The sequence below is a fragment of the Morus notabilis genome, unplaced genomic scaffold (assembly GCF_000414095.1).
Source record: "Morus notabilis unplaced genomic scaffold, ASM41409v2 Scaffold48, whole genome shotgun sequence".
In the NCBI taxonomy this organism is placed as follows: Eukaryota; Viridiplantae; Streptophyta; class Magnoliopsida; order Rosales; family Moraceae; genus Morus; species Morus notabilis.
This window is the reverse complement of record NW_010367947.1, coordinates 34,770-106,858: the sequence shown is the minus strand read 5'-3', so window position 1 is coordinate 106,858 and position 72,089 is coordinate 34,770. Positions and strand designations below refer to the sequence as shown.

The 72,089-nt window shown below is 32.9% G+C and overlaps 5 protein-coding genes across 9 annotated transcripts; 2 read left to right on the top strand and 3 right to left on the bottom strand.

Moving 5' to 3' along the window:
* Positions 1-27,246: 27,246 nt before the first annotated feature.
* Positions 27,247-30,360, top strand: LOC21396216 (ras-related protein RABF1). The gene is made up of 8 exons (XM_024175940.1): positions 27,247-27,404; positions 27,628-27,710; positions 27,957-28,040; positions 28,541-28,635; positions 28,842-28,947; positions 29,290-29,379; positions 29,488-29,574; positions 30,212-30,360. Exons 1-8 carry the CDS (start codon positions 27,380-27,382, stop codon positions 30,248-30,250), a joined length of 609 nt encoding a protein of 202 aa, XP_024031708.1. The 5' UTR covers positions 27,247-27,379; the 3' UTR covers positions 30,251-30,360.
* A 1,712-nt stretch (positions 30,361-32,072) lies between these two features.
* On the bottom strand, positions 32,073-33,214 carry LOC112094597. Its single transcript, XM_024175947.1, has 2 exons — positions 32,980-33,214; positions 32,073-32,864 (listed from the first exon to the last, which is right to left on the bottom strand). Exons 1-2 carry the CDS (start codon positions 33,086-33,088, stop codon positions 32,356-32,358), a joined length of 618 nt encoding a protein of 205 aa, XP_024031715.1. The 5' UTR covers positions 33,089-33,214; the 3' UTR covers positions 32,073-32,355.
* A 400-nt stretch (positions 33,215-33,614) lies between these two features.
* LOC112094596 lies at positions 33,615-38,859 on the bottom strand. Of its 2 annotated transcripts, XM_024175942.1 has the most exons (4): positions 38,802-38,835; positions 38,146-38,699; positions 34,744-35,064; positions 33,615-34,642 (listed from the first exon to the last, which is right to left on the bottom strand). In XM_024175942.1, the coding sequence occupies exons 3-4, from the start codon at positions 35,062-35,064 to the stop codon at positions 33,722-33,724; spliced, it is 1,242 nt and encodes a 413-aa protein (XP_024031710.1). In that variant the 5' UTR covers positions 38,146-38,699; positions 38,802-38,835; the 3' UTR covers positions 33,615-33,721. The 2 variants fall into 2 exon arrangements, with proteins under 2 accessions (XP_024031710.1, XP_024031709.1); XM_024175941.1 differs by having other exon boundaries at positions 38,146-38,859.
* An 8,565-nt stretch (positions 38,860-47,424) lies between these two features.
* Positions 47,425-51,054, top strand: LOC21396215 (U-box domain-containing protein 14). The gene is made up of 5 exons (XM_010113901.2): positions 47,425-47,439; positions 47,599-48,036; positions 48,778-48,894; positions 49,028-49,441; positions 49,526-51,054. Exons 2-5 carry the CDS (start codon positions 47,764-47,766, stop codon positions 50,591-50,593), a joined length of 1,872 nt encoding a protein of 623 aa, XP_010112203.1. The 5' UTR covers positions 47,425-47,439; positions 47,599-47,763; the 3' UTR covers positions 50,594-51,054.
* Positions 51,055-51,534: 480 nt separating this feature from the next.
* Positions 51,535-54,022, bottom strand: LOC112094595. Of its 4 annotated transcripts, none has more exons than XM_024175935.1 (4): positions 53,927-54,022; positions 53,264-53,515; positions 52,724-52,777; positions 51,535-51,758 (listed from the first exon to the last, which is right to left on the bottom strand). In XM_024175935.1, exons 1-4 carry the CDS (start codon positions 54,000-54,002, stop codon positions 51,739-51,741), a joined length of 402 nt encoding a protein of 133 aa, XP_024031703.1. In that variant the 5' UTR covers positions 54,003-54,022; the 3' UTR covers positions 51,535-51,738. The 4 variants fall into 4 exon arrangements, 3 of the variants coding, with proteins under 3 accessions (XP_024031703.1, XP_024031702.1, XP_024031704.1); XM_024175934.1 differs by having other exon boundaries at positions 51,535-51,709; XM_024175936.1 differs by having other exon boundaries at positions 51,535-51,709; positions 53,264-53,507; positions 53,927-53,994.
* Between the last annotated feature and the right edge of the window lie 18,067 nt (positions 54,023-72,089).

The window sequence follows — 72,089 nt, the reverse complement described above, 5'->3', positions numbered from 1 at the left end:
GTTTATTGTTTCAGTACTAAAAGTAAAATCATTTTGAATACGTTATCAAACTGGCCTAAAACTTTCAACAACAACAAAAAAGAAAAAAAAAACAACTAATCCAAGATGCGGGAAAAGGAGGCCACTTGTCACATACTCACAGGTTTGCGTGGGGTTTGTTGAGATCTTGTGCGTTGGATTAGGATTATTAGGTGTTAGATCGATTGCTTAAATTTACTACTTAACACGTGGTACAAGGTCAAGGCAGCTATGTGAATGCGATATCAAACGGTACCCCTAATACAGCTGGTTACAACAGGTAAGCTAGAGCCCCACGTGGCCCAATAAAATTGCTCCATGTGTTAGTTTGAAGGTGATAAGGTTGACTTACTTTCTTGGCTCAGGTGATTCTCTTTTTTGTGTCTTTCTTTATTGTCCTTTTTGTCTTTTGACTCCTTGATTGAATGTCCTAAGTAGTCAAAAGTTTTTCGTAACAAATAAAAAAAGAAAAAAACTATATATTTTTTAATATTTTTTATTCAAAATAAAATACAATTGTAACAAGTTGTAATAGACACTTGCGTCCTAGATGAATAGAAGCACCTAGGGCCTAGTGCATTATAACTGAAATAACAATATCGTAAACAAGTGTCAAAATTAACACCAAGAAATAAAACCTATTTAAACTAATGTCAACTTCATTAGTTTTTTTTTTCTTTTTACCTTTATGCAAATAAGTATTTCTCAACTGGAGCATTTTCAATACATGAAGACTTTGACCACGTCCAAAAACTAAATAGTTACCCAGTAGTGGACACACTATAACCGCTCCTACTGATTCAAGGTGTCGCTTTTAATTTTACCCCAATTAAATTATTATTTTATATTTTTTCCTATATGTTACCCCATGAATTTTATGTTTATGACATTTATATGAAATATTTAAAAATAGTTCATACCTCAAAGTAAAAAGTTTACTTCTCGTTCATTTCACCGATTTGAGTTTTCAGTTCTAAGTTTTTACAGTAAAAAACTCTGAGAAATTATCACATCTAACTTTTACTGCTATAGTGAAAAGCTCTAAAAAAATGTCACATCTCAGTTCGAATTGAAAACTCAAATCCGCGAAGTGAACGAGGCCTTAAACATCTTATATTTCAAACTTAAATTACTAAATAGATCAATAATCAATTCATAAGTTTACAATTTGTGAATTGTACACCTTAAAAAATAAAAGTGAACTTAATGAGAAGATTGACTTATTTGGATAAAAAAATATAAAAATATAAAAATAAATAATAATTATACTATTATTTTAATTTAAAACTTTTGATTTCACCCCGCTCCCATTGAAAAAAGTTCCTCGCCATTGAAGGCTGAACATTATTTTCTCATATTATGTATTTTTAAGGAAAAACAATGGTACTTCAAAAATTGGTGCACCCCTTCCAAGAAAAAAAAATGGTTCCTAATTAGTTTGTGATTAACTGGTACATTATGGCCCCGTTCATTTCACTGATTCGAGTTTAGAATTTGAATTTGATTACAGTAAAAAGTTCTCATAAATAATTACATCTAATTTTTTTACTACAGTAAAATATTTTTACATAAAATCACATATTAACTTAAATTAAAACTTTAAATCAGCGAATTAAACAGGTGTATACAAATTTATAACCTTAATTTGGTGACGTAAACGTGAGGAAGAAAGAAGATAGAAGGAGAATTTGACTTTTGAGAAAAACTTGGGAAAGTAGTAATGAGATGCACGAGCATCTTGTCAAAAAAAGCGAAAACTACTCTCTCTCACTACCAGTAGCTAGCTAGCTAGCAAAATAAACGCATTATTGCTTTTGTAGTAATTAATTGGCTAGCTATGACCAAGTTGACATTAATTTCTTACAATATTATCCCTCTACGTTCTTCATGACCCTATTTAAACCTCTTCTCTTAGACACTTAAAAACACGCACAAAACACAAACTTCTAAACATTTAAAAAAAAATCAGAGTTGACATTGATTTTGAAAAATGTCCAAAACCAGTTTGAGTGATTACATGATCTTTCTCAAGGCTTTGTTGTACTTATTCCTTCTCATTAATTCTCCTAGTCCTGTCATTGGCATAAGGCCAATAGAAATGGAGTTGATCGCTTCACCGGCACCGGCACCGTCGCCGGATTACGTGTCGTTTAAGCCGACGGAAGGCATTGCCGGCCAACACGGGCTCGGAAGCCGGCCGGCGGTGGAGAATTGCTTGCCGAAGGGGCTCCCGCGGACTTCAGCTCCGAGCCGATACATCAACTCTCAAACTCTTGGTTCTACCTTGTGTTCTACTTCTTCCGCTTCAAGCAAGGGCAATATGAAGAAGCTTCCGTGAAAGGGATATAATTGTATAATTAATTACCTAATTGATCATACTTAATATTAGATATGTGCCGCCGCCGCCGCCGCCCCCCCGTTAGATATGTGCCCCCCCCCACCCCTCCCTTCTTTTTTTTTTTTCCTAATTACATATACTTTTCAAGAGATGAATTCTCATATGTATGAAAGAGTGAAGATGTAAATCTTCCTTTAGTTATGTAGACAATGGTCAACTATATAGAATCATGAAATACTTGAAATACAAGCTCTCTTCAGTTTCTTTATCGTTATATATTTATTTATATTGAAGTTTTATATATTCTCTAGATTTTCTCTTTTATATTTTATTTTTTTAAAGAAATGCATATGTATATATATATATGTACATATTATTGGCGTTGTTTGTGGAGAAATTATGTGTTATATTATAGCCGCGGCATGTTATACTAATCGAATCACGTAAATGAGATCACTCGCAATCTCAAAATAAGTAATTATCAAAGAAGTTCTCCACAGCAAATACAAAGTATGTAACTATGTATCATGAAATTCTGATGTGAAAACGGGTAAGACTGTGAATTACATAGATGTAAAATAATATTGAGCACAAAGAATGAATAATGCACAAAAAAAAAAAAAAAAAAAAATCCCAGCTATTAATACTTTTGTTAATCGAACATACGTATGTGGATTTTCATGTTGCTGAAATTAAGCATATATAATTTTATCAGCAAACAAATCTAAAAATGCTATTCATTATTCAACACGTCCAGTAACATAACAGAATAATCTCCCTACACAGTAGGTTACAACCAGTAATATGGTAGGCTACCAGCAGTACATAGTGCGCTACTATTGCCGGCAACCTGGCATGATGCCGTTGGTTGCAACCTCTGTTATTGCATAGAGGTGTATATATTGGTCTAGCAATTGTTCTGTTCTGGCACTAGCAAAAAGCAAAAAAAAAAAAAAAAAGGAATGAAATATAGCAAAAATCCAATCTACTAGCTAGCCCAGAAATGTGGCAAAAGTGAAATATTCTCTAACTTATGGGAAAAAGAAAGATAGGGCAACGAATATTTTTGCTTGTTACAGTGCTTTTATCACAAAAATTTCAAAATTTCGTTCAAACTTTCAGTTCTTACTTACGAAACGGACCCTTAATATCATCCTCTTAGTTCGTGGAGAGACTTGCGGCATCATAGTGGGCCTGCCCTGCTGCTTTTTATTGGTCAACCTATGATAAAGTTAAGTTCATCTTGCCATAAATGCAAACGATTACCTAGTGACCTATGTATATAAATCGTGTATTTCTTTTATAAATATGTATATTTTTTTCTTAAAATATATATATTTTTTCTTAAAATATGTATATAGGTATTTTGATAAATTATATGTGTCTCTTCACATTATACATGTTTTAAAAAAAAAATATACATATTTTAAGAGAAAATATACATGTACAACTCTAATTTGATATCAGATTGGAGACAATTCCAATGCGTTAATATTAACTTTTAACTTTTTTTTTTTGTTTTAGTAGAACTTTTAACCTTATTAATAAGTAATGCCTTTAGTATTCGTGCAAGTAGAAGCACAATATTACAACTAAAAACGTGTTAATAGAAGCACGACGCAACGTGGAAGAAAATCGTAGCACGATCATGAAGAGAAATGTGCAATGCTAGATAGACAATTTAAATTTTTGTACCAAGCCTTTTAGTCCCTTATATTTTATATTTTATACGAAAGACAAATATATGTTATTCGTTTGATGGATAAAATTTAGGCAATATTGAGTATTTCCAAATAATTTAGATTTTTAATATCTCTACAGATCATGAAATTGTTTAGTTTAATAGTATTACAAACACCAAATTTCATCTACAAATTTTGCTTTTATACATAGAAGGAAACAGTAAAATAAACAAACAAATAAATGAGCTAGATTAGCTTAATTCTCATAGCACTTCTCAAAACAAACACTTCATATATATATATATATATATATATATATATATAATTGAATTCTTATCACGTTAAGTCATTAAATTTATATATTTAAAAGTGACTATCGATATAAATGTAACCATTGAAAACTTGCATATATATAGTTTTATTAGAAAAGTAGGATTGATGTCCTCACACATCACTAGCCATTACTTTTACCCACCCATAAGTTAGTATTGCCATTTTTAAGACTGGAATTCTTTTGTGAGGACGTGGGAATTCAAACTCTAAATTGTGAATAAGGAAAGCTTAAAACAGAAATACATGACACTACGTTGCCGCCGCCACCAATGATACCATATATTTGTGAACTGAAAATAATGTTAAGAACACCAATTTAAATTTTAACTCTTTGTATTAATTTATGTAGCATGTGAGTTGTATTTTTATATTAGTGGGTGTTTAAAATATTATCACGTTAATAGATTATAAGAAATTATATCTATTAACAAAAAAATGATAATTCACGTTTCACATTAGTTGATATATAAGAGTTGAGATTTGAGTTCGAGTCTTTAAAATTACTACTGAGGGCTTAAATCGTATCCGCGGCCAAGATCGATGTCGACCAAAATGTGAAAATGTAGGCAGCTGTATAAGAGTATTTGCATCGTCGACTGAATATTCTAATGAATTCGTGTGTTGGAAATCAGCATCACATGCATTTAATTTTGTACTTCTACTATATATTTTGATTTGTTCGAAAACCAGGCAGAAATAATAATTAATCTGATATCCTTGACAATATACTTTACAAATATAGATTAGAATTATGTGTAATGCATATTTTGGGCTTTGAGTTTTCCAACTCCAAAAAAAACATTCAATCTCCACCAAGTCAAAAATTCAATCTGTAGTAATTTACACAATTATCAATATATATTCTCCTGTTCCCCAAGTAAATTCGATCCAAAATCGCATTTTTTGGTAGCATGACCAAATATATAGTTTCCAATTGCACGTCTTATCCCTTGGAAAATATATATTAATCCATCAATCAATATCATTGTTACTCGTCTATATATATATATATATATATATAGATATATATACTTAATGTAAAGGAAATAAAGCTTCAGTTGGGAGTGCTTATAGATGTTAATGGGCTTATAAATTCGTGTGCTTTAAATTCAAGTCAAAAGCGATCATCCCGACTAAGTGTGTTTATGGTTTTTCTGTGTTGTTTTTTTCTATTGATTTCTCAACATTAATTGATCGAATCATTTTGTTATACCATAATTTTTTACAAGTCTAACGTGACATTTCACATAGACTAATTCAAAACTCTAAGTTTAAAATTGAGCTTGGTATCTTAAACTGGATAAGATAAACTTAGTATGTTGAGCTAGATAAGTTAAGCCTAGTATGTTAAGTGAGGTAAGTGAGAACAAGTATGATGTAGTGGAAGCATAATTGAAGAAAAAAAGTAATAATAAAATAAAAGAATAAATCAGTTAACCTATTAATTCACACAGAATGTCACGAAAACTGCTTCAAAATTCGTTGATTCACAAAAAATACCAAAAATTGGCATCAAGATTCGTTCTAAGAAGTTTTCCTAAGTCTAAAATAACATCTCACGAAGTCCTCCTAAAACTCAAAGTTCGGATTTGAGCTCAATACCTTGGGCTCATTGCCTTAAGCTCGAAGGGAAGTACCTTGAGCTCAATGTCTTAAGCTAAATACTTTGAACTCGATATTTTGAGCTCAATACCTCAAGCTCAGTACCTTAAGCTCGTTGCCTCAAGCTCAAAGCTTAGACATAATGCCTCAAGCCCGATACCCTGAGACGATTGCCTTGGGGTAGGGCGAGTTAAAACAAGCCTAAACTCTTACCTTATTTTCCCACATGAAAAATAAGGAAAACCTCCTCATCAACCACCCTACATCGTTTAGGTTATCAGGATATGCTCGAGTAACTGTCATGTCACACATAGATAAGAAATAGAGAATTCACATTTTCAGGGGTGCCCAACCTCTCACCCAACTCTTTCACATTGGGAATAAGGAAGTCATCACGTCAGCGATCTTATGAGGTACGGATTGCAAACGAAGGAGGCAAGAGGTCACGTCTAAAAAGAAGTGAGAACAAAAATGAAAAACGTGAGTTGGACAGTTACGCCTATGGGAGACGGTTACTCAAGGGAAAAAGCCTATAAATACGAGAAGGAGAAGACGAATGAGGGGTTCAGACTCTCACTCTCAGAGTAGACTTTACTTTCTTTTCCTTACTTACCTTGAATGTAAAGAGAGCGTGTAAAAGAGAGTTCATGTATGTAATCTCAAAAATTCAATGGAAAAAACCGAGCAATCATAGTAGATGTAGGCCATAATGGGTCGAATCACTCTAAAATCTTGTATTTTTTCTTTATTTTTACTTTATTTAATTCGTTGATGGTATTTTGATCTTTTAAAATCGGATCTCAATCTAAAGATTTAATTCCTCCGAAGTTAGTCATTTTTTGTCGTCAACACTTTTCATCAATTATAGTTAGCCATATTTGTAATCAATCTCTTGTGTACCGTTTTAGATTTTTTTGTTCGTAAAATCCCATACACATCATTTTTTATTGAATTTCATTCAAATTTACTAATCGTATTAGTTGTCCAATCGTATTAGTTGTCCATTCGTATTGTGTTTCAAGTCGTAAGAAACTATGTATATGGGTTGGTCTTTATATTGTCTTTCTGTGCTTTGAAATATATTTTCTTAAAAAATTATTTTTTCCTCTCTTTAAAGGAAATTTTGCTAACATTTAGGAAAAAAAAAATCTCAAAAACAACATCAGCATTAAACACTAAAAAAAAATATAGATCTCAGGATATGTTATTATAAGACCTATCTTTTATCTTTTATTAGTGTGTGATGGTTCAAAACTCTGCCTAACATTTTTAAACTTAAAGAGTTACCCAATGTAATTTTTCATGAAACTATTAGTAATTATTAGGGAAGGTACAATAGAATATTTTTTATTATTTTTCTTTATTTTTAGGGAAATTTTCTGATAGATGTATCAATAGACTAAATTTTTTAATTATTAAATCTATGTACTTTTTTATTTTTATATAATATTATGTAAATTTGAGGAATAAAAAATCTGCATTATCGATGTATTGACTTATCAGATAATTTTTCTTATTTTTATATAGATAAAACTGTTTTGGTAGTATACACTTGCTTTGGTTCTTTTCCTAGGTTTATTTCCCATAAAAGTATAGGCTGGTCAAAGTCAAACAGACTTGAAATAGGCGACTCTTTTTCTTCCTTTTCGTTTCTAACACGAATTATTTAAATTTATTTCGTGTGGGAAAATTATTACTTTAATTCAAAATGCCAAAAAGTACTACATGTCACCGACTTTATAAACCAATCTACTTTGGACAGGGCACATAAATCGTGATCGAAAACTTAAAAATAGATCTGAACAACCGTCCCAGTCACCAGTCAACGCTCGTACACTTAGAAAGATATATAACTATTTAGTTCGGAAATCCTAATGAAATCTTGTATGTTAGCACTTTATCTGATAAAGTATTAAATTATATGAGAGAAAAAACACCACGGCAGAGAAGTTAAATTTTTGTGAGAAAAATTATAGCAGTAAAAATTTAAGTTGTAATTTAAATTAGTGAAACGAAAAGACTTAATTTTTTAAAAATAACATCCAACCATTTAAAATATTATTAGTTTTAGTATTTGTGACGCATATATTGAGTTATAATCAAAATTTTTATAATTTAGAATACAAGCAATGGTATCAGATAGATTATAATAGAAAAAAGATTATATTTAGAGATTAAAAAAGAGTATCCATTCAATGGTATCAGGCTTATCTTAACGAAAATTAAATTCTTAACTCTACTACAAGATATAGAATTTGAATCCCCACACGTATTTTTATTTTTTTAAAAGAGCAGACATTATTAGTAATTTAAGTAAAAAGGTTTCATTTTATCATAAAAATTAATACATGAAATATTCTAAATTATAAGACAGCAAATAAAAAAAAGAGTTTGAAACTTAAATAAATAAATAAAAAGAAAAAAGTGAAGCACATAAAATTCACTAAGATAACAATAACATCATATCCACTCACTTATATATTTAAGATTTACAATTAGGATTTAAGATTTAACATGCATGAAGAGAGAATAAATATAAGAGTTAAAAGAAAAGAAAGAAGGAAGAAAGCAAGAGAGGCATCAAAATATTGTGTAAAACATTACTAAAAGAAACAATGTAGTTCTTATCTACTCATATATTTAACATTTAGAATTTAGATAAGAGAATTTATAATTAAGATTTAAGATTAGAATTACAATAAAATACCAGAAAATATAGCATATGATAGTTCATAATCTACTTTATTCATAACACATCATTTCTTTACTTTAAATGTTTGGACAGAAAAGAAAAATGGAAGAAAAATGAAGAAAAATGGAAGAAAAAGGAAAAAACAACAAAGAATAAAAAAAAAGAACCAAACAACTAAAAAAAAAAAAAACTAATCAAAACGAATCGTTTTGGATGACTACAAAATGAATAGTGAGCTAAGGATATGATCTTTTTGTTGGGAATGATGTCCTAGAAGCATGAAATGTAATAAAATATTAATTATTTATTTAATAAAAGAGTTTACTCATTATTTTATGTGCATATATTGATGAATATTTTATGAATATCAGTGAAAATTTCATGATTTTTTATGTGACCTTAAATATTGTATATAAGTGTTATATGTGAGAATATAATATTTAAGGAAAATAATCAAAATGGTGTGCGTAATAAATTTAATTAAAGTTTTAAATCTTTAATTAAAACATTACTAATACATGTCATTCCCATTTAGAATGGAACATTGTTATCCGCATTATTAATATAATGAGATATTGAATGAGTATATTACGCATAACGAGATTATGTGAAACAAGGACCCATATACAATATGAATTTATGATAATTTCCGTTAAATATAGAAATTCTAATTGAGTCTACCGATTGTCATATATAGAATGATCATAATTCTGAGTTATTAGCAGACTCTTATTTATGGATTTGTGTCTTTTGATTTACTCGGTACGAATTCTGAGATCCTGAATCATATTCTTTGTATTTTAGAGACATGATGAAGTGAGTAGCTAAGAATGTTATTATACGAGATGAAATCCATTCCTTCTTGAGAAAGAAGTAGATAAATAATTTCCTTGATGGTTTTTTCGGTACTTGGATTAGTAGGAGCGCTCTGATTTATGAATTTGTTTTATGAATCACTGTCCATTAGAGAATCAATGGTACTCAAGGATAAATATGTAATTAGAGAAGTTAACGGATTTCACCTAGCTCTAAGTATGAATTATTTATGGAGGATTGATTTATATGTAATAAATATTAAATGGACACTTCACAGTTTAGAAGTAATTTATGTTTATAATTATGAGAGTGCAATTTCAAGTTTATAGTGGGGTAACTTTTAGAATTAATAGAATTAATTAGGTAATTAAAGAGTTTAATTAATTATTAATTTTGTTGGAGCTCGAAATTATAGGTCCATGAGTCCCCGTGTCGTCCTTGTAATTCTACAAGACACTAAGGACAAAATGAGAATTTTAAAATTATAGAATTCTAAAAATAACGCTCAAGGATAATTAATTGATAATTGATTATGAATTAAATAATGTGATTATTTAAGTTTAAGTTTAAATTTGAATTTTAAAACACACATGTGAAAGTGTTCACATAGTGTGAACGCACACTATAGTGTGAATCCCTATGGGATTTAGTTATTTTCTCTCCAAGTTATCCATTTGAATTATTTGATAAGTTGTTCAATTGAAATTCAAATTAATTTAAGTTTGATTTAAATATGAATTTGAATTTGAGTCAAGATTGGACTATCGGATAAATGCGGAAATTTACCCTGCCCTTTTCATACTGTATGCGCCTACCACAGGGAGGAATCTCTTTATAGTGGTTGGCCATATAGCATAAGGGGAAGAGTGGATTTTGTTTCAAAAATCAAATTAGAAGTGAGAGATGATTATCAAGTTTTATCTTAAAGATAAAGATTAGACTCTATCTGGGAGTCTAGCTGCTACTCTATAAATAGAAAATTGTAAAAAATTGGATAAAAAAGTTTTTTTGCTCTCTCCTAGCTATAGTGGCCGAATTTTATAGTGCGGAAAGGAAAAATTTTCTCCTAAATTCAATGTTGTGCATGTGTTGGTGTTCGTAGAAAACTTGAGTGTTTATTTACTAATCTCATTTTGTTTTAGGTGTGCTCACACACATTTCTTCATAGATTTTAAGAATTTACGAGAAAGATTCAGGTGTTCTAAACTAGCTTGGAGAGAGGAACGTTCGAGGTCAAAAACTCAAGTTGTCGACCTAATCATTCGCTAGGTAAATAAATTAATTTGATTAATTTATTCGTGTATAAATTAATGTAATCTATATAATATCTCAAAATTTTATAAAAAGTTTTATTATACACGATCTGCTAATTACACGCTTCCGCATTTAAAATTGTTTTGAAAACCAAAACTTTTATATATATAGGATACAGCCTCCTTATTCCATAATTTTCTTGTTAAAGTAGAGAAAGAAAAAAAAGTAGCATTTTTGTAGTATGGTGTAAGAAAATATCCTCCTAATATGATACAGTTTAAAAGTACAAAAATTTAATAAATGCATTACATTAGAAATTTCGGAATCAGATTTATATAAAAGATTATATTTATCTTTTAAAATTTATATAAAATTATTAGGAATCAAATTACGTTAGGATTTTGAATTAGAATTGCTTTACGATTTGCTTATCTATATATGAGCATCTCTATATTCACTGTTTCAAAGACAAAATCCGTATCACAATATTGAGTAGTCCCACTGCTCTCTTTTCTTATTTGTCCTCCAAAATTCATAAATTTCTCAGCATAAGATACACCAGGGAGAAACTCGTCTTTTCACAAGTGGTGTACGGAACAAGGAAAAATCTCCCTTAACCATAGCCAAAATCAAACTTATATATAAAGGGGCCTAAAACTAAACCAAATCCCATATCTCCAAATTCACAAACTAATCAGTCACCATTCAAAAACAACAAAAGCTTTCTCTCAATTTCTCAGGACACTCTCTCCAGTACTAGCAAGAATACACTCCCACGGAGGTACACAATTAATCATCGGCGGAAATCAAATGAATTTTGATCAAAAGAGATCGTCATCATCAGTGATGAAACAAACGGTGGATAATCATCATCAGGATCGGAAGTTTCGGAAGAAGAAGATAAAGAAGGAGGAGGAGAATCAGAAGAACATGAACTTCTGCGAGAAGCACGTGCGGGACCCATGCAGGTCGTTCGGAAGGAGATGTAGCCTGCTGGTGAAGGAGCAGAGGGCGAGGTTTTATATCCTGCGACGCTGCATCACCATGCTCCTCTGCTGGCGCGACTGCGGTGACCCTTGATCGGTTTTGTAGTTTTTTTTCCCCCCTATTTTTTGGGTGGTTAAATGATGAGTGTAAATTTTATTTTATTTTTTCTTCTTCTGATCACATATATATGGGTTTTAGAATACAGAGTACGAGAGGAAGGTTTTTGGAAGGGAAAAGGGAATGATATTTTTGATAGAATGTAGCTCTTGTTAAATAGAAAAATTAATATGTGTTATATAGCTCATATTAATTTTGTTTCTTTTAAAGATAATAATTTTCTTTGATTTTATTTTGTGTGATAGCACATAGTGTTAATTTATCTTTCTCTAGTCATATTATTTTTGTTTCTTTTAAAGATAATAATTTTCTTTCTCTATTTTCTTTGATTTTATTTTTGTGTGATCGCACTCGCACATAGTGTTAATTTCTCTTTCTCTAGTATTTTTGTGTTATTATCGATTTTAATGGTCTTGGATTCGCCTGCTAGGTCGTATTGACATTTAAGCAGATTTGGATTTTTTTTTTCTTTTTGATATATATATATATATATATGAGGGATTTTTTATATAAAACAAAATAATTGCATTGATAGTTTCCTTTAATTGTTTTGAATTAATTGTGTTAACACCATAATCTTTATTCAATAGAAAAAAAAAAAAGAAACTAAAAATCTTCGATCTGTTATATATGGTGGTTCTATTCATCCTTCATTAGTTTGCTGTATAATATATATTGTGGTTGCAATTGCTTGATGTTCTGGTTAGTGATAAAGAATATTTTTTCTTTTATGTTATAGGAAAATTTATATATCTGGGATTTTTTTTTTTGTGAGGCCTTTTACTGATACGATCCATCTAATACCAAAGAGAACATCATAAGTAACTAGGTTTTGTTAATCAATATTTTGTATATATTATTTGTCTAAAAGGTTTAAAATTTTCGAGGATCTGGTTTGTTTTGGGGCTTTTTGTACGGTTGCCTCTTGAACTTTACATGATTGACAATTCAATCTCTAAATTAAAATTTGTAACAATCGGGCTCTCTAAATTTTAAAATTTATTTTTTAACTTGTCCAATTGATGACACCATCAAAAACTTTAACAGAAATTTCATGTGCACACCCCCGCGTGCACATAATCAGATTTCAAACTGAAGTTTATTAAAAACATTTGTTTTTTTTTTTTGAAATATTAGAAGAGGTAATCAATTAACAACAATTTTGAAGAGCGTATACATATCCATTTCAAACAGAACAATCGTCGATATACAGAATTTAAATACAACTGAAGAGACAGACACACGTTGAAGAGTGCAATCATTCATCAACGTACGACTTGTTCTTTTAGAGTAAAACTTAAAAAAAATTTAAACTCAAGTTACAATTTTATTTAAGTTCGTATTCTGTTATAAATTTTGAGTTTGAACTTGAGTTTTAAATCGAGTTTTAACTTGAGTTTGAGACTAAAATCTGAGTTTAAGTTTCCCCTTCAACTCAAGTTCTTAAACTCAAACTCAAGTTAATAAACAATATTTTTTTTCTATTCTTAAAAACATCATAACTTTTTCGTTTTAAGTCTGATTGAGTTGATTTTTTTTCTATGCGTTCACAACAAAAAGACGAATAAAACTCCACCCATATACCCTATTAAAATTTTTCATCACCATTGAGTTTTTATTAAAATAATATATAAATTTAAATTTAAATTTTGACCCACCCAAACACAAACTCAAATAGATTCTCAATTCAAATAATAACTCAAATGTGCACATCCAAACACAAACTTAAGTTACAACTTCAACTCAAATTATAACTCAAATTTAACTCAAGATCTACACTCAAGTCACCATAACTTAAAAATGCAACTGAATAAGCCCTTAAATATTCACCAAAAGGCAACAGCTCTTGAATAAGAAATAAAAAATATTAAAGAAAAAACCAAATTTCAACAACTTTGAAATTCAATGCTTAAACTACAGAATTTGTCACACCAAAAACAAAAAGGAATGTAGCATCAAGACTTTAGACATCTGGACTATTAAAACATCAAAATCTTAAATTAAGATGTTTTTGAATATGAACCTGTAAAATCAAAAGGACTACACATGTAAATAGAACTGTGATGGTTCAGGAAGTTTTTTTTATGGTATTTTAAAGTTATAGTACATGGAAGTGATTGTTTGTTTGCTCTCTTTCTCTCTCTCTCTCTCTCTAACATTAGGGAAAAAATCTTCATTCTTTTAATTCTTATTGTTCTTTTCAGTACAATAGATGAATATATATATATATATATATCTTAAAAGAGTGAAATTCAAAGTAAACAAAGTAAAGTAGCTACCAAAAACATTTTGTTTACGTTGTCTATAATAGCGTTATAGATTGGAGCAAAAAATAGATAGCATGCTAATTATGTTATTTTCACTTTTTTTAATGTTAAATATGACATTGACATTTATATTGGAAATGGTCAACATTATATTAGATGTCAAATTATAGCACATGTCAAACTTGGCCATTTTCCCTTAATGAGTAAACATTTTTTTTACTCCTTTTCCATAAAAAAAAAAAAAAAACATGGTTGTTGTTTATTTAAGAAATTAAAATTTTCTTTTTGCAAGTTTTAAAACAAAATTATAATAAAAAATAAATATAACATTTGAAATATTATTATATATTAAGGAGTATTGGAGTACAATATATATTATTTTTATTAAATAATATGTATTTATTTTGAATATGGTTTAATGAATCAAATCATATTGAATCTGATCCCAAATCTCGTAATGGAGCCCTAATACTAATTAACAGAAGAAGAATAATTAGGAGGGGCAAAACAAATCTAAAATAAAAAAGAAGAGTAGTCAAGATAACGTGAAATTAGTAGGAATATCTTCGATAGAAATTGACATTTTTTTATATTGATAATAACTGTTTTTTTTTATCGTTTATTTGGTGTTATAACAGTATAATCTATTATTTAAATTAGTTTTGTGTTCACTTACTATAAATTCTTAACATTGACAAGACACTTACCAATCAAATCGTTGTAAAATTAATCAAACAATAAAAATAACAGTTTCCATCAATAGATAAAAAAAACAATTTTTACTGTAGAATTCTTACATTATTATATATACATGCAATTTTACTTCACTTGTAAAAATTGTTGTTTTTAACTGTTAAATTATTTTTTAATAATTAAATTTATATATATTCACATTAAAAATTTATAACGACACAAGACCGCTCATATTTCAAACTAAATCTAAAAATTAAAATACGTATCCTACCGAGAGAAAAAAAAAAAAAAAAAATCCATCTCCACGAGAAAGAGCCTCGTGAAATGAAAAAAGAATCCGAAAGGCAACCGACAGCAAGAATCCTTTAAACAGCGGGACATCGTACAGCTTCACAGACCATATTTCACTTGCCACCCTCCCTTTGTTTCTTTTTTTTTTTTTTTCCTCATTGATTGCCCACTCGTGCGCTCCTTTCTCTCTTTTCTTTTTTCTTCCCCCATCGCACCTGGCCTGGCCCCACTTCCCCTTTTGTTTTACAAGTTCAGCCCACTTTTCCAACGCTTTCTAAATAAATTGAGAGGACTTACAAGCACTCATGCAGTAGTTGATTTTGATACGATTCATATGGAGCTTTCTGTGAGTTATTTAACTAAGGACGTATGTTTTTAATGTCAATTTTTTTTAAAAAAAAAAAGATATATCAAAATAAAAAATATAAAAACTATATAAATATGACGATTTAAAATGGTAGGATTTATATATATGTATATATCTTGAGATAATATTGTAAAGAAAAAAATGGATATTGATACTTTACAGATATTGTTTGAAAAGTATAGTAATTTCACGAATACTGAGAGAACAAAATACTTGTGCTAATTGTATTCGAATTGAATGTCCCGACTTAGGGATATTATGATCGGAAAATATCCACAATTCACATATTCTAATACGACTCTCACGTGTCAGTTAAAACCGTGTGCTATATCCATAATATAGTTTTCTATATTTCTCAAGAGAAAAAGTAATGTTCTCTTCCCTTTTGTTTGTTGAATAAGTGCAATATTCAATTCAGTACATGTATCTTGGAACATTGTTTTGGACATTTTGAATTTCAAATATTCTTCTTGAATGATTGACTATGGAAGAGGAGGCTGACAAGGCTGCTCATAAATCTTAATTATTTGAAATTGCTTTGCAAAACAAAATGCACTTATGTAATGCTGCAATTAACATCTCAATTAAAGAAGAGGAAGAAGAATGCGAAATCCATCCAACACGAGGAAATTTTTATGATGGAGCATGTTATTTTACTCTATGAGTAGGAATTATTGTGTTTAATTGTTAGATTAATCTTTTAACAATCAAATTTATATATGTCCGCATTAAAAATTTATAGCGTGCGATTTAAAATTGCTTTATTACAGATTAGACCGTTGAAAAATTAATTCAATAATTAAAATATGCAGTAAATTAAACTTCTCCACTATTATTGCATTGAAGATTCGTTGAATAATTAGATGTAATCCCTTCTGTATTAAATAATGCATTCATGGTCAAAGAGCTATCAGATCATTAATACCAAAAAAAAAAAAAAAAAAAAAGACTGGAAATATATTAAAAAAATAAAAAAAAAAAAAAAAAAAAAAAAAAAAAAAAAAAAAAAACAATGCAATCAAAAATTATGGCTTATTTGGTATGAATGTCCCGACCAAACGAGGATGGATACTTGATTAGTCTAATCCAAATAAATAGAGAAGTTAGTGCGGAATTCAGCGTGGATTATGGCCACGTGGGACCATCTTCAATGGGTGACACGTGGGAAAGGGCCTGACTTGCATGGTGTCAAATCAATGATAGCCCCATTATCTGAAAATCATCATCATCATGATCATATTTTTCTTCTTCCCCCGGGGGGCAATAGTTTGAATCTTTGGACAGAAAATCTGCCTTGCATTATCTGTCTCATGACACTCCCGTTGAAATTTTATGCAACATAATTCCTTACAACCACAAATCTAATTTCTAATTCTAAAAATGTGTATAATTACTTTTTTTTTTCTTCTAAATGAATAGTTGTGTCGTCTTCAACTTTTCTTTATTATCTATAATAGAAACCTAACTCAATTATACTCATCAAAGAATGAGTTTAGATCTTAGAATCTTTCTCTTTAATAAGATTTATTCTTTTCTTTTTCATCTATTTTTCTGTTTAATTTAATACTCTATCGTGGGGTGATGAGTTAATTTTTGCATCTCAAGATGTATTCTATTTGTGGTTTTTATTTCATCATCTTTGTGTGTTTTAATATAGCTTTTTGTTAGATGTCTATATCTTTAAAAAGCAAGAGTAAGAAGCTTTTAAGTGGACAAAGATCGATAGCTATAATAGATTCATTAATGAAAAATCATAAGAACTTTTTACGAAGTAAGGGCTTTTTTTAAAGAGACAAAGATTTATTTCTTGTGGAGCTTGGTTTTAACTCCGCTGAGGAGTAATGTATATATGTACACACCAATCTGCAAAAGAATACAAAAAAATAAAAAAATAATTCTCCTTGCTTCTGACACTTAATTAGTTGTTTTATTTCTCGTATTGAATCCTTTGTTATGTCCATATTTGTATTTCTACTAGATCGATAGTTCTAGTTGTTGAATAAAGATATATCGCCTCTACAAAATAAAAATGAGTCATGTCTATATGAATTAATACCATTTTATAATTTGTGGTATCATAATCAATGATAATGATAAACAAAATTACTTTATAACAAATTTAAGTAATTTGTCATTTTCTGAGATTCGAAAATGGTGTTCGCAAATTTTTTTTTTTTTTTGGTTCAAATTCACAGAGCGAATTAGAGAAATTTCAAAGATTTTTTTTCGTTTTCCTATCACTACTATTATGATCGTTACAATTTAAATTTGAATTTAAAAACTAAATATAAAAGCAGTAAAACGTATTGTTTAGTTGATCCTTAGTAGTATATTCATATCGTAAAAACACAGCACTTGTTCATAATTATAAAGGTCGTGTCAAAAAATGGCAACTGATGATTACTTTCTTAGAAATTAAGGAACTATACGTTCTATTTTTTTTTAAAATAAAAAAAAATTAATTGGCTTTCCATCACCAATTGATGGTCTATTTTAGTAGAGATTTCAGAAACTAGTTTTCGGTTTCTAGATCGCAGAAGAAGCTTTCAAAGATCTTTTAAACGAAACCAAAAACTTAGGTTAAAATATTGAAAGTTATTTTTGAAATACCAGAAGAGTTTTAGTTCTTGAAAGTTATTTTAGAAGAAACCAAAAAACCTAGGTTAAAATACGGAAAATTATTTTTGAATTGTATATATCTATTATATATATATATATATATATATATTTGTCATTTATTAAGGAATGATTTAATTAGAGCTCTTATTTTCTTTTGTTGGAATAAATAGAGATATAAGCTATATTCAATATAAAATAATATGAAATATAATTCAATGGTTACTATTTCTAATAAGGTCATATTTGAATAATAATTGATAATGTAATGTGATAAAAATCTAATCTCATTAATTGTCATATGTTTTTTTCTAATTCACTAACCAGTTTAATATAACCGTCTAATCTTTATCACGCGACTAAAATAAGGATACTCATCGATAGATAAATAAATACTAGAGTAACGACATTATAACCACACCCTATATATAATATAAACAATGTAATATTTAGCTAACAAACCCTAGCTATTATATCACACAAAAGTCGGATCAGATTCAACGATTTAGTTTGGGTTCCAACATAGTTTGATAACGACATTGCTTAATGACTTTTAAGAAGTGCGTTTGAAAAAGCTTGAGAAAGGTAAACAAAAGAGTCTTTAGTGGAAGAATATGAACTATTTGGTTTGCAGAAACGTTGTTATCAATATCTTGTTCAAATAGCGCAGCGATCAAAAGAAGAAGAAAAAAAAAAAAAAAAAAAAAAAAAAAAAAAAAAAAAAAAAAAAAAAAAAAAAAAAAAAAAAAAAAAAAAACTATTTTCATGAGATGAATTTTCATAATTAATTGGCCAAAGTTGGACATAAGTTTGGGTGATACTTAGCTCGGAGTTGCTTGATAAGACTAACCAACTTCTAAGGGGACAATCCCACCTGAAGTTTAGGAAAATAAATGAGGCTTTCTATTAATTTCCTCGGAAAACAGTTATTTTTGCTTTTACGCAAAATAATAAAGACATTTTTCTTTCACTATCTTTCTATACCATATCTTAGCTTAGTAACACATATATTATCCACCAGTCTTGTCAAACCCAATCTTTACACTGTATTTGGTGGAACCAACATACTTTAGATAAAATCATATGTTATATCACTTGAAAGCATTGAATTCATGTGTATATCAATCTTTTTAAAAATCAATCCCAATTTTTATTTTGATATCTATTATCAGTGGCTCACATGTTTTGATTGGTGTACGTATTATCCTTTGCATTTATTACAAATTTTGATATACATGCTCTCTATCTCAACAGTAAAAATAAAAATAATTCTTTGGACTTACTGGTTTGATCCTACATTGCTAATGACGATTTATACGTGCTCAAGAGTCTAGTTTCTATATTTTGAGATGCGCTAAAAGTTCTACTTACAATATGGGTTTAATAATATATTCTCATATTTTATGTAAGTGTAATATATGCGTGTTTTTTACATAAATTTGTGTTTGGAGTAAGGATTCGTGCCATGGTCTGTGGCTCGTTACAGTATTTTCTCTCACAAAAAATACACGTAAATCGAAAATAATTCTAAATTATGATTTTAAATCTATGAACCAAATGTCCTATGATACTATATGACATGTTAATCATGTTTTCGAAAAGTTTTTTTAAATTCTCATTCTCACTTTTTATTACTATAGTTTCTCTAACAGAAATTTAAATTTCAGTTCAATTTTTTTACTCAAACTTATAAAAGGAACGCCCTCTTAAGCTTTTGACATCACTCAACCACTAATAATTACCCATTAATTAAAGCTTATAAGACCTATTTGTAACCGACTCTAAGACATTTCCTACCATAAAAAGAAGAGGCAAACCAATATATTTTTTTTTTTCAAATCCCACTTCACCTAACTGATCAATTGGTTGTGTTGATATATATATATATATATATATATATATATATTCTAGGGGACATTCCATACAGCTATTACACATTAAAGACCCATATATAAGGGTAGGATATGCCTTTCTTGTCGCAAATGTGACAAACACCCATCGTGTCCCAAGTATATGCATATCCCATTAACTTATGTGTAATGTATTTTTGACCAAGTTATTCTTCTCATCTTTGGTGGGACGGAAAATTTTGGAAATGTAGGACCCTTTTTGAAAATTATTTGGTAGAAGGATAACGTTTTCACGTTTTCAGATTAATTGGACATAGACACACAATGAATTGATCGTGCATGGTCTCCATCAATTATTTTGATTAATACTCAAAAAGATGTAAAAGTTTGCACGCTAAAAAACATGATAATTAATATAACTAGTAAAATTCTAATAGTGACAGATGTCGTCAATCTTAAATCCAGCCACATTTTGCTTGTATCTTTTGAAAAGAATAAAGTACTCTCGTAGTACTAATTTATTGATTATTACTCTAAATGCATGATATAAAGATTATAGGATAAATATTATACAATATATATTGTACCAATTAACTAAGCGACAATTAACATATGAAGCGATATATAAGCACACATTTTGGCTGGATATAGATTTCAGATATTCTTGATTGTTATCGTTAATTATATTAGTCAAATGAACGGCCCTTAAAAGGTTTTGTACATTATGTATATACATATATATATATATATCTATATATCCGCTTCCAAATGCAAATATATGTTTTCACATGAGCACCAAATGCATATATTTAGTTATTCTTAAAGGAAAAGGCTTTCATTTTGTTTTCTTTTGTGGTTAAAAAAAACTGTAGAAATTCCCAAGCTTAAAAAAAAGAAATTTTGTTTGTCTTAACAATTTTCAGGCTAATATTTGGAGCAAAAATCTACTTATCAACAAATAATATTATATAGGAACACCAACTCTTGCATAAAATTTGACAACTAGAAGCAATATTTTCTTTAACCGCGCATAAAATAACGAGTGATTAATCCTAAAGGTTAAAGTATTAATCTAGACGGTCCTAATCATTTAGAAACGTTTGGTTCATGGATTAGAACCATGTGATTAGAACTATTTTTGATTTACGTGTATTTTTTATGAGAGAAAATACTGTAGCGAACCACGAATCATGATTCGAATCAGAGAACAAATCCCCCAACCAAACAACACCTAATATATACATTTAGTCTAAAAAAACTAATATCATGAGCCAAAATATATTGCAAGCCCTTTCAATTGTCCATTAAGAATGCATGCCCAAATAAAAATCACAGAAATAAATAAGGGCACGGTCCTTTCAAAAAAAAAAAAAAAAACTAAACTAAATAATATGAAAAAAAAAAAACAAAAACAACAAAAACAAAAACAAAAAAAGATTAGATGATGAAGCTCTAAGGCAGGATATTTTTGGCGGTGCAAAATAGTGTCTTATTGGGAATCGAGGTAGCTAGCTAGCTAGCTAGCTTGGTTTTGTTTTTAGACCAACTCACCAACCCCACTTTCTAAAGCACTTCCTTAACGAAGACAGGAAGCAAATGGGTCCCCTCATGATCTGTTCTGGTAATATTATTATAAACTACTTGAATGATTGTTTCATATAAAACACTATTTATTTATTTATTTATTTATTTTATATGGCCAATCTCCAAATTCCATGCCTTTGTTTCAAACCTAGGTTTTGGCTTTTGTCTTTTTTTTTTTTTCAAAAAAATAAAAAAATAAATCTATCCATGTATATTTGTTTTTTGCTTCTCAATTTCTCTACCCTTTTTTTTTCCTCATAAAAATAAGAAACCATAACACTAGTAGTTCATGTATATATGAATGATCATGAACGGAGTAAACAAGCAGTTCCCCCCAACGGCAGTAAGAAAACCATTCCAGTAGTGATTGTCCCAATGATATGATCAAGACTTGAAATTAGACTACCATTGACCTATAAGATTCTCCCTCTTAAGGCACCAAGGCATACACTTTTACGTATATATAACCAAATATCTGCTTGTTTACTAATTTTAGCATCAAAATATATAATATAATCGGTCCGTGCTTACCAAAAAAGATAGAAACCCTAATGGCCCGAGTTTATTAGCAAGTGTTTTATTACCAGATGAGAGACTCTTAAATTTGAGTCTTGTAAGAAGCGGTTGAGACAGACTTAGAGTCCGTTTAGTTCGTTGATTTGAGTTTTTTAATTTGAATTTAGATGTAACTTTATGTGAGAGCTTTTTACTGTAACAAAAAAGTTAGATGTGATTATTTTTAAAAATTTTTTACTATAATAAAACTCGAATTATAAACTCGAATCGGTAAAATGAATGGGGTTCTAAAAAAAAAAAGCCATGTCATTATTTAACTTTAGGCCTCGTTCGTTTTGCAGATTTAAGTTTTCAATTCGAGTTGAGATGTGACATTTTGAGTTTTTATAACTGTAGTAGAAAAAGTTAGATGTGATATTTTCTGAGAGATTTTAACTGTAAAAACTTAAAATTGAAAACTTGAATCGGTGAAATGAATGATGTGTTAATCATTTAACGGAGCAAACGTCAGTTTTCATTGTTTTATTTTCTTTGAGAAAAAAAAAAAGAAAAAGAAGAGCAAGCGTTTTGCTCTGTCTTCAAGGTTCAGATGAGCAAAAACACTTCCAGTTTACTCTCAAAGGCATTCAACTTGAAAACAAAAACTCTTATGGTAAGAGTCTTACCTATAAAAAAAAAAAAAAATTTTTTTGAAGACAAAAAATTGCTCCATATTACTTTCAAAGGCATTCACTAAATCTGTTAATTCATAAATCAATATTTTGGAAAGAAAAATCTGTTCCCTCCGGCATCTTATCCGACGGTCTCGCCGTCAAGCTTTTCTTCGCTCTCTTCATCCTACAGTCTTCGCCAATAGACCAACATCTGTCGGAGGAAAATATTCTGCACAGTGAGTGTAAAAACGGTGGTAAAATAAAAAATAAGTATAAATAAAAATAATATGGAGACAAAGAATTTTATATGAAAAATTCTTAAAGGAGATGTGATAAAAATGACGGGATAAGTATAGAAGGATTTTACTATAAAAAAATATGAATTATAACATTCTTTCTAAATTACATAGAGAGAATAATGCAAAATCACTCTCTCATGTAAATATGAGAAACACCTTACAAAAGAAGAAAAAATAGAGAAACTAAGGGCTCGTTTGGTAATGTTTTCATAATGGTTTTGTTTTCAATACAAAAATAAAAATGAGATTGTTTTGAAAATTATTTTGGAATCGATTTTGAAATTACGTTTGATGGTCTTTCAAGAGATTAGTTTGAGTATGATGAAAAAAGTGAAATCGTGTTTGGTTACATTTATGTTTGTTTTGAGTACATGTAATTAATAATCTTAAATTATTATATTAAGTAATTAACATTTGATAATTATTTAGCAAATAAAAATTAATATATTAATAATATAATAATAATAGATAAATTATCATTAATGAGTACATTAGTAATTAAACTATATATATAATAAATTAATATGTTAAATCATTCAAAAATATTAATTAATAATTAATTATAAGTAATTACTATGTTAGTAATGTACTCATATTTATTAGATTATAATTAATTAATTAGTCTATTAAGAAAAATAATTAATATATACATAATTTATTAATATTTAGTTTACTACTTAAATTATTAACTTTTAGTTACATAATTAAATAATTAGTTAATTAATTACTAATATTTATTTAATAATCTATTATTTGATATATAACATGATCAGTTTTTAATAATTATTTTTTTATAATGATTAATTACTAATTATTATTGATTAGCAAATTACATATTGATAATTATAATTTAATATTAATTATAAATTCAGTAATTTCTTTAACTAAATAATTATTTATTATATTATTAATAAAATTAAAAAACATAATAGTAATAAATTAATATTTAATTAATAATTAAGTAATTACTATCTATTTATTAGTTATTAAGTATATCTATTTATTAATTAATATATAATATATAATATAAGTAGTAATTAATAATTAATTATTTAATATAACATTGTTGATAAGTACTAGAAAATGAAAACATAAAAGGGAAAACAACTTTTAATCATTTTCTACTTTCTTTACAAAAATCATTCTCATTGTTTTTTATTTTCGTTTCCGTTTTTTAATTTTTATTGAATAAAAACGATTTGTAGACCGTTTCCGTTTTCATGCCTCAAAAGACGTGCGAAAATAATTTTTTAAAACAACTAAAAAATAATTTCAAACGCGCCCTAAATTTCTCTTACACTATGGAAATTCTCTCTGAATTGTGAGAATATGATGTTTAAGCCTTTCCTCCAAGCACCTTTATATAAGCTCTAAGAACGAACCGTGGCAACAAAAACCTTGTGGTTAATAATTGACCAATTTGTGGCTATTTATTTTACTTGGTCACCATTTAACCACTTGACTAAATTTAATCTACACAATTTTGTAGACTCGAATCATGGGCCTTATACTTTATCAATTTTGAGCCTTTGGGCCTAAATCTAATCCAACGGCTAACTAACGTTGTAGTGTTGTTAACTTATTAATGACATGACCTTTTTTTACTCGGTACACATGATTTGGGACAACAATTTTTAGACAGGTAATTTTAGTCCGCTTGAGATTATCTCTAAACTATCATTCAATCTTATATTTATTAGCACACTCTATGGTAATAAGGTAATCTTATATTTATTATCATTCCATATTATATTTATTAGCACACTCTATGGTAATAAGGTGATCTTATATTTATTAGCACACTCTGTAGTAATTAGGTGATGACTTTGTCTCCAGACACAAGTAATTATAATCCAAAAGAGTAATAAAATGCACAAACAAGTCACTACAAAGACAATTAAGAGCGTAGATGGAAGTGTTGATCACTTATTATCTTCGAATTTTGACCCTTTGGAAATCATAGTGGCGCTATATATATATATAATATATTTTTTATGAAACATTAAGGCAATGTTTTAAGTCTCAGAAAATATAGCAAAAAGTAGCGCCAAAAAAAAAGACCTATCTATATGCATAATCGCTGCTAATTTAAACTGTTTGTACTCGAATTATTATCTATTCATCTCTTGTACATTTTTTTTCCCTAAACGTTAAAGAGTTGTAAGATCAATGATGTGCCAAAAAAAAAAAAAGGTTTTCAAGTTGTTGGGGCGAACATTAATTTTCTCCGTAAACAATGACTTGTTCTTTTGGAGTTTAACTTGAGTATAATTCTTAAGTTGAATTTGAGTTAAAACTTGAGTTGAACTTGTGACTTGAGTTTGTATTTAGTTGTGTACATTTGAGTTATGGTTTGAGATAAGAATCTTTTTGAGTTTGTGTTTGAGTGAGTCAAAACTTGAATTTATATTTAGATAGTATTTTAATAAAAACTCAATGTTGATGAAAAATTTTAATATGGTATATGGGTCGGGTTTTATTCGTCTTTTCGTTGTCAACGCATAGAAAAAAAATCATCTCAATCAGAATCAACACGAAAAAATTATAGCATTTTTAAGAATAGAAAAAATACTGTTCATTAATTTGAGTTTGAGTTTCTGAACTCGAGTTGAAGGGGAAACTTGAACTCAAGTTTTAGTCCTAAACTCGAGTTTGAACTCGAGTTTAAACTCGAGTTTAAACTTAAAAGAACATAAACTCAAATAAAGTTATAACTCGAGTTACTTTTTTTAAATTTTTAACAAGCCTTTAGAAATCAATTAAACAACAGTGTTTAATAGTCTTAAAAATTTTAAAAAATATCGCGTTTCTACATAAGCAATAAATGGACTGCTAATTATAATATCAAATTGTTTATTAAACACAAAAAATTCAAATGAAAACGATATGTCGTATAATCATATAAGCCAGAAGCCAATATAACGCACTGCTAATACAAAACGACATGTCAGTGTTGGTTGTTGTTTTCTTTTTTTTTTTTTTGGTGAAAACCACTGTACTATATGTCGTTTATTCAACTTGCAAACATCAAGTATCTAGCTAACAAATATCAATATCGTTGATCATTCCACCTAAAATGTCAACAAACTATTTAAATGGAAAAAAATCTTTAACCGAATTAGGGGTTCTCAATACCAGATCAGTAGGTTTGAAGGAAACTAAAAAATAAAAATAAATAAAAAATCAAAGTGCTGATTTACTTTTTGGTCGGTTTGATCTATTTGAAATTTATTATAAAAAAAATTATAACTCATATTTAACCTGTTTCAACCTATAAGTAGAATACATTATATTTTAGTAGATTGTATAAATTTAACTATTAACTTTTTTCTAGTTTTCTTATCATATGTATGAGCATATAAAGAAATATGACAAGTATTGAAAAATATATATGAAAAAAAAAAAAATTGGTCAGTTTGATGGATTTGACGGTCGGAAATTTTAAAAGTGGGTACCAAAACAAAAAAAAAAAAAAAAAGATTCTAAACGAAAGTAAATTGCTTTGATTTGGTTAGTTTTATCAATTTTTTGAACATTCATGCCTATTTTGGATTGGTCTTTTAGCTTTCTTTTTTTGTTTTTCCCCTTCCTTTGTGGCAAAATGGTCTTTTACTTTAATGACCAAAAAAAAAAAAACTTGTGGACGAGTTGAAAACGACTACGAAAGTTTCAGAGTACAAACAATATGCAGTTTATTGATTAAAGACGACAGACTTTTTTTTTTTTTTTTTTTAATTGAAACGACGATATGCCGTTCAGATTTGATAGATGATTTTAACTTTACAATGACATGTCGTTTTATGAAAGGGTCAAAAACAGTTTTTTTTTTTTTTAGGAGATATAAACTTTTTTTTAGAGAGCTTACAAAGTCCAAACTTCTAAAATAAAGGGACACGTCTTTCTTTTCAATAAACGACAGATAAAATGTCTCCTTTCCATAGAAACGGCAGCAAGCTTTCAAGGGCACAAGATTTTTTTTTTTTTTTTAAGGTCAAACTGCAATATGGAAGACAAGAAAATCATTTTCCAAACCAAAAAAAAAACATATATATATTATGTTTTCAATTCTAATTTAAGCCTCAATTAAGAAGCAACCTAAAATAACCAAGTACATATTTATTTTATTTTAAAAAAAAACCATTTATCTCTCTCTTCTGATGAAGAAAACCTAGAATACAATTTAATTTAAAAAACAATATTAAAGGAATAAAGATAAAATATCCAAGCCCAAAAAAAAAATAATAATAATAACGAAATAACAATCTTGACCCGGGTGCTTTGTTCTGTGTTCTATCGTTCACCTGTGGCAGAAAAGGGCAAGTCTTGAAGTTCAAATTGTACCATACCATCTGATCGCCTTCCTGTGCGTACCACTTCCTTAATCAGGGAATTTCCGCCGTTCAAATGGGTTGTTCATCGTCTCTTCCAGGTAAATCCCTAACCAATTTGATCCCAATAGTGGTTTTTTATCCAGTTTGAAGGTTGATTCCATTTGAAACCCTTACCTTAGTTTCGTCGATTCTTTGGATTCATGAGCTGAAAGTGTTGAAATTTATACCGATTTTAGCTTTAATCGAGCTTATTTGTTGATCATTAATTGATTATGGGGATAATTGTTGAATTTAATTGGATTGGGATTTTTGGGTCTGCAGATAGGGGTTCTGCGAGTGCGAGGCTGGTGGGTCAAAATTCGGAGAACGGTGGCGCATCGGATTCGAAAAATATTCGTGTAAAAGTAAGAAAGATTAGACCTGATTGTTGGAAAAATTGATAGTTATTTTGATTTTTTTTGTATTTTTTGAGTTGGGTTCTTCATGTTCTTGATGATTGGAAGATTTGTTTTTGTTTTTTCATTGGAGTAAGTATTTAAATTCAAAGGAAAAGTCAAGATAAAGTTTTTATTTTCTATAATTATTTTGAGATTTGTAGTAGTATTAAATGCAATGCAATTGACCATCTCATAATTTGTGACTGGTCACAGCTGGTTCTGTTAGGTGATTCTGGAGTTGGTAAAAGTTGTATTGTACTCAGATTTGTTCGCGGCCAATTCGATCCAACGTCCAAGGTAAAAAAATAAAATAATAATAATAATAATAATTAAAAAAAATTCAGTTGTGTTTATCTGAGAAAACATCTCTCTCTCTCTCTCTCTCTCTCTCTCTCTCTCTCTCCCCTCTCCTTTTCCTTCTCTCTTCTCTTCCTCCCATTATTGACATGAAAATGATTAAAAGGATATGGACTCTCTCCCCTTAATTTTGCATTTGGGTTCATAGCTATTGTTTGCTTGGTCCAAGATAGCTCTAAGATAACATTATTGACATGAAAATGATTAAAAGGATATGGACTCTCTCCCCTTAATTTTGCATTTGGGTTCATAGCTATTGTTTGCTTGGTCCAAGATAGCTCTAAGATAACATTATTGACATGAAAATGATTAAAAGGATATGGATTTAGACATAAGGCTCTGAACAAGCATATTGGAAGAAATGAGGAGGTACAAATCACTATTAAATGCTAAATTCATCGAAGGGTAATTTCAAATTTTTCTTATTTTTGCGATTTCAGGTCACTGTTGGAGCTTCCTTCTTGTCACAGACAATAGCTTTGCAAGATTCTACGACTGTGAAGTTCGAAATATGGGACACTGCTGGGCAAGAGAGGTATTCATGACCGAGTAATTGTTAAACATCTTGAATTTTTTGCACATTCATGTTCTGAATAATCACTTGCATTTGTCATCTTATATGAAATTTTCATCTCAAAATGTCATTTAGTTCTGCATGTTTCCTACATACTTTTCCTAAGTACTCTTCCTTGGATTCACATTTTCCGATTGAAATTCACTAGTCGATTGTTTTCCATGTAGATATGCTGCATTGGCTCCCCTTTACTACCGAGGTGCTGCAATTGCCGTTGTTGTATATGATATAACAAGCCCAGACTCATTCTCCAAAGCGCAGTATTGGGTGAAGGTAATTTAACGTTTTTGTTGAATTGCCTTATGTGGAAGTTCATAACATAGGAACTATATGTCATTGGGATTGGAATTGGCTTCAAAGTATATGAATGTAGTATGTTTGTAGAGTCAGAAGTTTTTGACGTAGAGTTGGAGTAAGTTTATTATTGGGTAGGTCACATCTGTGATGACTGGGTTAAATGCTTGATGACTATCTCCCTGTTGATCGCTAGAAGTGAAAAAATGAATTTAGATTCATATTCAACTATTTTGAAAACCTGAAATCCATTAATTATATCTAGTTAGGTTTTCATGGAATTTTCTATCCAAGTAATTGATAAAGCTAAGCATTCTACAGGAGCTGCAAAAACATGGGAGCCCTGATATAGTTATGGCCTTGGTTGGTAATAAAGCCGATCTTCATGAGAAACGGGAAATACCAGTTCAAGTGAGTGAAATTCTACAAACGTCCAGTAGAATATTAAGTATAGATTTCGCTATATCAAGTAAAAGGAGGACATTTATTGAGCTGATGTACAAATGTTGAATTGTGTAGGATGGCATGGACTACGCGGAAAAGAACGGGATGTTCTTTATTGAGACATCTGCAAAGACTGCAGATAACATCAATCAACTGTTTGAGGTATTTCTGATTTTTACGGCTGGTGTATTCATCCGAGAATCCTTATACTATATTTTATATTTGTTTATGTTTGATGGCCAGTCTTTAAATTAAAAATACAACAAACTGCTATTACTTCCCATATTTTATTAAAAACAATTACCATTTAATTTGTTTCTAACCTGGGCCATCATGTGAATCGCCGCATATCAACTAAAAATCTTAAATTAAGGATCTTAGACACATAGGTTAATTCGGCACTACAACATGCTTTGGGAATTTTTTTGAATAGGGTTGAAAGTTTATTAACATTCTGTAAGAAATATATCCTGCCGTTCATTTTTCTTTAGCATGCACTTGAATCTCTCAAAACTTAATTAGGCCTCACATCCGCGGGAATATGGATTGGATACTAGTATGGCAAGTTGGAAAGATATAGGATAATCTCTGTTGGTTTCCCTGCTTACATACATAAAGGCTTCTAAACATATTCTATTTTGACTTTGGGTACTGCCGGGGAAGTTAATCTTGCTCATAAGCTTCTACGGATTTAGTGGAAGCCATGGTTAGATTGTATTATTTGTCTCGATCTTTAAAGATCCTATGTGAACTGAGAGTGGTCATTTTTTTCTATTTTTTATTTAAAAAAAAAAAACAGGAAATGGCGAAACGACTGCCTCGGCCAACTGCTCAATGATTGTAGAACCTTTGAAAGTGAAGTAGCCGAATTTACCCATGCTATGGGGGAACTCATTTACCCTCCTGTTACCTGTAATTATAAGTTGGTGTATGTTTTGAAGATGTTTCCAAATGCCTGCCCTTTCTAATGGCTGTGTATCTTCTGTGATTTTTTCACTCAGGAAGAAGAAAAAGAAAAAGGAAAGGAAAGAAAAAAAAGATATTCTTGGTGTGTGAAATTATTATATTGCAGATATCGACATCTTCTCAGTTCTCACCAATTCGGCAATTCATTATAGATTCAACTGAAAATGATACCTTTCTGTGTGTGTGAATGAAACAATTTCAAACAGCGGATGTTGCAGCAATGCTTGGTACTGCTTTCTGTTTTTCAAAAAAGAAAACAAACGTGTATATTTTTTGGTTTCTAGTTGTTAATTCTATAACGCTAAACGGTTAGTAAACTTTTGCTTCGTATTTCTTGTTAAAATGGCATACATATAGTAAGAAAACCTGAAGAGCACGTTTGCTCAGTTGTGTATGTTTTTTCAACAAGTCACAAATTCAAATGTTATGTGACTCACTAAATTATAAGAGATGATCCGGCATTATTTTACATGTCAATCTGTAATTAGCTAAAAAACCTATAGTGATTATCATTGACGATAATCAGAAAATTTTCCCTTTTTAATCACTAATATTTATGCAAGCGCCATTCTCGAGGGGTGCAAGAAGCAGACCAGTTACAAGGACAAAGGGAGCCACGACTGAGTCTTTTCGCTGGGAAAGGAAATGCCCGATTTTTCCTCACTAACCCATTATGTTACGACCCCTGCATAAACTTGGTTGACGAACAGCCTCGTTCACTTCGTTAATTCGAGTTTAGAATTCGAGTTTTTCTACAGTAAAAAGTTCTCACAAACAATCACATCTAACTTTTTTGCTACAGTAAAAAGTTCTCACATAAAGTTACATCTCAACTCGAATTCTAAACTCGAATCAGCGAAGTGAACGGAGCCTGTTTATGAGCCGCTAATGTAGCGGCTTGTCGAGCATTTGACAAACTCACCATCCATTTTAAATAGGATTTGTCCCGTAGACACACGAGCAATCCAACCTGTAGGATTTCCTTTTTCTCTTCCCATTTTGACTTTTGTGGGTTTCCTGGTAATAGAGAGATATATGAAAACTCTTACCCATATCTTACTATTTCTTCGGAATTGTTCACTCATAGCACGATGGAATTGTCCAATTGTAGCCCGATGCGCTGCTTCATTGGCTCGATATGAAAGACGACTAGCTCTATAACTTTTAGTGCCATATCTTCCAAAACCAAGTTGTGTAGCGTAAGTGCTAAGAGAGTGGGAGGCCAAGTTCGTTCAGGACGTAGATCGAGGAGTCTTTTGTGACATCGTACGCGCTACCGATGAGCTCCGCATGACTTCCTACATCAGGGCAGGACAAAACACGAGTTGGTTGACTTTCTAGCCAAATGAAAGCCTACATAATCAGGGGACAAACAAAAAGATAAACCAGCTTTTTAAGAGGAAATGAGACCAATACCTTTTAAAAGGTGCATGTTATTTTTTATTAATAATATTTTTTGTCAAATAATTATACTACTAAAAGGGTGAATTAAAAATAAGGAGTAAGAATTTAGACTCATGCATTCTTATAGATAAATTATACAATTTTCTCTTTTATTTTTTTTTAATATCCAAAGCAATTTTATGCCCGACGAAGATCAATAGATCCGCAGCAATAATGCTTGGGCTTTTTTGAGTTTTAGGTTTGTGTTTTTTTAATTTATTTATTTTAATTTTTTCTAAGGTTGCGTTCTTTTCAATAACTCCAAATTCAAGATTGGAGTTAAAAAAGTGAGTTTAATTGGAATTGTGTTTGAAACTTGAATTGTGTGTTCACTTGGATGATTTGTGAGATGTGAACTTGAGTTTTATGTTCACTTTGACAAAAACATAACTCTAAAATTTTGCAAGTATTGACATGGATTTTTTGACTACACATTAATACACCTATATACATAAATAACAGAAACGTCCATAAGTTCATTACAACGTATTGTAAAATAAATACGGTAGTCAAAATTGCGGAACAAATATGTAACTACCGATTGCGATATGCTTCCAATGCCGCCCACATGCTAGCTGCCATCTCGTCCCTCAAAATATTCATTTGTCTACGATGTGCGGAGTTCTGATTTTGTTCCGTTCCGCGATCAGGATTGTGATTCTGATTAACATCTTGATCTGCATTTTCTGGATCAATTTCAAAAACTGGAACTCCGTCTCGTGTGTACTGGTGCAGTAGCTCATCGTTATTGTTGTACATATGTATGAAATTGTGAAGCACAGCACAAGCAATAGGAATTTGTATCTGTTTCTCTATTGGGTAATTATTTATGCACTTGAGTATGCGGAACCTTGCTTTCCAAACACCAAAAGTGCGCTCAATAGCATTTCTTAGGGACGAATGCGTGTAATTGAACAACTCACGCTGAGTTCGAGGACGCCCACGTCTTGCCCTATACTCTTGAAGGTGATATGTGCTCCCCCGGTACGGCGCCAAGAAACAATCGTTGTTCGCGTAGCCAGAGTCTACAAGGTAGTATTTACCTGCATTCGCCATTACAAAGCAATAATTAAGTACGGCCAACTCTTTAGTGAAGTCAAGCAACCAACGATGATGCTTGTTTATCAACATATATAGCAAGGATTGGGATTGACATACCGGGCGGTGGAGTTGGGAACTTTTTTTCTCGTACCCCCACTACGGATGAAAGAACGCGCGCATCATGTGCCGATCCCTCCCATCCAGCTAATATGTAGGTAAACTTCATGTCAAATGAACATACCCCTAACACATTTTGGGAGTAAAAACCCTTCCTATTCCTCCATACTTCGGGGTTACCTGATGGTGGAACACAAGGGACGTGAGTCCCGTCGAGAGCTCCAACACAATTCTGTAATCAATTAAGAACAACGAGGTTACCAATTTAGGTTGAGGTGGGGGTCTCTCAACGTAGGTTTGGTAATACCAGAGCATAGCCGCGACACCTGCTGTCTCATAGTCATCATCTGAGTCATCGTCTATTGTGTTGTCAGGCGACGCGTTCGAAGGCCCTCCGTTCCACATTACAACCTGTTCGCCAAATCTGCTATAGTAGAAGTCACAAGTACAACATAGTTAATGTTGAAATTGTGCAATAATGTAATGGCAAAGTATAAGAGTCACTACCAAGTAAAGTCATTAATGCAAATTGCATCATGTCATCAGAACACTAATTGAAAGAGAAAGCAAACGAAGTAATAGTTTCGAAGTACAACACAACTCAATAAATGATTACAACATAGTTAAACGCCTCATAATTAAGAAAATTGTCCGACACTGTCTAAGCCTCATAAATAAGAAACCTCATAAATAAAAAGTCTCGTAAACAAAGAGCCTCATAATTAAAAAGCCTAACAAGTAGCTACTCCTCATTGTTTCCTCCACCAAAATGACCAGAGTTAGGTGGAAAACTAGGCATGTAATAGGGTGGTGGACATTGAAAGTTAGGGGGATGGGGAGTAACATTTGGGGTCATGTTTTGGATTGGTGGGTGTTGTGGTTGCACGTGGTGAGGGGGTTGAGAGAAACTGGGTACTTGTGGTTGGCCAAAGGTAGGAGGTTGTTGGCCATAGATTGGCGGTTGTTGGTAAAAGTTGGGTGTCGGCATGAAGTTTTGATATATAGGGGGCTGCATGAAGTTGGAAGCCATGGATGGAGGGGGCATGGTGCAAGATTGGGTAGATTGACTCGTTTTAGAGGTAACGGTTCTCATCACGAAACCAACCCTTTGCGTCTCTGTCATATCCAAAAAGAGTTGCTGCATGTGTGGAAACCACCCAATGGCCTCTAAGAATATTATGACAGTGTCATCTTCAAGATCCATTTCCTTCACAATCGCTGTACACTGCCGCAGAGTGGTAGGGGTCGCAGGGTTCTGAGAAGCGCTGGAACTGGTAGCCCTGCTACTATTCTTACTTTCTATAGAGGCTACAAGTCGTCCAAGTAGTGCCCTTGCTTCTGGATCGCCAACCGGACGTTTCTGACTGCGTCCAGATTTCTTACCAATTGCCTTAGAGGTGGATGCAACATTCAAGCCCTTCCTAGTACTGTTCAACCCAGCTCGCATCGTGGTCACAAAAACGTCATCGCTGCCTAACGAATGCGACGTCGCCCCCCCTTCACCTTCTTCAGCCGGGATTGGAGTTGTGTCTACGTGCGCGGTGGTGGGATTTTCCAATCCCACCGCAAATTCACCACATGCACGGGTACTACCAAAGGCCTCGTAGTACAAGTCAAAATTTTTAAGGGGATGCTTCTTCGCAGCATTAGCCCACTTCTTGTTCTGTGTGAAAAATAACATCCACATAAGCTAACGCACGTTGAACACATGTTCTAACTGATGATAAATAATTTGGGAAAGGAAAACAAACAACTGGTGATTACCTTAGCAAAATCTTCCCAATACTCGTCCGTACAAGTCACTGCGCCTGTCACAGGATCCCAACCAAGGCCTGTGGTTGTACGTAGTATAACCTCCTTATCAAACTTGCCTTTTAGACGCACTCGCATCTGTTGAACCTTGGCCGCCGTAACTGGATCCTTAAAATGTTTTTGTAGCTTAGTAGCCCAATCTTCCCAATTTTTCTGGACCGGTTTCCGACCATGGTAGTTACGGTTATACTCTGCTAGGAGTTGCAACAACTCCTCCTTCTGCTTTTGATTCCAATGAAGAGTCGTGTCCTCATCATTGCCCCCTCTTGGCATCTACCACCACACACCAAAAGCATCATCCCGCACAAATAAGAAGCCACAAACAAAAACACGTACGCACAATTGTATATAACTATAAATATATATATATATATATATATATAAACACAAGGGAAGTAAAAGAAAACAAAACAGACAATGGACCAAAGCCAAGGACAACACGATTTGGGACTAAACTGTGAACAACCAAGTCCGAATTTTGTGGCTATTTAACTTATTAGTAAATAAAGCAATGGGGTTGTTGGCTTGGTTACTGGATCTAGCAAATGTACTTCCTCCGGTGATATAATGGTGATTATAGGCTGTCATGAGTGTGCCACAACGAAGCGAGTTTTTTATTTTATTTTATTTTTATTTATTATTTTTTATTGCTATCTTTGATGTATGTACTATGTAGTACTAACTGAACCTTGTAAATGGCCCTATAATACTCAGTACCTAACATGGTAACCGGCTTGTTTGTAATTCTTGTAGTGTCTGTGCGGACTGTCATTTACCCGGCACTCTTTGTATGTGGACCGACTGCACCACATGCTTTGAGAGCTGTGCAAGTATGGCAGGTGAATGTGGTTGCCTAGGAGGTGCTGGTGAAGCAGGGCTACCATTGCTGTTTATAATGGCATTGATTGTGCTGGGACTTTTTACTTTAATTGGAATATTTTATAGTGTCTTGGTGGCTACAATGGTCGGACAACGAATTTGACAACGGCATTATCACATACTTGCAAAAAGGATGCTAACAAAAGTGAGTCAGGGTGATTTTATTCCATCCTAGTTTATTTATTGGCTGCAATAGTATAAATTTCTTTTGCCATGTATATCAAGTTCAGCCCAGAAATGATGCTCAGTAGCTCTTTAAACCTCCAAACCACTAAGATCTTATCTCGACTTAGTCGACTGCGTACCTTTAGTAGAATTTAAATTTTTGCATAGCCAACTAATTTACGGAGGAATACTTTAGACAAAAGAATAGCCTATAAAACGGGATAGCAAAATTTAGGACTGAATTGAATGTCTTGGCATTACAAGAAATGATTCTTTATCTTGAATCGAAATTATGGTACAGTACTTCTACAAAATTACATTACCAAAAACCACATGAATATTGAATCGAAATTAGACATCAACAATAGTGGGGCAGGGGTACGATTAAGCCCCCAGCACCAAAGTAATCCTCACATTGAAGAAACTAATTACTTAACAAAAAACATTTATTATATGTATTTTATCCTATCAAGTATCAAGGAGGTAAATCATTGATACTTTTATTACTGTTTTATCCAATCAGTGTCGGAGCCATAATTTTTTTTTGAGGGGGGCATGCATGAAACAAAAAAATGGAGCTAAACTACAACACAATAGTCTTTTTACCTTCATTTATCTCTTTGTATCTTTGACTTATTAGAAATAAGAGTACTTAAAAGAATTAAAACTTAGAGTAAAACTGAAATTTTTAATAAAAAAAATTCATGGAAATGTTGTAATTAAAACATTTTTAGGGGGACAAATGAAAGAAGAAAATTAAAAAATTTTGAGGGCGGGGGGGGGAAGCAAATATTTAAAGAGCTGCCCCTAGGCCTCACCTATCTCCGCCGCTGTATCTAATTATATTTGTAAGTGTGCTCAATAAAGATAATATAATGAAAAGTATACCTTGCTTTCCTCAAAATATTTATCGTTTTTTTACTCAAAAAAACAATATATTTATCGTTTTAAGGATAATAGTCAAGTATTCTTCGTATGAGACTTTTTTTTTCTTCTTTTCTTTTAATGGTTCGAATGTGGTTTACAAGTTACCTGAATACTGTATTTCAATTGAGATTATACCAACAGACTTTGAACCAAATTTATCTACAACAGTATCCCTGATAAAAACTATTTACATCAATGACCACACTTGATCCGTTAATAAAAATTTTGTTGTCTTAAATGTATACAAATCACAAAAGTACACCCAAAAAAAAAAAAAACTTAATGATAGACGTCTAACTTATTCCTGTTAAGGGTAAAATACTCGAGTCCTAAATCTTCTAAATATAAACATAACCACGTATTAGATCACCTCACTTAATAGGTTGACTTTTTAAGATGGAAGTCCAGTCTCTTATTAAGTCTAATTCTTCTCCTTAAAATTTTTTCTAATCTCTCCCTTGAACTTTAAAAATTCCTTGGTGTCCTTGTTTTTGGTCTGCTTATAAAGCTCAACGTAGATGCTACTTAGATTGACGATCTTCCTTATCTCGGAGTTAGGGATATTGTATGGAAGGTTGATGGTGTTGTTTTTGGAGTGTTTTCCAAGGTGTACTTCCTCTCATATTGCTTGTTGTTACGCTTTGAGAAACGACTTGATATTTAAGAAAAGGAAGATAAATGCTCTATATAAAAATGTGTGTAACAAGAAAATGCTTGTATGTATTAAGTATATGCTCCTAATCTGCTAATGTGATTGTGTTTATAAGGGTGCATTTTACATGTATGCATCGTCGCAAGGAGTTTTTTTTTTTTTTTTTTTTGCTTGCACTTTTTAGATTTAATCTGCTATTGATTCGATCGATCATCAAATTCAATTGTCTTTAGAATTTATTTGAATCTATTATCAAATGGTTATGATCTAACAATGAAGATTATATGACCGTCAACAGTCAACTAACAGATTTGTTAATTATAACAGTTACAACCTTTCATAAAAATCGTGTTCAGGGGATGCATGCTCAACTCAGAAAAAGGAACAAATTCTGATGCTCTGCTTGGACAGCCAAAAACGACAGATCTCATATGTAACGACATACTAGTTGGGGCGATCGTTTGGCACACAAAACTTGAGTTTAGGGTCGTTTGGCTGTTCTTATGTTCTGTAAACAATGGCAAAAAATCTGTCTTTTTTGCCATTGTTTTGCTTATTGTGCTCTAGTTTTTCTAAGCTATTTTGGGTTGTTGTGAATCGGCAGCATCATTAGCCGCACATCCTAATCACCGCAAATAATGGTGGAATCAACATTAATGCAAAGCATTGCATTGCACACACACAGACCAGTTTTCGTGATAATGTAAAAAAATCAAGGGGGGACATTTTACCGTGTTTGAGCCGACAGAGGAGTGCTGATGCTCTGCTTCGATAACCCCCAACCGTGAGTCCGACGGTTCTGGCAGCCAAGTTCGCCGACGGTAACGAAGACGGGAAGACCGGTACCGGAGACAACTCCTACGCACTCGGAAACGACGTTGCACACTACATCGACTCAACAATACTGCCAGTGGACTGTAGGACTTCACGCTCGGCGGACCAATTTTGTCCGATTTGAAAATTGAAGAAGATGGAAAATAGGGTTTCGTGTTGGGCGCACAATCAGGAAATGGGTGAGTATTGAGGGATTTATGGGGGCACGAGGAAGGAGGAACTCACGCGGCCATCGATTTGCACAAACCCACTGGATCAAAATAGCATCGCAGACTGCACGCGGCCTTGGGGTTCACGGAGGCGCAACTGTAGCAGATGGGAGATGAGGGAAGCGAAGGGCGAGAACCGGAGAGGGGCCCTTTCTCGTGAGCCAAGCAGCAAACCTTGGAAACGACAATGAATGGCAAGCAACGGTAACAAGGCATGTGAAAAGCAGGTATGCGCAGAGAATCTGCACTGTAGAAGACAGACTCGAGTTAAAGGAATATCAGGGGGTAGTTGATGTTTTATTACTCGAGTTCAAACTCGAGTTTTGAGTCTGAGTTTGAATTACCGAACGTGATATTAGGCTCAAAATTCAATCTGAATTAGGCTAACTCGAGTTTTGTGTGCCAAACGAACGCACCCTAAATTTATTCTTTCATTACTTAATGCCAGCAAAACTTTTCATGCGTTGGAGTACAAAATATAATACATGCTAAGTGTCAGTTTGTCTTTGGCTTTGCTTGCTGTTGAAAATTTTTGCTGATGTTATGCTATTAGTCATAAATTGTTACGATAAGCATATAGGTGTTTAATAAATTTTTTTTCAAAGTTGTTGTAAATATTAGAAGCACAAAATTAAATGCTTAATAAATTGTGCATAAAATTATTGTGAAAAGTAAAATGAGTAAATAGACATATTTTAGAACCCATTTTTATAGTTCTAGTTTTATTTCTACTTTTAAATTCAATATTCATAATTTTTACACCAAAATACAAAAAAAAAAAAAAAAAAAACTTTGATATTATTATTTAAAATATTTCTAAAACTAAATTATTTTTATTGAAAGAGATAAATAATACATCTACGAATAAATTGAATAACATAAATAAATATATAAAATAATATACTTTTTTTTATTTGGTATGGAAAAATTAAAATGAGTAGGCTTTTTTTGCTAGAATTAAAATTAAAATGAATAGGTTGAGAATTAAGTTTTATTATTAATTTTATTTTAATAGATTGAGATAATGACAAATGTTGTTGCATAAAAGTAATCTCCGACCTACTTTTTTAATTCTGTTGCGGAGCAATAATTCTTAGAATTTAGTCGACAAAAGCAGGAGAGAAATGCTAGCATCACTTTTTCTGTTACTTTCTTTATCACTTTCCACATTCATTTTTTGACACGTGAACTGCGCTAACATGATATATTATTATTCAAACAAAAAATGAGATAATAGAGTCCACGCGTCAAACAGTGAATGCAAAAAGTGACTAAACGAGTAATGATAGCATTTCTCAGAACAAGATTTAATAAACACCTTGATTTACTATAGCTTTTTTAAAAAAAGGGATATTTACCATTTTATACCCCGTGTTTGGGTTTATTAAAAGAATATATCTTTATTTTTTTGTCTCATTAAATATATACTTTAAAATTAGATTTAATACACAAATTTATACCTTTCATGTTTAACCTTCGATTTTAACTTTAAAATGCGTAAAATACCCTTGAATAAAAAATGGTAAATGAAAAACTAACAATTTTGACCTTTAAAATATCCAAAATACCCTTGAAATGGGTTTCTTTATGTTTTTTATTTTTACTTTTTTGGTATTAGAAAGTTCTCATTTTCTTTTTTTCTCTTTTTGTTAATGATAGTTTAGTCCTTTTAAAGGTATGTAGTTAATGAGATTAAAAATTTAAAGTATAATTTTTAATAAATTTAAAATACAAATATAAAAATATAAATATCCGAAAAAAAGGAAAGAGGGCAAGAAGCAACCTCTGTAACATCAATATTGAGATTAGAACCGATAATATAGGTCATGACACGACACAAATTTTGTGGGTTATGGTTGAGAAAAAAGAGTCTCAGGTCAGAATTGGGTCGACTTGAAATTGACACGAAAAACACGGGTCAATTTCGGGTTGGACCCTCCTAACCCGAACATAACAGGAAACTCGTAAAAAATTAAAAAATACATATATTTTTCATTACATAATTTTGATTTTATTATGAACTTGTGATATCATGATAGTTATACTCAAAATCCTATACTATTATTTGCTTAATTTCAATGGATGTTATTGTATTTTAGTGTGTTATGAATTTTAAATTATTTCTAATATATAAAAAACTAAATAAATGTATACAATTTTCATGTCAATTTCGGGTTTACGAGTCAATTTCGTGTCACAGGTCATTTTCGTGTCGTGTCGTGTCAACATGTAAAGTGTTCGTATCGTGTTCGTGTTGCGATTTTTAAAAAAAATTCGTATCACGGGTCGTGTTCAGATTGACTGTAAATTAAAAAAAAAAACGATCAAAATACAACACGAATACGATACGTAATACGAATTGTCACCTCTAATTGAGATTTACATTGCAAGTGGTGCAAACTTTAAAAAGCTTACACATCAGACATTCATATCATGTCATGATCTCTCCCAAATCCTAATCATCATCTCTCTCTAACCAAAAATTAAAAAAAAAAAATTAAAAAAAATCTAGTCATCACCATGGCTAATATCTCGTGTATAGACCTATAATCATTTGTCTTGGAAGGAATATTCATTATCATTAATGTCTAAACTTTATTTTTTAAGTAACATCAATGGAAATTTTTAAAAAAATAAAGAATTTATTCTTAAAAACGTATAAATCTAGATTTTTATTTTTTATTTTTAATAATATTTTTTTATTAATATAATTATTTAACTAAAAAAATTATAAATCAATAATAAAAAAATAAAAATCTTGAAACATGTACATTTAAAAGGTATTTATTAATGCCTCGTTTATTTCACCAATTCGAGTTTTCAGTTTTAAGTTTCTACAGTAAAAAACTCTTAGAAAATGTTACATCTAACTTTTTCTGCTATAGTAAAAAGCTTTAAAAAAATATCACATCTCAACTCGAATTGAAAACTCGAATTTACAAAGTGAACGAGGCATAAAATTGCTAACCATCGATATTTTGTGGGACCCATATAACACGCATGTGCAATCCATGTGACGCCATCTTAGTTTGAAAGCTTCCAAGACATGGAGCGTATCTTCTTGTACACCTGGCCTATCTCAACGCGCTCTTGACGCAACTTCTCTGGTGGCTAGCAACTAGCAAGTGGCTAGCCGCTTTTTTTGAGCCACTGGAAACGTGTCTTTAATTTTTTTCTCATTTATTTATGAGTTCAAAATTACAATTTATGATTTTAATTTTTAAAATTTTAATTTTTTATAAGATAAAAATACTGTAGAGAATTAAAAATTATGATTCAGAATTAAGAATGAACTCTTAAAATAAAGATCCCATAAATATTTTGAGAACAAAAATCCAAAATTTGAAAAAAAAAATTTTGCTAAGGAAGAAGGAAACAAAATTTAAAAATTAAGCCAACGAAAACCGATCTAGCCTTCAGATTATTAGGCTTAAAGGCTCGATTCAAACTTGAACCGAGTTTATAAAGAGGTGTTCTATTGTGATATTCTTTACCGTTCAATTGATGTTGATTATGAGAGGGAAGGAACCCCACTATTCTGTGTTTTAGGGAGGACGCGGGACATTAAGCATTTTGTTTAGTTGCGCGTTATTTATTTTCTGTGTAAGGTTGAAAATACCCTTAAAAGTACCATTTTTTTGGCTAGAAGAAAAATAGTTACAGACTTACAGTAAATTCCCCTAGAGAGTGAACTAGCTAAAAAATGAAAAAGCAAAGAAAAAAAACTCCTAGAGAGAGACTAGTTGCAAGCAAATGAGCAACATAGTTACAAGAAGAGAGTCAACACAATCTTTGGAGTTTGGTTACAAAACATCGTCCATAAACTACTGAATGTCCTCAACGATCCGGCCATGACAGCCAAGAGTTTGCAATTATTTATCAATAGTTTCTCGAGAGTTTCTCCGGTGTCCTTTTTTAGAACACCGGTGTTTCTTATTTTTTCAACCATTAGATCTATTTAAAATTACACTGAATTAAAAAGGCATGCAGAATAGACAGATTCTGATATAGATTTGACGGCTGAAAAAGCAGGAAACACTGGTGTTCCCAAAAAGAAAGAACAACGGAGAAAGGTCCTTCTTGATTTTCTCTGGTGTTTTCTCCTTTTTGGGAACACTAGTGTTTTTTATTTTTCAGTCTTAAGATATATATCAGAATCTGTCTGTTCTGCATATTTTGTTTTAATTTGGTATGATTTTAACTAAATTTAATAGTTGAAAAAATAAGTAACACTGGTGTTCTAAAAAAAAAAGAAACACCGAAAAAACTCCCTAAATATAAACTAAAAATGCAAGTCCAAGATGTTTTCATTTTTCCAACATGGGAGTGAAAACGAGTATGTTTTAGTTGATGGCATGTGATACACGCATGAAAATGTACTTAATTTGTTCATAATTATTAAATAAATTAGGAAACAATTTAATATTTTCATGGAATTAATTTAGTGTGAAAGTATTTAATTTTAATTTAATTTATTTTATTTTGTAGAGAAATAAGATATTTGGACAACAACTTAAAAAAAAAAAAAAAGTAGAAAGAGGCCCATCTGAAGCCCATCAGCAAGCTTAGCCGCCATCGAGTCAAGCCGTTTGAGCCACTCCAACAGCCGCCCCACGTGGCATCTTCTGCCGGGTTACCCACGTTCCCCACTCAGCCACGCGTGCGTTCCATGCACGCCAAGTCCAGGCCGCGAGTTCACCCCACGCGCGCGTAAGGCATCCCTCCCTTCTTCCGCGTGGGACCCAGCTGTCCCCTCGCACACGCGCTTTTGGCGCGCACTGCTTCCTCCCCCGGGCGAGTTCCTTCCACGCAAGCTTCAGGCACGTTTTCTTTCTTCTTCCGCGTGGGTCCCGCCACGTGTCCTTATGGGACCCAACTGTCGTCATGTCCTCCTCTTCGCCTCTCAGCACGCGCCACGTGTCCCTTGCAAGGAACGTTTCCTTCTCCGGTTCCAAACGTTTTGATGGTTCTTTTTCTCCGCCATTATCAGTCTTTGCTCTCGCATTGTAAATTCCAATTTAAGTGGAATACGTCCCTTTTCTTCTTTTGTTGATTGTGATTTTTAGTATTCCCCAAAAACTTTTATAAATAGGGGATTTAATTTTAGTTTTTAGTTGTTGAATTTTAACTTAAGTATAGACATTTTTATTTTCAAATTTTATCTTACTTTCTTTTCATATTGACTATTTAGAATTTTGTAAAAATTATGTGCAAGCTAAGTTAAAATTCTTTGATGAGATTACAAAGAAACTTATATGTGAAGTGATCTTGAGTGGATTTTGATTCTCCGTTTATTTTTCAAATTTTATATAATTGAGTGATTAAATTTCTTCTATCTTTTTCTAATTTCTCATATTAATATATTTTGTTATCAATTTATATAAATTTAGTCATGCTCTTTTTATGTAATTGTTGCTCAATATAATTATTTTAATAATATTATTTTATGAGTAGTCTTTTATTATAATATTACCAACGATATATTGTCACTTTAAGATTTCTTGTAAGAACAATTTTCATTAGTTTTCATCGTAAGAATTTTACTCACTCGAATACATTTTATTTTAATTCACATGTTCTTTAAATATTTATTTTCTGATTATTAGTTTAGGATGTGAAACTTTCAATTGAGTAATCTTAAAAATTAAAATCCAATCAGGTGAACAAAAGCATATAAGGGAATCTCGACGCCTTATCGGTTTTAATTACATAGGTTTCTCATATATTTTTCATACGCTTAAACTTCTCAACAAAAACTTTATTTTATTTTATTATTTATCTCCTAATGCATTTTATTTGCTAATCATTTCTTGTTTAATTTGCCTCCTCTTTATGGATACGACTGCCCTAATTGTGCTACCGTGACCGCTTTATTTTTAACATGTTTGGACGTAATTAGCATGTTAGGATGGGATAAAAGAGCAGTGTTGGATAAATCAAAACAATTATAAAATAGGACAACAAAAATGACGACCGCGTTTTAAATAAATAGTGAAGCTTGATCAAGACTGATTTGGTTTAGAACACGAAAATTGTTAAATGTAAGAATGTGCAATATCCTAGTGCATAACACATAACCACATTACTTAATAATTAATCAGACTGCGCCATTTAAAATGACTCAATGCAAAGTGAGCAAAGGGAAGACTCGATTTTGGGCGTTTTGCTGCTCATTTTGTAGGAGGCTCTCACTACATGCTGATAAAGACATGCATGGGAAAATGGATGGTTGTATTGGTCCTTGAATTAAAATCCTTTCTTGATTCTTTTGATCGATTACTTTTCTTTTCTCAAGTGAGCGACGATTTTGTGTGTGTGTGTGTGTGTGTGCAAGAAGTCTAATTCTTCCAAACTATTTAGAGCTTCAGAGTTCAAAAAATCTGAAAGTACCGGTTAAATCTTTTTACCAAGTTCGTTTTTTAATTTGTTAACAATAAATAAAGGGTAAATTAGTATCGCAATTTGATAACCATCTATATTTGTGAGGTCACACTCATATAATGAATAATTCATTAAAAACTTAATGAACACTACTTAGATTTACAAAATTAAAATTCATTCAACAAAGTTTTTCTTCCGAAAAACAAAATCCCTTCTCCTAAAGAAATAAGAAAATTACAAGTGCTCACAAAAATCTCTAACTCTATAAAAGTGAGGCTCAAAGGACATACATAGACTAATGTGACATCTTAATTAAATAGCCAAATAAACCGGTTGTTAAAGATCTTCAATGTAATACGTTGTCAACGATCGGTTACAGATTTTGTTGCAATAAATACTGTAACAGAGCTGTGATGATTCCGCAAACAAATCAACTTTTTTGATCTTGAAAATTTTAAATAAATGTTCCATGAATCTGGACATCTTAAGTAGTAAGAGAAGATTTCTTTTGCATAAATTCATTCCATTTAAATCCAAGTTTCTACATCGTGATAAAGTTGGCATCTCCAACATAGGAAACCTTTAAATGCATTTGATTTTTACCAAACCAGATTTCTTCAAATTAGAAACTTCTCAAAACAGATATTCTGCAGTAAATCAATTTACAAAAAAAATATTCTGTAGCAAATCAATCAACTTATCTATTTTTAACTTATCAAAGATACTCAAAAGTTGACTTTAATCAAATCAAATCAAATTGATTTTATTAATTCTAAACAGTTTCTAAATAAACTTAACAGGTGCTATTTAATCTTCAATCAAATCCATCACCAAAACATAACTAAAGTAACGGCAACAATTAAAAAACTAATGAAATCCGAAAAACAAATCAAAACCAAAATCCCAACAGAATCAAGCAGTGGTTTTTGGGTCATAATCTTTCACCCTGCACATGGTAATTTCATCAGATTATTTTTACATGAAAGCTACTTTAAGCTTCCGTTTGATGTTTTACAAAAAAGCAAAAAAAAAAAAAAGACGCTTTCATGAGAGAAGAAAGTATCATTTCAGAAGCATTTCCGATATATTATAATAGGATCTAGTTGAAAAGTATAAGGAAATTAAAAATAAATTCTATTAACACAAATTCTCTATAATTTCCTTTTTGTGTAATCGTGTGTGTTAATAGCAAACGAATTACTCTTTAGGTATGTTTACTTTGCATAAAAAGAAAAAGAGAAATACATAATAATTTTCTTTTTTATTTAATAATGTGTTTACTTATAAAATTAATAATAGAGATTTAGTAAGTCTCACAGAATATAGAAAATGAGAAAAAAAAAATATAATCCTTGCATCCCTTTAAAGTATGTTTGGTAGGAGGGAGAGAAAGCATGTTTGGTAGGAGGGAGAGATGGAGTGAAGGGAGAGGTCACATCTCTTATCTGGTTGGGGGGAGAGGAGGAGAGAAATGAGAGATGGAGGGGTGTGCTCTCCTTCATAACCCATCAAATTAGATCAGCAATCTATCTACTTTTAGTTTTAAAAGACTATTTTACCTTCTGATTAAATTATTAACAAAAAGTTTAAACAAATAATATAATAATTTAACAAAAAATTGTCATTGATCATTTCAACTCCCCCTCCATCCTATTAAATAACATGAAAGATTGCTACAATCCTCTTCATCCTTCCTACTCCTTATCCATCCAACTCTCTCCATCCTTTCTACTCTTCATCCCTCCAACCAAACGGAGCCTTAGTATTGATTACTTATCAAATGAAATGAATGCTAAATTTACTTATCTATTCTTAATGAATTACTATACAATCAATGGTTATTTAATTGTGTAAAAGAATATTTTAGTAATTACATTTATAAAATTGTTATTCCTAATTTTAATAAACATAAAAAAATATAATATAATTTTTTTTATTACATTATCTAATAATTAAATAAATACGTGAAAGAGAATAAATGACCTTCAATTTTATTACTTTGTTTTCATTTTTAATTTCATTACTATTCTCACTACATTCTTTAATATGATCGATTCCCTTATACTAACAAATTTTTTTTTTTGCTAGTTAAAAAAAAAAAGAAAAGAAAAGAAACGTTAAAAATAAAAAGACTAAATGTTTTAAGATTTGACTTGGTTACGGAAGATCAAGAGGCATTTTTTTTTCCGTTCAAAATGATGAGCTGCCTATAATCATTTTAGCTTTTTGATTTGGTTCAATTCAGAGAATCATTCAAAGAAAGGAATTGTCTCTCATTAAAAATTTTACCTATCTAGGATGACAAAAACGAATCTGGGCCTACTTTGGTTTAAAAAAAAATTCAAATCACATGAAGCAATTTAAACACCATTTGACTTGCTCATGGATACCATTCCTTGTAAGTGTGACCTCGTTTTTGTTACATAAACTTTTTAAGAGAATAAATAATATCATCTCTTTTAAAAAAAATTGAGCGTAAAATTATTGTTATTTGAATAAAAAATAAAAATAAAAAAAAATAAAAGGACAAAATAGTCAATAGGGGAACAATTATTTTGCTCACAAGTGACATCATCCCAATTCCATTCCTAGAACGCCTTGGTAATCATTCTTATTTCTTTTAAACAGACTTTTAAGTCAATTATTATGATCTAAAAAATTAATTAATGACAAACATTTATTAGTGTTAAGTTTTTATTATTATTATTATAAAATACAAAATATTTCTTTTAAATCCTGAACTACTTTTCTCATGTACAGACGCAAAACTTCAAAAGTATAACACCAACCTTCATTTGAACTTCCATGGCGGCTTTCAATTTCCGATTTTACCCTTCCCGCGGCTAGCGTCCCTCCGACACTGCAATCTCAATCCAATCTCTCCCCAGTTGTTTCTCGTTCGTCTTTGGCCAGTTTTCGCGCCGGATGGGGGAAGACTCGCGAAACTCGGTTCTGAGTCAACTCGTTGACTCGGTGAAGGCGACATCCGAGTTGCCTGAGTCACGCAACGCGTTCAAGAGGACGAGCGGGGATTTGGTGCGGCGAGTGAAGCTGCTGAGCCCGATGTTCGAGGAATTGAGAGACGGCGACGAAGCGATCGGCGATGAAGAAATGGAAGCTTTGGAGTCTCTGAAACTCGCTTTGGATTCCACCAAGGAGCTCATCGAATCGGTGAATCAGGGAAGCAAGATTTTTCAGGTGAATAATTTTCTTCACGTTTTCCCCCCGTTAATTTTTCTTTGCTAAGCTGAAAATTGAAAGGAATATTGGATTTTGGTTGAAAAAAGTGGAAATTGCGATTCAAATAAGTGCGTGGGGGGTTTTTTGGAGGGTTATTTGGATGCCGGAATTCTACTTTCCTTCACTTTCTAAGCAACCAAACATGTGGTGATTTTTAGATTTCATGAAAAGCTTTGAACTTTGGGGGAAAGATTGAGAGAAAATTAAAAGAGAAAGCTTAAGTCTTAAGCCAAACCCTTTTCTTTTTCTTTTTATTAATTGTATTGAAGCAAATATTTGGGTTAGTATTGGGATCTAATTACTGAGTTAGAAAATCTTCCTTCCAATATTTGGGTTAATATTGCGACTCTTACGTTCTGTTCTTTTCATTTTGGGATCTGAAATTGTATTAGAAAGTAAATCTTACGCATTTTTCATCGTCTTTGCCATTTTTTTATTTTATTTTAAATGTTTTACATAGTATATAGTCTGTGTTTCTTTTTCTTTTTTTTCCCCCCTTGATCTCCTGTGTCATATTTCTTCTTTCTTATATATATATGTATGTATGTGTATATATATTAATAGTAATGTGATCGACAATATAATTGAGTGTAAACACAGATTAAACCTCGAGTAGTATCTGTACCAAGATTTATGCTGCTAATTCCTTTTATGTTACTGTCGATAACAATCCTTTTCGTTTCGAAAAATGTATTAAAGGCTTTCCATCGCGACGAGATTGCAAATAAGTTCCACAACGTGACAGAACAAATTGAAGCAGCACTGGTTGAGATTCCTTATAAGAAATTTGCTATATCGGATGAAGTTCGAGAACAGGTAATTCTACAAGCCAATAAAATCGGTTAATGTCGAAGTATTTATTTGTAATTGTAAGGGCAGTAATGTATTCATGATTTAGTATATTACTAAGTATTAATGAAAGTTATGGGGCCAATTTTATTTATTTCAGATTGAGCTTGTGCATTCTCAATTCAAAAGAGCAAAAGAAAGAACAGAGCCACTAGACTCACGACTGGATATGGATTTAGCCATGGCCGAGAATGAAGATGACCCTGACCCTGCAATACTGAAAAGGCTTTCGGAAAAGCTACATCTGAGGACTGTCAATGACCTAAAACTGGAGTCAGTTGCGTTCCACGAATTGGTAATCTTTAGTGATGGAAATCCAGGGGAGTCTTTTCAAAAGATGTCATCACTGCTTAAGAAGTTAATGGACTATGTACTGTTAGAGAACCCAGTAAGCGACGCCCCTGCCGGGGATAAGGGCATGGTTAAGCACAGATCTCCTGTTATCCCAGATGATTTTAGGTGCCCAATATCGCTTGAACTGATGAAAGATCCTGTGATTGTCTCTACCGGACAGGTATTATTCGCCAATTGCATTTGTAAATTTTGGCTTATCTATTGATTTGCTGTGATTTTTATTGTACTGCTTCCTTTTTCGCAGACATATGAAAGATCCTGTATTCAAAAGTGGTTGGAAGCTGGGCATAAAACCTGCCCCAAGACACAGCAAACACTATTGCACACGGCCTTGACACCTAACTACGTCCTGAAAAGTTTGATTGCTTTGTGGTGTGAGAACAATGGTGTTGAGCTGCCAAAAACACAAGGAAATTGTAGAAGCAAGAAATGCGGAAGCTCTATCTCAGACTGTGACCGGGCTGCTATTGATGTGTTGTTGGAAAAGCTAGCAAACGGAGATCCAGAGCAACAAAGAGCAGCTGCTGGTGAGCTCCGTCTGCTGGCAAAGAGGAATGCAGATAACAGAGTATGCATTGCTGAGGCAGGAGCTATTCCACTCCTCGTTGAACTGCTATCCTCTCCTGATCCTCGAACCCAGGAGCATGCTGTTACAGCGCTTCTCAACCTTTCAATAAACGATATTAACAAGGCATCAATTGTAAATGCCGGAGCTATACCCGATATAGTGGACGTGTTGAAAAATGGAAGCATGGAGGCTAGAGAAAATGCAGCTGCGACCCTTTTCAGTTTATCCGTCGTCGATGAGAACAAGGTTGCTATAGGAGCAGCTGGGGCTATCCCTGCTCTTATAAAATTGCTCTGTGAGGGGACTCCTAGAGGGAAAAAGGATGCTGCCACTGCTATTTTTAATCTCTCAATCTATCAGGGAAACAAGGCCAGGGCTGTAAGGGCCGGTATTGTAGATCCACTTATGAGATTGCTAAAGGATGCAGGAGGGGGTATGGTAGATGAGGCACTCGCAATTCTGGCCATTCTTGCCAGTCACCAAGAAGGGAAGACGGCAATTAGCCAAGCTGAGCCAATCCACGTTCTGGTGGAGGTTGTAAGAACTGGTTCCCCACGCAACCGGGAGAATGCAGCTGCTGTGTTGTGGTCACTATTCATTGGTGATCCGCAGCAGCTGAAACTAGCGAGGGAACTTGGTGCAGAAGAGGTTTTGAAAGAACTGTCGGAGAATGGGACGGATAGGGCCAAGAGAAAAGCTGGAAGTATTTTAGAGCTCCTTCAGAGGATTGAAAGTGAATGTTAATCCAAAGAGATTATAGTTAACTCTTCGGTGCTGCCACTCTGGTATCTTTGATCTACATCAGCGTCTAAACTGTCTCATGTACAAAGGGCCGGTAAGCAAAGTTGGTGGCTCGAATATACTACAGGGCTGCATAATCTGGTGTTGAAGGGCGGAATTGATCAGTGGGTTCCAAGAAATATTCTCTTCACTATGGCCGGATTTAGGAGGATTTGGTCTTCTGAAAAAGCATTCATCTAATCATCACACCCCACATAGAATATACAAATAAATTAAAATTGTAAATTCGCATTCCTGCGTCTTTCTTTGTATTATCCACATCCAAATTATCTCACTTTTGATTACCTGTAAAGATTAAAGATTTGATTAGCACTAGAGAAAATGTTAATGTATTGCCGTAGAAGGTGTAATGAACTTTTGAATATTTAGATTGGTATGGAATATAATGTTGCTTTTGCTTTCCCTCACAACATACTAAAAGCAGTTGGTGTAAATCTAGTCAGTCAATTCTACACCACAAATGGACTACTCGCTAACTCCGGAAAAACCTGAAAGACAAAGGCTTAGTTTGGTAGTGTTGTGAATTTTAGAAAAATTACTTTTAGTTGTGCTGAAGGAAGAATCAGTTGTTACAAAAAACAGTTGAGTGCTTGGTAAACTGTAATTATAGTAGCTGTGCTGGTTCTAAAATCAGTGTAATAACGTTTAGCAAATTTTGAGGTTGAATTGCTCTGGATATGTAAAATGACTAAAATAGACATAGTATGAAACTTAAATATATATAATTGTTTTTGGTATTTAGAAATACTTGTTTAACTTAAAAAAAAAAACATAATGTTATGATTTTGAGTTTTTTAACAATAAATTTATGATAATTAGGTTTTTTTTTTTTTTTCATTTCTTCATTCACAAAATAATTACAACTAAAAGGAGCATTAGTGAGTAATCAATTTATTGAACAAAAATGTACATTCCATAAACAAGTTAAAAGTTTGATCGTCAAATGACCAAGTTACATAAACAAGTTGAGCCTTGATGCCTGTATGTGGTCTTCAGCTTCGAGTTATGGAATTATTTTGTGCTCTCTCTCTTGCAAAGCTTGGCAGGGACAGTTGTAGTCTTGATAACGCAACCAAATACCATAATTATCAATTTTGGTGGGGTTCTTCTAAAAAATATGCAAAAAAATATGATAAATTTGTTGAGAAATTTCATGCCAAGAAACGGGCTAAACCAAATGATAATTAATTATAGGACCACAAATAAAGAACATTTCAAACATATTGATATCCATACACACGCGTAAATAAACAAATTCACCCATTGATATCCATACACAAGAAAAAAGAGCAAATAAAAAAAATAGTTCTTGCAAATATATATATCCATACACACCACATATATGCCTACAAACATAATTACCAACCACCTCATGTATGTATAAATTCAGTCACAATTACAAAGTCGGCAAAGCACTTGGTGGAAAAGTAAGCTAACATAGGTTTATTACCAACCACCACATGTAAAGTGGTAGGCTTACGTGGCCATAAGCAAGTGTATATAGGCTTGTGACAAGTGAAAGTTTGATGCCACTTTTTGCTTAAATAATACCTCTAATATTATAGATGATCACTAGTGATATATCCGCGCGTTGCAGTGGGTAAGAATTTTATGTTATGCTGAGTTGTTGTAATAATTATAATGATGTGAGATGCATTAAGAGTAGATACATTAAGCTATTCAAATGATGTTCTTCTAGGCTGGCTAAATCACACTTTATTTTAATGCAAAGTGGAAAAAAAAAAGAAAAGTCTTAGCATCACCAAGTTGTCCATTTCCGTTTGTGAGTTCGCATGTCACTGCTACATTCATATCTTTCAGCCATGGATGGTTATGTCATTTACCAACAAGCTATTTGTTAAAAGCTTTTGAAATACACAATTGGATGAGAATATTGTCATAGCAGTTTGGACAGAAAAATACCACCACTGGGTAAATTTGTGTCTAGGAACAGATTAATGGGTCGAGTATTAAACAAGTAACAGAGATGCATTTCGCTTGCAAATAAATGATGTAATGTATAAATAAAACGTGCTGATACTTCTACAACTCTTGCGAGGAGGTTCAACATACCTCGAATTGTATAACTGGGCATGTTGCTAATACAATCGGGAAGGGTGGTGTGACCTGCAAAGAAAAACCGACATTCAGGCATTGTTAATTGAATGTTCACATGAAAAAATTTCCTTTTTCCATGTTAAAGAAATGTAAGCCTGTAACTTTCCTACTGCAACAACAGCCATGCATGAAATAAAAGGATTATTAGTCATCTTTCTTTTTTCTTTTGAAAAGAAATGCAACTTCAAAAACAGTCCAACTAAAAGTCATCTAAAACAAAAATAAAGAAGTCCAACAATTTTTTTCAGAAATATATATATATATATATATATATATATACATATATATCAGTAATCTAACTTACAAAGTATGACTAAAAGCACAGGCCCTTTTAAGGGAATCTCAAGTGTTATTCTATGCGTAAGAACTGGGATGCATCGGTTGACTCCTCAACATTAGAACTGGGAATTGGCACATCACAGAAATCATCAATAAAAACAAACAGCATCACCAGGGTACATTGCCCCGGAAACAAAGAGGTGTATGAACCTAAACCTGGCATTAGCGACACCACAGAAGCGTTACGAGTCAATACGGGAGATAAACTCTTCGAGGCAGGTGTCGATGTGGTTGATCGTGAGGACGACGACGAAGCCGGCCTAGATGGCAATCCAGATGTTGTTTGGGATCTCACAAATGGAGCCAAAGCATGCTTGGCGGCTTGCAATACTCGAAACATCTTCAGCAGTTGAGTATCAAAGCGGGACCCCTCCTGAATATGTATTATAACATGGCAAACCTGCATTGCTAGGCGAGTTATTGCAGGATATATTAACTTCTCATCTTTTGTTTTTTCATCAAAACCTCAAATCCTTCTTCGATACAAAAAAACAGACACAACTCTCTTTTTAAACATTTTTCCTTTATTAAGCATACTCTCAAACGACTATATTGAATATGAAAAATAGTGACACATAATTAATTTTTCTTTTGCTAAAAATATTTGTGCCCATCTTATCACATAAAACAGCCTCTAAAGTCTAAACACAAGAAATTATTCCAAAAAACAAAAACACTCCATTCTCCTAATCTTAGATTGAGAACATCAAAATCATGGGAAAAAAAAAAAAAAAAAAAGTTCAATAGTTCCACAAAAATGCAAAAACTAAAAAGCACAATAATAAAACAGAAAAGAAAAAATAAATAAGAAAAACTCACAGAGAACATGAACAAGAGGCCTTGGAGGTCCCCAAAAAGTCGTGGTCGTCTTCCGTGGCGGAACCAAACCCATCATCAAATCCAGGGCAGAGAACCGAAGAGAAGTGCAAGAAGAGAATGCCCATTTGGCGTTGATGGAAATAACTGATTCTCTTCCACTTGAACCAGTCCTCTTGTTTGTCGGAGATGAGATTGGTGTCGAGATTGTTGCCGAAGACGTGGGAGTCCAAAATCCGGTTTATCAGATGGGTGGTTATGGAGGGGCATCTTCGGCCGATGAAACCCACCATCACCACGCCGCCATTAATGGCCGGACTTTGTTGGGAATTTGAAGAAGAAGAAGATGATGATGATGAAGATGAAGAAGACGAAGACGATGATAATGGTGGCGACGGGCGGGCTAGGACGCGCACTGAAGGGGAGTTGGAGTTGTTGGGGTTGGGATTGAGATTATTCCTGAATAAAGATAAACGGAGGGACCTGAGAGAGCAAGGCTGAGGCTGAGAGAGCTTTGGCTGAGAAAGTTCGGTTTCAGAGAGGAGAGATGGCGAAGGAGCAGAAAGAAATGAGGGGCTGAGAATTTTTTTGATTCAGTAGGGGTATTTTGGGGATAACGAAAATTTTATTAATGGCTCAAATAGATTCCCGCACAAGAAGCATCAGCCTAAAATTGTTTTTAAATTCTCTAAAAATTAATTTTAAAAGTGTTTATTAAACACATTAAACAGCTTTAATTGAACAAAAAATTGATTTTGACTTTCTAAAATCTCTACTAAACTCAGTCAAAAGATAACAAGTAAATGACTATTAATTTTTTGTGCACTAACACATCAGTAAATTAAATTTTTTATATGTTAAATTTATATAAAATCACATAAAAATAAAAAAAAATATAAATTTAATGATTAAAAAAACTTAACTTATCAAATACGATAGAATCTCTCCTTTTGTTTTGGTTTTTATTAAGGATAAGGGCAGTCGAAAGAGATTGAGATTGAAAGTGCAACGTAGAACATTGGATTCTTTCAACTGAAAGAGGTTGCATTGTCAACTCACAGTAGTTGAAATAAAAGCTAAAAAGTTATTCCCGAACAAAGTCAAACTATAAACAATGCAGTTTATGGGATTAGGTAACACGTTTAAGTCCAAAGAATTTTATGTCAAATCTGCTCGGTCTAATGTCTAAACTCAAAGAAACATTTTGATCCCGTTTTCATAGCTTGTATTGATTTCCATATCAACTTTAATAGACTGGCCCGTGACCATTGGAGGTCATAATGAAACATCTCTGCAAAAAAAAAAATTTTTTTTTTTTTTTTTTTCAGTTATGTTCATGTTGTTGGGGAAAAAGAGTCGAGAAAACACTACGATTGTTTCTTTCTGTTTTGTCCATGTGAAACATCACCTTAAATGTGCAATAATTGCTACTGTGCTACATGAAATTTCATATATTTTGATATAAGCGCCATGACTAAGTTTACCCACATAGTAAAAACTACGGTTCTTTTTAAAAAAGATTTAAACGGTTCTTTTTAAAAAGATTTTAGGTTTAAGTAAGTTATGTTGTATTAGATAAAATATATATTTATGATTTATTTTGTGAAATTCATATATCATGTAAAAATGTCTTGTCTCATTAATATCATTTGGGTACGTCATCATTTATCATTATAAACTTTTACTATTTTTAAGCAATAGTCTAGGGTGTGTTCACTTTGTGGGTTTAACTCAAATTGGGCCAATTAGAGTTGAAACTCTGACTCAAGTTGGCGTTCAGAAAGAATAGTCACGATTATAACTCGAATTGGAACTCGAGTTAAATGCCCGAATTGGGAATTCAACCCCCCTCTGTATTCCATTAACTCCAACCCATGGCTACAGTAAAAGCCATCTGCCACAACTCACAGCTTTTACCTCACAACTCATATCCTCCTTACCGTTGCTCTGCCTCCTTTCTGAGCTCCACGGACAGGTCTCTCCACCCATCATCCACAGGAGAGATTCGCTGCAATCTTTTTGAATCTAGAGTCTCCCCCTCTCTCACGTGTTGGACTTCTACAGATTTTGAGCGAGGATCCATTTCCTCCTTACCGTTGCTCTGCCTCCTTTCCTATTCCCACCGACCGGTCTCTCCATGCGTGCGATTCCCATCATCCGCAGGAGAGATTCTCTACAAATATCTTGAATCGAGAGTCTTCCCCTGTTTCTTTCGTGCTGGAGTTCAAAATATTTACCTTCTTTTGAGCAAGGATCCCTTTCCGAGTTCATCCCTGCTTCGCCCAAAACGAAGAAAATAGCGCGACCTAGATGCTCTCGGCGGACTATGTTGGCCGTTCTTTTAGGTAGATGTAGTCGCAACCGGTGACGTCAATCTCTGCACCGTCGTCTTCATCTGAGCTTTTTCCGCGGTCGGTATCGCCGGTGGAGAAATTCCGGTAGGGAATTGACATCACGGTTAAGGTTTTTGTTGGAGGAGCAAACACATTCATCGACTGGATCCAACTCAGTAAATCAATTCACCCTTTACCTTTGGTTTCCATTTCATTCACCATTTTTCTGATGAACTTGAAATAGAGGCCATCGAAAAATAATTTTTTGATTGATTCTTGGCTACCACAAAAACATGTATATGCTAAGAAATGCAGCTCTGTCATATACCACCATGTTTAATCCCTTGTTTCTGCTAATGGTCATGTTTTAGAGTGAAAGACATAAGTAAATTCACCCATGATTGATAAGAAGTAGTTTATTTGCTTTAGTTTCTGTCATTTGACCATGTTTAATCCCTTGTTTCTGCCGATGGTCATATTTTAGAGTGAAAGACATAAGTATAATTCACCCATGATTGATAAGAAGTAGTCAATTTGCTTTAGTTTCTGTCATTTGAGGATGTTCAATCCCTTGTTTCTGCCGATGGTCAAGTTTTAGGGTTAAAGACTTAAGTATAACTTACCCACGATTTCTAAGAAGTAGTTAATTTGCTTACTTTCATTCACTTGAAGATGTTTAGCCCCCTTGTTATGCCACTGGTTATGTTTTAGAGTGCAAAACTTAAGTACAATTCACCCATGACTTTACACATGGCATTGTTGTGCAGATGAACTCTTTGTTCTTATTGGATTTAGTACTTTGGCAGTGATGATTTTTTGGGCCTATCTGTTTCGTTGTAGCTATATCCTCTTGGTGTATGGCATTTATCAGTTGCTACTGCATGTAATTAGGTTTGTTTGGATTGAATGCCATATGTTGTCGTTTGTTTTTGCATTATGAACTATGCTTTTAAATCCCTGGCCTATTACTATGTGGTTTGGTAGCATAAGTGCCATCCCAGGAGGATAATACTCCGAAACTATGTGATGATACAATTATAACCAAATCTGAGCTAATCAAACGATTATGTACTTTAATCCTCTTACTCCTTTATTGTCAAATGAGTTGACATGTTTTACTTTAAACATTCATTCTTCTTTGCCGTGGCATATGTCTCTTTGTTCTCATGGTTGGTGGTGTTGGATTGTATGTATTAGATGCCGCGAGGGAGTGAGGATAACGTGACCTTCTATTGGTCTGAGAAACAAAAAGTTGCGCTTTTAAAGCAACTTGCGGACTACAATAAAAACAACAGGGGCCATCAACCTGAATCGGTGGATTGGGAACAATGGGCGAAAGATTTGTCTCCACTGTTTTCATCACCTATTCCTCCAAGGCGCGTTAAAGAGGCAAAGTAACGACTGAAGAAAAAATTCAACGCGGAGCTCGCCCTCCGCACAAACACCGGACTAGGATGGGATCAAATCAAGAATATCCCAACTTGCATTGACGAATATTGGAATGATTTTTGTGAGATTAGTATATGACATACGTACTCCCTAATTTCCTTTTTCATATGCTTTTTTGTTCATGAAATTTAACATGATTCAAATTTCCAAAGTGGGAAAGCATTAGAAGGGTCAAGGCCAGGGGGCTTACGCCTCAGGGGCAGGGGCCTTAGGCCATAAGGGCTGCGGAGCTGAGGCCTTAGGGGCACGGGGGCCTTAGGGGGGCTGGGGGGTTCGGTCATTAGGGCCTGCGGGTGCCTTAGGGGCTAAGGAGGCAGGGATGCTCTGGTGTTAGGGGCTGGGAAGCTGGGGCGTTAGGGGCTGGGGTGCCATGGGGGCTTTGGTGTTAGGGGCTGCGGAGCTGGGGCCTTAGGGGTAGGGGCTGTGGGGTTCGGTCATTAGCGCATGCGGGTGCATTATGGGCTGGAGGGATCGGGCATTAGGGCATGCGAGGGCCTTAGGGGCTGGGGAGCCAGGGAGGTTCCGGTGTTAGGGGCTGCGGAGTTGGGGCTTTAGGGGCTGGGGGGTCATGGGGGCTTCGGTGTTAGGGGCTGCGGAGCTGGGGCCTTAAGGGCAGGGGGCCCAGGGAGGCTTCGGTGTTAGGGGCTGCATAACAGGGGCATTAGGGGCCTTAGGAGGGCTGGGGGGCTCATGCGTTAGGGCCTGCGGGGGCCTTAGGTGCTGCGCGGGGGGCTTAGGGTTTGCGGGGCTGGGCTTGCGCCTTAGGGGCTGGGGGGATGGGGGCCTTGGCCATTAGAGCCTGCGGGGGCCTGAGGGGTTGTGGGGCATAGGCTTGAGCCTTAGGGGCTGCGTCATTGACAATGCTGATTTGACTTTCATAATCTACTTCAAGGAAACGCATAGTTTGCCTTATGGATCTTTTGTTTTGCATTTTATACTTTTTGGTGGCCACTAGAGATTGCTTTATTTGTTTATGTCTTCAATAGACACACAAGTGGGTGAAGCGTGCAAGTAAGGATCCCCTCAAGAACTATGAGCTCTACTACGAAGCGTTTGTTAGTAGGCGTGCCCGCGGTGCATTTGAGGAGAGTTTGGAAGAGAATAATGAGGAAGGTGACGTTTCTGAGCCACTTGTAGGAGAGCCTGATGTTGATGGCGGCAATTCGCAACATTTGGAAGGTGAGGAAGCATTTGTCAACACAATGAGAGGGGCTTTAAACTCATCAACTCGTCCCCTAAACATGGCCTCATCATCTCGACATATAGTGAAGCACAATAGTAGAAGTGGAGCCCGAGGTAAAATCAATTTTAAAAAGTATTGCAACTATGCTGAATCAATAACAGAGTAGTCGAGGTACAAGCTCAGGTGCTTCTCAACGTGTGGAATCCCAGCAATCAACTTTCCAGAAGTGTCAGGCAGTAATTAGTGAATGTTATTGGACAATGAACAAAGCGTGTTGTTCATGGAGTATATAAATTAGAACCCCAATTGTCAAGAGATGTTCTTAGGCATGAACGAGAGTCAAAGGCTATTTTACGCTTTGAGAACATTGAAAACCATACCAAATAATCCATGACCCAACGTGCAGCAACAATATCCATATTATATGAACCAGGTGTTGGGAATGGTGTCCTAGAAGCATAAGATGTAATAGGATATTTATTATTTATTTAATAAAAGAGTTTATTCATCATTTTTATGTGTATATATTTGTGAATATTTTATGAATATCAATGAAAATTCCATGATTATTTAAATGACCTTAAACATTGTATATAAGTGTTATATACGAGAGGATAATGTTTAAGGATAATAATAAAAAATATTGTTCATAATGAATTTAATTAAAGTTCAGAATTTTAAATTAAAACATTATTAATGCATGTCATTCCCATTTAGAATGGAACGGTGTTATCCGCACTGTTAATATGGTGAGATATTGAATGAGTGTATTTCGTATAATGAGATTAAGTGGAACAAGGACACATACACAATATGAATTTTTAATAATTTCTGTTAAGTATAGAAATTTTAATTGAGTCTACGGATGATCATATATAGAATGATCTTAATCATGAGTTCTTAACAGACTCTTATTTATGGATTTGTGTCTTTTAATTTACTCGGTACGGATTCTGAGATCCTGAATCCTATTCCTTGTATTTTGGAGACATGATGAAGTAGGTAGCCATGAATGTTATTATACGAGATGAAATCCATTCCTTCTTGAGAAAGAAGTAGATAAATAATTCTCTTGAAGATTGATTCGGTACTTGGACCAGTAGGAGCTCCGATTCATAAATGTGTTTCATGAATCACTGTCCATTAGAGAATCAATGGTACTCAAAGATAAATATATAATTAGAGAGGTTAACAGATTTTACCTTGCTCTGATTATGAATTATTTATGGAGGATTGATCTATATGCAGTGACTATATCAAATGGACACTTTACAGTTTAGAAGTAATTTATATCTATAATTTTGAGAGTGTAATTCCAAGTTTATAATAGAGTAACTATTGAAATTAATATAATTAATTAATTAATTAATTAAAGTGTTTATCCAAGTAGGGAAAAAAAAGCTGTCATCACAAGAGAGAGAGAGAGAGAGAGAGAGAGAGAGAGAACACACCATACAATTCGGCAGAAGGAAACCTATAATCACAAGAAAAAAATGATTATCCAAGTAAGGAAAAAAAAAGCACCAAACAATTGAACTAAAAACTATTAAAAAAATTGAATGCAAAGGGACATTTTCACATGAAACAGTAGACTTTCCCTAACGAAGAAGAAGATATGACTTGCATCAAAGAGGAAAAAAGTCAGAGGATCAAAAACCACAAAAAAAGACAGATTATTTTCTTTTGACCCACATTAAAGGGAAAAAGAATCAGATTACAAGAAACCCCCAAAAAGTGATATAGAGATTTTTTTGAGGAGGACTCTCACAACAATTTTCCAGAGTTAATGGCCTTCTATTATAAACCCACGCGAAAAACCCAACTCAAATAAGAGATTACCGGCATGAACTAGATTCGTAGGTTCTAGTTACGGAGTTCTCGAGAACTGTCTCCACGCTTAGCCTTCTCACAGTTCAACGGCAACAGTTGTGGCAGAAGCAGAGAGCAGATGATATCAGAAGGATATATTACTGTCAGTATTTATACAAGACTAGAAGATGTTGCAATTTCCATTAATAATATACAATATATACTGTAAGACTTGAATAATACTACAGATAAGTTCCTATAATCCAAACATAAGAAAAATAAAAAGATATTGACTTTGACCTAATCACCAATGGGTATCGAATTTTAGATCAAATCAAATTTTCCGTCACTGTGAATTTGAGAGGGTTTTGGGTCGGTTGTTTTTTTGCATGTATATTTTAAATTACCCAAACACCACTTGGCGAGTTTAACAATTGCCACGTCATTGTGTGACCGTTACTACACCACGCGTGGCTTTTTTTTTTTTCTTTTGTGTGGGAATGCATGGCTTATTTAGGGCCTTGTTTGTACAGCAACGACTTTAAATGGAATTGCCACAACTTTTAGGCCTTGTTTAGTTTCCTGTTTAGAATGTAAGATTTAATATGAATTGTGCTGATTTGAATTGTAACTAAAATATTGAGGATGTTTGGTAGATGAATGCGTTCCCTGATTCGAATCATGATTCGTGGTTCGCTACAGTATTTTCTCTCACAAAAAATTCACGTAAATCGAAAATGGTTTAAATCACATGGTTTGAATCCTCTAACCAAACGTCCGAGCCCATTTGGTTGGAGGATTCATTCTCTGATTCGAATCATAGTTCATGGTTCGTTACAATATTTTCTCTCACAAAAAATACACGTAAATAAAAAATGATTCTAATATCATGGTTCGAATCCATGAACCAAACAGGTTCTTAAATACGTAAATAAATTATAATTTGAATTGAGAATAAAATCTGAATGCATGTAGATAAAATGTTGAAAAAGTATTATTAGAGTTTTGTAACAAATCTCATAAAACCTCATTGTAAATAACACTAAAAAATATGCAATATGAATGAGGATTTGTTTCTTTCTTCATTGTGAATAAATTAATAAAAATTATCTCAATTAGAATTGAACGAAAAAATTATAACATTTTTAGCATAAAGTTGAAGAGAAGAAAAAGTAGAATCTAAATTGTTTTCAATTAGAAAACAATTCAGATTGTTAGAATTTAGGGGGAGGGCTCAATTCTAAAATCAAATGTTTGAACCATTTTTAACACTATTGTACTCATCTAGTTTTCTACCAAACATCAATTTGAACTTTAACCTACAATCCAAATTGATTTTTTTGGTTTGGAACAACAAATTAGTCTTGGATTGACATATGGCAAGGGACATAAACTATTGTAGAATATATCACAACAATGTCATCACACTATATTTAGAGTACTAATATATGCTTAGGATACCGGTCGGTATCTGCCCATGATACCAGAAGAAGCGACAAGGGCTAAACGACAATAGAGCGACCCATGGCGATGGTATGGCGCCGGTATCCATTTAGATATCAGCTAGTCACCGAACAATAACTGTCGGTATCTACTTAGTTACCGATATCTGGTCATGATACCCCACCAATATCTAACCATGATAACGATATCATCAGGCAATAATTTCAACGTTATAGCCATTAGAATACATAAAATTTCAGAAAAATCACCAAAACTATAGAAAATACAAAGACAAAAAAAATTATCAAAAATTTTAGCAGCACATAATTTGATCACAAAAAGAAAAGAAAAAAGCCTTTTGCAAGTTGCAAGAATTTTGGTCGCGGAAAGTGTGTTTTCTTGTAGTGTCGCACGGTTATTACCTTATTAGAAATCTTACATTTAGAATCTCATAATTATTATATATAGTCAATGTTACAATAACGCTACAATGTAACATCAAGACATTAGTTAGTTTTCTCATAATTAATTACACCTTTTCAACGTTAGTTTTACGTTAAATAAATATTATAACATACTTTTTACTTCTATATATTACGAAAAATATGGTCTTTCTAGAAGACCATAACATAGAGGCTAGTTAATTGATCAAGTTATACGTTATGTATACATATACACAAAAACATATTCATATGCATTATAGATACATAATAATATATATGCATGATATCAACGCATTACATACATTGATTGTAGTGTTAGATAATACGAATACTCTGCGTCTTTAGGTGGAAAGAAAAGGAATAGAATGGAATAGAAAGTATGATGTTTGGTTGGATTTATAAAAAAAGAAATATCATTCAAAAGGAATGGTCATTCACTCATTTTGAGTGAATCATCGTTCCTTCCTCACATGAGAGGTATAATCATTCCAAGCTTTTTTCTTCTTTTTTCTTATAATTACCCTTGAATAATATAATATAATTACAATATATTATATAGTAGTTATATCTTATAATATGTAATATAATATAATATATAATAAAAATATTATGATATAATATAATATAATTTATAATATAGTTATAAATTATAATATATTTATTTAATATTCTATAATAATGTATTATATAATATAATGTACAATAATATTACAATATAATACAATAATATGATAGAATATAATATAGTTGTAATATTATAACAAATAATATCATAATTATATTATATTATTATCAATTATAGTACGACACGTGTTATGACATAAAATATTAATTATAATATATTTATTCAATATAATATAATAATAATTATATGTTATATTTTATTATATATATTATATTATAATATAATATAGTTGTAATTTTTAGTTATATTATAATTGAAATATTATTATTTTTTATTTAATATTTTAATATGTTTTATAATATTATAATTATATTAACCATTTTAATAATATTATTATATTCTATATCACAATTATCTAATATTTTAATAGTTTTATTGTATTATATTAAATATAATAATAATATATTATATTGTAGCCACTACAAGAAAAAGACTAAATAATCCATCAACATATATTGTAGCCCCTACTAAATAATATCAGAAGGATATTAAAAATCCGGAATGATTTAACTACAGTTATTTTGAATCACTATCGTTAAAAGTAATTCTTATAAGAACCAATTTAACGACAATCATTTAAATAATCCATCAACATATTTGAATAATTTTCCTACGACTCTCGCTCACGAATTCTCCATCCTTTGGTTGTTCATTCATAACTTCTACCTTTATGTTTTAACTCCCAACATGCATGTTCTCTTAAAAAATAAAAAACAAAAAGTAAAAAAAAAAACTCCCACCATGCCTCCCCCTCTGACCCCCACCATCTCAATCCATGACCCTCTCCTTCACTCGGCCGCACGACCACTCCCAAGCTCTTCTGTGACTACTACGCCGACGACCGTCGCTCTCAGCCCAACTTTACACACCTGTGTCTGGCTCCGTCAATCACTCCGTCAAGCTCTAAAAGTTTCCTGGTGATTTGAATTTTTTTCCTATAATTTGGCTTGAATTCTTTGTTTGCTTTATCATATAATTCGGATCCAGATTTCTTGAAGTAACCGTGCTTGATTTATTTTAGCCTCATCTCTCTGTGTGTTAGGTTTTGTTTATGAAACTGCCAATTTGACAGGTTTAATTGTACACAGTTAGTTTTCTTTCTTCTCTTTTTTGTTTTTGGTTGTTGCTTTAAATTTTTGTTCTGAAATTTCGGATTCGAATTTTTTGCAACTTAATATACTGCATATAATCCTCCTTATATGACGGGTGAGTTGTCTGTTAAGCGGGCAGGTAGTTTTCTTTGCTGTTTTGTTATAGCCATGGTACAATTGATTCCATTTTGATATGTTTTTTATGTATTAGTTAAGGTTGATGCACTATAAAATAGTTAAAGATCATATGTATTTTAACTGGATGAAAAAAAAACTACAATGTAAGTTATATAATTAATCATATATGAAATCAACATTGTGTGTAATATCATTAACAATAATAATCCTCTTTATCTCAAGTAAATAATCCTCTTTATATGACTCAAGTGAATTAACTCCGCCTATGCGTTTGTATAGCCGTGAGCCGGTCCCAAGCCCGGGTAAAGGAGAAGGGTTGCGGTAGGTTGACAGCCAGCATAAAAATAAGTCACTCTCATGGATTTCACTCACATAGAATCTGTTGGGGCGTTCCCTACGTGCGACGCGTTATGCCGGGCCCCGGGTGTAGTGTTAAATAGGCAAGGGGGTCTTCGCACATTCATGGACGTGTGCGGCGGGAAAAGCGAGCCCATGCGCCATGTCGGGCCCCGGATATGGTGAAAAATATGCAAGGGGGGTCCTTGCACATTCATGGACGTGTGCAAGGGGCAGAGCTAGCCCATGATAGGAAAATTTGTTTAGGTAGTTGGAACGTAGGTTATTTAACTGGTAAATATATGGAGTTAGTAGATGTTATGATAAGAATAACAATTAACATTTTATGCTTACAGGAAACGAAGTGGACAGGAGAGAAAGCAAAGGAGATTGGAAATTTAGGACACAAATTATGTTATACAGGTTGGGAAAGGAATCGCAATGGAGTTGGTATTCTAGTGGACAAAACTGTGAAGGATGACGTGGTTGAGATTAAGCGAATAGGGGATAGAATTATTATGCTCAAATTGGTACTAGGAAATAAGTTCATCTATGTAATTAGTGCTTACGCTCCACAAATAGGATTAGATGCGAAAACTAAAGTCAAGTTCTGAGAAGACATGGATGACTTAGTGGGCCGTGTAGGCAATGAGGATAGCATTTTCATTGGAGGAGATTTCAATGGGCATGTTGGTAAGGATAGGGAAACCTTCGAAAGGATCCATAGTGGATTTGGTTTTGGAGCTCAAAACGAAGAAGGAAAATCTATTTTGGAATTTACGTTGGGACATGATTTTATCATAACAAACACATTTTTTAAGAAAAGAGATTCTCACTTGATAACTTTTAAGAATGGAAAGAACTTAAGCCAAATAGATTATTTTCTCACCAGGTATAGAGATCGTTCTCTATGTAAGAATAGTAAAGTAATTCCTGGAGAAGCACTAGCCACCCAACATAGGTTAGTGATCTTAGATGTGAGCATTAAGCTTTCCTATAGAAGGATTAAGATAAACCACTTCCCATGAACTCGTTGGTGGCATTTGAAGGGAATAAAACAATTGGCATTTAAAGAGAAGTTGTTAGATGATGCTACTTGGTCATATGTAGGTGATGTAAATACTATGTGAGATGTCATGACCAACTGTATTAAAAAAGTGGCAAAGGAGATACTAGGGGAATCTAGAGGTAAAGGCCCCCCAGGAAAGAAACTTGGTGGTGGAGTGAGAAAGTTCAAAAGGCTATTAGGACCAAGAGGGATTTATATAGAGATTTACCAAAACGTAAGGATGTTGAAACTTTTAATAAGTACAAAGAAGCAAAGAAAGAAGCTAAGCAAGCAGTTGGTAAGACTCGTTTTACTTACTTAGATGAGGTATATAGGAAACTTGGGACTAGAGAAGGAGAGAAAGATATATATAAACTAGCTCAGATAAGAGAAAGGAAGTGTCAGATCAAGTGAGGTGTGTTAAGGATGATACGGATCAGGTTCTGACAAGAGATAAAGACATTAAGGAAAAGTGGAGGAATTACTTTAAGAAGCTTTATAATGATGATCATGCGATAGAGTTTGACAATCTTAGGTCACAAGGAGAACCTAATGTGATGTATACAAGAGGAATCATAGTCTCAGAAGTTAAAACTGCACTACAGAAGATGAAAAAGGGGAATACATGTGGGCCAGATGATATTCTAATAGAGGTTTGGATGTCGTTAGGAGATGCTGAAATTGTGTGGCTCACTAAGCATTTTAATGAGATACTAAAGAAGAAGCATATGCCTGATGCATGGAGGAAAAGTATTCTTGTCCCCATCTTTAAGAATAAAGGAGATGTGCTGAATTGTAACAATTATAGGAGCATAAAGTTAATAAGACACACTATGAAACTTTGGGAGAGAGTTATCGAAAGGAGATTAAAGGCCATAACTACCATCTTAGATAATCAATTTGGCTTCATGCCAGACAGATCAACCACGAAAGCCATTTTTCTTCATAGGATGATGATGGAAAGGTACAGAGAAGCCAAAACGGACCTACATATAGTCTTTATAGATTTAGAAAAGGCATGTAATAGAGTGCCGAAGGAAGTTTTATGGTGGATGCTAGAAAAGAGAGGAGTGCATGTGAGGTATATTAAGGTAATTAAGGACATGTACGATGAGGTGGTCACGAGTGTGAGAACTGCTGGAGGCTACACGGTAGAGTTCCCCATTCGGATCGGCCTTCATCAAGGATCTGCTCTTAGTCTTTATTTTTCACCATCGTGATGGATGAACTGACAAGAGAAATCTAAGATAGAGTTCCTTAGTGTATGCTTTTTGCGGATGATATAGTTTTAGTTGATGAACATAGGGAAGGAGTTAACCGTAAGTCAGAACTGTGAAGACAAACTCTCGAGACGAAGAGATTTAAGTTAAATAGGACGAAAACTGAATACATGCATTGTAGGTTTAGTAATTCAAGTAATCAGAGTGATGAAATTTTTTTAGATGGTGTGGAGATTGAGGCTTCTAGGAAGTTTAGGTACCTTGGGTATATAGTGCAGTACGAAGGAGATATAAAAGAGGATATTCAACATAGGATTAAGGCAGGGTGGGTTAAGTAAAAGAATGCTATGGGAGTTTTATGTGATGGCAATATACCTATTAAGTTGAAAGAAAAATTCTATAAGACTGTAATCCGCCCAGCTATGTTATATGGTAATGAATCTTAGGCCATTAAGAGACAACATGTATCTAAGATGAGTGTGGCAGAAATGCGTATGTTAAGATGGAGGAGTGGCCATACGAGAATGGATCGCATAAGAAATGAAGTTATTCGTAGTAAAGTAGGTGTAGCACCAATAGAAGATAAGGTGCCCGCAGGCCGCTTGAGGTGGTACGAGCATGTCCAACGTAGACCGCTAGAAGCACCAGTTCGTACTTGGGAGGACATTCTTATACCTAATACTAGGAGAGGGAGGGGTAGACTAAGAATTACGTGGATCAAAATCGTTAGGAAAGACATTCTAGATCTAAGCCTTTTGAAAAGTTTAATTTCGAACAGAGCCGTATAGAAAAGTGAAATCCATATAGCCGACCCCAATTAAGTTGGGATTAAGGCTTGTTATTGTTGTTGTATATGACTCAAGTGAATTGTCTGCTAAGCGAGCAAGTAGTTTTCATTGTTGTTTTGTTATAGACTTAGTACAATTGATTCCATTTTGATATGTTTTTGATGTATTAGTTGTTATGGTTGATATTTCTCTTAGTTTATATATACGAACTCCACCATTTGTTAATGATACTCGTTGAAACAAGGCGCGAACTCAGTGTAGGGGACAATTGCAAGTGTATGTTACAAATAAAGAAGTATACTTCTTAATGACAACTATTTATATCAAAGCACAAATTTCTTCCTTTGATTCCTGGAATAACAAAAATAGTGTTATTTCATTCTAAATAGTCATTAGAAAAGCAAGCTTCAAGTAGTCATGCAAGGACAAAGGAAAGACGAGAAAATGTAATAGAAAAACAAGCAAATCTATTAAAAAAGAAATAAGAAGCAATATGAAAGAGATTGTCCTGTACACACCGCAAACAAAGTACATGCTATCAAAGTACATACTATCAAAGTACATACACAACTGTTCAAAGGTCAATAACTTGTTAGGTCAAAATCAAAACAAACTTCATGAAACATGGTTAAGTGTATAAGAACAAAGTTGAAGTGTAATCTAAACAATAGTTTCCAACATAATCCTCAGATTCTCTAACAACTATTTTGTAGATCTTTCATATACATAGCATTAGCATGAAAGGCAATCAAAATTGAAAACACCCAAAGTAAAATGATAATTTAGTTGCTAAAGAAGAGAGGAGAGGTATAGAGGTCTGGAAGGCAACAAATTTCTTCCGACCAAAAAAAAAGGGAAAAAATAAAGAAGAAAAAGACAACAAACAACTAAAAAAGATCAACGTATGCAAGGATAGGAAATAGGCTATTTTATGTGAAGCCCACTTCACCTAACTACTAACAGCACTCCATCAACTTTTCGTCACAAAGCAAAGAAGTTCCTTAGTCTGGCTTTAATACTAAGAGATTAAAAAGACATGGGCATGAATACTCAGATTAAAATGTAAGACTATTTAGGCAAAAGCAACTTATTTCATTCCCTGGCCAGTAAAGGGTTTTTATTTTATTTTGTGTGTGTCTCAAAACAAAAGAACCTGTAGTTCAATCTTTCCTGTTGAATAAAATAAAAGAAGTCCAAAAGAAAAACAAAAGAGTTATCAGCTCCTTTAAAAATAAACAATAAAATGAAAGGGAAAAAAAGTCAAGAAGAAACATTCTTATGTTTAATTAGCTTATATAACAATAAGCACATAACTTGGTCAAAATCAGTTGTTTTTTTATACGACAAAGAAGAGTGAACGAAACTAATAGCTCGCATATATCATATTATGCCATCATGTTGGGAAGTAGCAATGAGTCTACTGTAAGTTTTGAAGGGAAAAACTCTTCTATTATTATTGATTTAATCGGCAAAAAATGGGTATAAATAACCCTAAGAGTGCCACGGATAAAATCCTATCCACTTAATAACATATGTCCCAATAACATTCAAATTCAAACTTATCTAATCCTAAGATAACGAATCTGTTTGAAACAGATTTGTTTTATTTGACTTTAAGCATATCCTAATCTAAAACTTATCTTAATCGATCCTAACTAATTATCTCTTATCTTTTCGACACTCACCCTCAAGTTGGTGCATAGATGTCAATCATGCCCAACTTGCCTATTAGAAATTCGTGCTTCGGTCTGTGGAGTCCTTTCGTTAGGGTATCTACAATTTGTTGTGTTGTCAGGACAAATGGTAAGAATATGCTGCTTGTCTCAAGCTTCTCTATTTCCACATGCTTCATCCTCTCATGCAGCACCGGATTGTGTGCAATGCTGATGGTAACTTTGTTGTCGCAGTAAATCCTCATTAGTTGTTCTATAGGCCTTCTTAATTCCTCAAGCACATGTTTCAGCCACAGTATTTCACAGATTCCCTGGGAAATAGCTCTGAACTCTGCTTCCGCACTACTCCTAACCACTACGCTTTGCTTCTTGCTTCTCCACGTAACTAGATTACCCCACACAAACGTGCAATACCCAGAGGTAGACCGCTTATTGAACCAGCCCAATCAGCATCAGTATAGGCTTCAATCCCCCATTGTTCATTCTTCTTAAAAAATAATCCTTTTCCTGGAGTGCTCTTTAAGTATCTCAGGATTTTGTATACGGCTTCTAGATGTTCTTTATATGGAGAATGCATGAATTGACTCACCACACTTATTGCGAAGGCTATGTCTGGACACGTATATGACAAATAAATCAGCTTACCGATCAACTTTTGGTATCTAGTTGTGTCAACATGAACCTTCTTCTCGCTATCTCCGAGTTTCACATTCGGCTCCATTGGCATTTCAAAGGGTCTACAACTTGTCATACATGTCTCCTTTAGGAGATCGAGTACATACTTCCTTTGAGAAATCACAATTCCTTGCTTTAATCGGGCAACCTCCATACCTAGAAAGTATCTCAACGACCCTAGATCTTTGATTTCAAACTCACATGCTAGACATTTTTTGAGTCTACCCATCTCTGACAAATCGCCTCCAGTGAGGATAATATCATCCATATAGACAATTCAGATAGCTACTTTCCCCCCTGAGAACTTCATAAACATTGTGTGATTTGTCTATCCCTGAGTGTATCATTATTTTTTTACGGATTGGGTGAATTTCTCAAACCCTCTCGGTGATTGTTTGAGACCATACAAGGATTTCCTTAACTTACAGACTTTTGAGCTGAATCTCTTGTCAAATCCTGAAGGCGGCTCCATGTAGACTTCCTCTTCCAGATTTCCGTTTAGGAATGCATTTTTTACATCCAGTTGTTGTAGTGGTCAATCCAAGTTTACTGTAATTGAGATAAGCACCCTTACTGTGTTTAGCTTCACAACCGGTGCACATGTCTCTGAATAGTCTATGCCGTAAGTCTGAGTGAATCCACTTGCTACCAACCTTGCCTTATATCGATCTAAGGTGTCATCAGCGTTATATTTGACTGTGAATACCCAATTGCAGCCTACTGTCTTCTTTCCTTCTAGAAGATCTACCACACTCCAGGTCTCATTTTTGTCAAGGGCCTTCATCTCCTTGAGAATTGCTTCCCTTCATTCTGGAACAATTAAAGCTTCCTGCACATTTCTAGGAACTTCGACATTAGAAAGTTGTGAGCTGAAAGTATGAAAGGATGGTGATAATCTGTCATAGGACACAAATCTAGATAGGATGTTTAGTGCATGACCTAATACCTTTCCTATGGGCTATAGGAATTTCTAAGGACTCATCGGACTCATACACGAGGAATCAAAGGAGTTTTACTGGTGACTCGGGATCTGAAATTTCCCTCGGATGGGACTCATACCATTGCTGTACAGTGGTGTCTTCTTTCCTTTGACGATTTTTCATCCTTGAGTAGACACGAAACCCAATATCCTTTTCACTTGGTTTCGCACACATATCTGTTTCTAAGTGATCTTGTTTAGGCAAAGAAGAGAATTGTTCATAGTTTCCATTATCTGAATTTTCTGAATCCAAGTTTTCAAGAGATGGATTATCTTTTTCAATGATTTGTTGCGGTGTGGAATGTGTGGGTGCAGTGCCAGGTGCAGGTGCAATGCATTGTGTGTCTCGATCAGGTGTAGGTGCAGTGCATTATGTGTCTCGGTCTTGTGCAGGTGCAGTGCATTGTGTGTCTCGGTCTTGTGGACTAAGAACCGAGTCTGGGGTAGTGTGTTCTATGTGAAGAATATCTTCAAAGGAATGTCTAAGGTTGTCATCTTCACTCCTATTATCCCCCTGAAGATGATCACCTCCAAAGAATGGTTTTGTTTCGAAAAAGGTTACGTCCATTGTAACAAAATATTTTCAAGAAATTAGGTCAAAACACTTATATCCCTTTTGAGTTGGCGAGTAGCCAACGAAAACACATTTTTTGGCCCTTTGGTCAAGTTTTCCATAATTATGATTGTGAATGTTGATTAGTGCATGAAAATGCACCATGAATACTGCTTTTGATTTATATAATATTAAAATATTTAAGCTTTAATTAAACAATTCCATCATTTTTATTCATAATATTTTTAATTGGAATTTGTCTAGTTTTTACTTAATTATTTACAGATAAAAAGCAGTGTAAAAAGCTACACAAAAATAAG

Coding starts and splice junctions, on each gene's coding strand:
- LOC112094595 (XM_024175934.1), bottom strand. CDS start 54,002: ATGATGGGTTTGGTTCCGCCACGGAAGACGACCACGACTTTTTGGGGA. Junction 52,778..53,263: donor TGTGGTGTCGCTAATGCCAG/GTTTAGGTTCAT, acceptor TTTTCTTTGCAG/GTCACACCACCCTTCCCGAT. Junction 51,710..52,723: donor GCCCAGTTATACAATTCGAG/GTATGTTGAACC, acceptor TGCGTTATCAAG/ACTACAACTGTCCCTGCCAA.
- LOC112094596 (XM_024175941.1), bottom strand. CDS start 35,064: ATGCCAAGAGGGGGCAATGATGAGGACACGACTCTTCATTGGAATCAA. Junction 34,643..34,743: donor ATTGGGAAGATTTTGCTAAG/GTAATCACCAGT, acceptor TTTTTCACACAG/AACAAGAAGTGGGCTAATGC.
- LOC112094597 (XM_024175947.1), bottom strand. CDS start 33,088: ATGAAGTTTACCTACATATTAGCTGGATGGGAGGGATCGGCACATGAT. Junction 32,865..32,979: donor GTTCCCAACTCCACCGCCCG/GTATGTCAATCC, acceptor TGGCGAATGCAG/GTAAATACTACCTTGTAGAC.
- LOC21396215 (XM_010113901.2), top strand. CDS start 47,764: ATGGGGGAAGACTCGCGAAACTCGGTTCTGAGTCAACTCGTTGACTCG. Junction 48,037..48,777: donor AGGGAAGCAAGATTTTTCAG/GTGAATAATTTT, acceptor AATGTATTAAAG/GCTTTCCATCGCGACGAGAT. Junction 49,442..49,525: donor TGATTGTCTCTACCGGACAG/GTATTATTCGCC, acceptor CCTTTTTCGCAG/ACATATGAAAGATCCTGTAT.
- LOC21396216 (XM_024175940.1), top strand. CDS start 27,380: ATGGGTTGTTCATCGTCTCTTCCAG. Junction 27,405..27,627: donor TTGTTCATCGTCTCTTCCAG/GTAAATCCCTAA, acceptor TTGGGTCTGCAG/ATAGGGGTTCTGCGAGTGCG. Junction 28,636..28,841: donor GACACTGCTGGGCAAGAGAG/GTATTCATGACC, acceptor TTTTCCATGTAG/ATATGCTGCATTGGCTCCCC.